This window comes from Glycine max, chromosome 14, assembly GCF_000004515.6.
Source record: "Glycine max cultivar Williams 82 chromosome 14, Glycine_max_v4.0, whole genome shotgun sequence".
In the NCBI taxonomy this organism is placed as follows: domain Eukaryota; kingdom Viridiplantae; phylum Streptophyta; class Magnoliopsida; order Fabales; family Fabaceae; genus Glycine; species Glycine max.
In genome coordinates this window covers 17,857,010-17,929,098 of record NC_038250.2, presented here as the reverse complement: position 1 = coordinate 17,929,098, position 72,089 = coordinate 17,857,010, and the positions used below count along the sequence as shown (strand labels likewise).

Here is a 72,089-nt window from a genome sequence, read left to right as displayed (position 1 = left end):
CCTTCTTTGAGAATCCTAGCCAAGTCGGGGTTGGAAGAATCAGAATGGGCCCAAGCTCGCTTTGATCAGTTGAATCTTATCGAGGGTAAGAGGTTAGCTGCCATGAGCCATGGGTGACTGTATCAAAGCAGAGTGAAGAATGTTTTTGACAAGAGGGTGCGCCCGTGCAAGTTCAGCGAGGGAGATCTTGTCCTAAAGAAAGTATTGTAGGCTCAGAAGGACCACAGAGGGAAATGGGCCTCGAATTATGAAGGACCATTTGTTCTGAAGAAGGCTTTTTCGGGAGGAGCATTATTACTTACAAACATGGATGACAAAAAGTAGCCTTCGCTTGTGAATTCCGATATCGTCAAGCGATATTACACATGATGCTTGGGGCAATTAGAAAGCTCAACATATGACTATTCCTCAAGAACTCATTGGAATCTCCAAGCCTTGAAATCTTTTGTAAACCATAAATCACAGCATTAATAGATGTGGGTTAATGATTTGCATCTCAACCTCCTGTGTTGTGTCTCTTTACTTATTATTGTCTTTAAGAACATACATTCTCGATCTTGCTCGCTGAATCCGGAGCCATTTGGCTCAATCAACGGGGTGCCGTAAGCATTTAAATAAAATTGAGCACGATAACACCTGTTTAAATGTTACATTGAACGTCCGATCATAAACATGCATGCATTTGCACCTTATCATTCAGGATCTCATAAATCGGAAGATGAATAAAGAGTCAGTTTGAGTGATGGTCAACACCACACCAATTTGGGTAAGCACTAGGGGTAGGCAAACGGTAAGGCAAGCATCTTGTAGTATTGTTTCGCATTTGTTGCATTGTTCCACTTTCTTTGTCCAAGCTTAGGGGAAGGTACAAACAGGTGCTAGGCCCACGGTCGATCAATCATCACCCCGTGTCCAGCTGAAAACGTTAAAGAAGCGCGCCTAGGAGGCAGCCTAGTACCTCTAACTTTGCTCTTTAATGTCCTTTTTCATACTTGTTCATTTTCTTGAATTATATCCTATATTTGCTTAAGTTTATATGCAATTATAGGATTTTTAGAGAGAAAATATAATAGTGAACAACATAATTCTGCAAAGGATTTTTTGCAAAAAAAAAAAAATTGAACTTAGCTCTCCTGGGCGAGCGTGTCTGATGAGGAAATTTAAAAAGGGGAGGGGTGAAGCCATTTTCACCCCATTTCTTCCCCAAAGCTGAAAACCTTCAACAAGCTTACGGGAGCCACCATTCGCAGCAGCCCCAAGCTTCCATTGTGCACTTTTGCTTTCATTTTTTTGCATTTCTTTCATCTCACACAAGTAATTACCATCTCCATTCAAATTTTACCTTTCCATTATGGTATCTTGGTGCTTTATTTGTTATGTTCTTTGCAATGTTTGTGAGATGAATTGTTTGTAAATTCATGGCTTGAATGTTTGATTAGGGGCTGCAATGGATGGCCCTAGGCCTATCCTTGATCCTATTGTAGATTGGCATGTCATATTGTTCTCCATTCCTCATTTTTACATACTTGAACATGTGCCCACCAACCGTTCGATAAAATGCCTCAATGACCATTGCATGTGTTGTTGTGAAATTTGAATTATGAAATGAGTTTACACATGTACAACCATCATTTAGAATGTGTGAGCAACTTAATTATTAGATCAAAATGCCAAGAGCATGAGCTAGGCATAGAAATCTAAAGTTTGTTTTGAATGCAAGATACATGAATTACATAAGTATGTGAAAGTGATTGGTTGGAATTAGCCTAATTATTGGTTGAGCTTGCTACACTATGATAGGCACCTTGCAACTAGGTAGCTAAAATGTTTCTCAATATATATATATATATATATATATATATATATGCACTGATGTATGATTGGTTTTAATTAGTTGCACGGTAACACTTGCAATTGGTAAAAAGAAACATACACCGTCCCAAATTGTTTGGCTTTTGCTTGTTTAAGGTAAATGAAATGATGGTTATGCGTTTCGTGCAACTAACCTTTTATGGATGTGTCTTTGCAGGCAATGGCTCCAAGGAAGCTTCTCTCTAAGAGGGCAAGGAAGGATGCCACGGAAGAAGGATCCAGTGCGGCCTTACAAGCGGATATAGAATTTGATGGACACCGATTCTGAAGTGAGGAACACCAACACCGCTTTGAAGCGATCAAGAGTTGGTCTTTCCTCAAGGAGAGACGGGTCCAGCTGAGAAAGGGAGAATACACTGAGTTCTAGGAGGAAGTTGCCAGGAGGCAATGGACTCAACTCGCAGGGCCCATGGCTAAATATGACCCAGAAATAGTCATGGAATTCTATGCTAATGCATGGCCCATAGAGGAAGGAGTCAGGGATAAGCGCTCCTAGGTGGGGGGCCAGTGGGTCCCCTTTAACGAAGATGTCATAAATTAGTTCTTGGGGCATCCGTTGGTCTTGGAAGAGGGGGAACGTTGTGAGTTTAGTGAGAGGAGGAGTCAGGCTTTGGGGTTTGATGAGGAGGCCATAGGCCAGTTGTTGTGTGTTCTAGGGCAGGACTTCACACGAAGTGTGACGGGAAGGCGGGTGCGGATCATGAGCACTAGCATGACCACCCTGACACAGATCTAAATGACGTTGCTTCTCAGCAACATCCTCCCCAGCGATCATAACTCTGATCTTCCCTTGCTGAAGTGCCATCTGGTCTACACTATTTTAACCCAGGTTAGTATTCATGTGGCCCAACTAATCTCAGACGCCATTTACCAATTTGCAGGGATCACGCCTCTATTAGTCGTCATTTACGACTAACTTTTGTATTGAATAGTTATATGAAATCAGCATCTTTCCCTCAATTTATGGTTCTTTTTATAGGATTTGTACATATTATCATGTTTAGTTTGGTTTTGCTCAGTAGATACTCCCATTTTTGTGAATTAATGTGAATCAACTTCAGTTTCAGGCCAAATGAAGAAAAGGTCTAGCAGTTGGTGTCTCACTAAGCGAGGCATATGCGCTTAGCAAGTGACTTCCACTAAGTGAGGCACTCAGCCAGCTTAGTGTGTTGGGAAACCCTAGAAGAGCATTTGTCTCAGATTCCTGCACTCAGCACGCCGCAAGCTCGCCCAGCGAGTCGTTTGTCCCTTCTCGCACCCAGCTCGCAAAGTGAGAATTCACTAACTCGCGCTTAGCGAGAAAATGGCGCTAAGCGAGCCTTCAAAATCTGAAATGTCCAAGAGCCTTTAAAATACTGAAGTTGGCATACAATTAAGAGAGGACAACAGAGGAAACGAAAAGACACACCCAAAGAGATGAAAAAAAGGGCAAAGCTCCAGCCTTCAAGAGAGTTTAGGTTTTAGGAGTGATTTTAGGGTTCTAAGGGTGGAGGAGACATCCTCACCCATTTGTAACCTTAGTTTTTCTTCAAAAATCTATCCTTTGTGCTAAAAGTTACTAACTTGCAATGGAAGGCTAAATCTCTTGTTGGGAATTTCTGCTGAACATTTGATGTAATATTCTCTCACTATCTATTTGAAGTTGTTTTTATGTGTTTATTGCCTCTATCTGCACTTATTTCTTGCATGCTTGTGGCTTGATCACCCATTTGTATGCAAAGTTAGGAGTTTTAGTACTGGGAAGTGCTTTAAAACCTTAAAACTTGATAGACCAGGCTAGAGAATTGTATGCCTGGGGACGGAGTGCAGTGATTTAGTTTATATTATGTTGTAATCCTAATGCAAGTCGTTTAAACTAAGTTTGTTGAGGGATCAAGGACGAAGTTTAAATAGAGTTAGGCTCATTCACTCGAGGGATCTTGGTTTGGGTAGTTGTTTTCAGCATAAGAACACTAAAACAACGTTAAATAGAGAAAAATATGTAGTAACATCAAAGTAGGTTCAGTAGAATGACCCAACATTTTTACTTGACTATTTTTACCTCTCACTTTTAGACATTTTAAATTTGTAGTTGATTAGAACTATAGACAAAAACCCCTTTTATCATTTACTTGCGTTACACAAATGTTTGCTCATTGAACGCATATTTTCTAAATGAAACAAGTTCCCTGTGATTTGATACTCGGTTCTTACCATTTTATATTACTTGAGCGACTCAGTACACTTGCTGATTAGCATCACGGATTATTACCACGAACAAGTTTTTGGCCGCTAACAGCCTCCAAGACACCCAGTGGACCCAGAAAAGTCCAACAGAGCACTGGGGAACTTGTTTTTATTGCTTTCAGTATTTGTTTGTTATTTCATTGTGATGGAACTTCTTTTATCACTTTTTTGTTTGTTATTTCATTGTGATGGAACTTGTCTTTATTATGTAGCTTCCAGTATGTTGTCGTGTTATTTCATTGTGACGGTTTGTTTGAAACAAGAAAAAACTAAAAAAAAATGAGAGGGGGATTTGTGTATGGTTTTCTTTCTTTCACGCGTCCTTTGTCCCTTTAATAAGTGTGATCTTGGGTTATAACTTTGCCTAGGGTTTGAACTTTTTCTAAAAACTAAAAAACTAAAACTAACACGCTTTTAAAAGAGAAATGGTCGCCAGTTTTCTAAGGAAAATTCACGGATCAAAACACGAAAGGTTTTTTTAAAAAAAAAAGAAATGTGCACCTAGAGGGTGAAAACAACAAAAGACTTTCTCGAATGCCAAAATGGACTTGGATGTTGTATGACTTGATAAAAAAGCAATCGTTGAAACACTGGTTTGGCCTGAATATGGAAACAAACCCTAAGCCTTAGTGTTTGTATGGCCACAAGCCTTATATTTGAGTGTCCTCATGGATGTGTGCTATGATTAATTTTGCATCAATTTCTAGTTATCATAATATGCGTTTTGTGGAAGTGATTTGGGCATTCCCTTCTTTCTGAGCCATTGGCCAAACAGATATCACGACATACATTATGTCCCGCCGTTTGCAGGCCTTTTGAGCCAAACATCGACTTTTTGCCATTAACTTGACCTAGGATGGAAATTTCCAACCTTACCCTAGGATGAGAGAACAGGAGGGTCTTCCAAGCGAAGCTTCTATTATCATGGTTTAGAGGTGTTCGTCAAAACGAAAAAAGAAAAGCAAAAGAAAAAAAAACACAAAGAATAAAAACAACAAGGAAAGAAAGCAAAAGAAAAAAAAAAGAAAGAGAAAGAATTAATCAATCAGAGATAGAGGAAGAGCAAAGGAAAATGGAAAAGGAAAACAAGTTCGTTGGACCAAACAATGTCTGAACAATGTGCAGAATTGTCAAAAAGAAAAAAAAAAAGAGGGAGAGGAGCAATAGTAACTTGGTTAAGACATGGGGGGTGTAAAGTGATCGCCTTCTTTGGTTACAAACCAAATCTTTGTGTCTACTCTCCTGTTCCACACCAAACAAAAAAAGGAAGGGAAACAGAAAGGGGAAAGGCCAGAACAGCCAAAGCCAAATTTCCTACCAAAATCTGACCTTATAAAGTCCTATTGATCCATGATGATTATGTATATTATCTATGATTTGATGGGAAATGACTTGGAAAGTCAATCTATGATATATCTGTGGTTTGGAATTAAGATGAAACACTTGCCTGTGTGAGACTTGATACACCTTGAGCAGTTTTCCTCTATTCGGTTGGACCCAGTGTTTCTTCTAATGTTCTTTTAGAAACAAAATGCTAATGTCTTAAAATCTCATTTTTGGTTATGAGAAATTCTATCTGCATGCTTTCATTTCCCATTAGTCACATTGTTTTTCTTCAAAAAATGTATGTTGTTCTGATCGGTTTGGGGGTTTGTTTCTTTGTTAAGCGTGTTCACATTTTAGTGAAAGATTTCAAAGACTATCAGAGTCTTTTGTCACTATCAAAGTCTTCTTTACATTTCAAAGACTATCAGAGTCTTTTGTCAAGACTATCAACGTCTTCTTTACATTTCAAAGACTATCAGAGTCTTTTGTCAAGACTATCAAAGTCTTCTTTACTTTTCAAAGACTATCAGAGTCTTTTGTCAAGACTATCAAAGTCTTCTTTACATTTCAAAGACTATCATAGTCTTTTGTCAAGACTATCAACGTCTTCTTTACATTTCAAAGACTATCAGAGTCTTTTGTCAAGACTATCAACGTCTTCTTTACTTTTCAAAGACTATCAAAGTCTTTTGTCAAGACTATCAATGTCTTCTTTACATTTCAAAGGCTATCATAGTCTTTTGTCAAGACTATCAATGTCTTCTTTACATTCCAAAGACTATCAGAGTCTTTTGTCAAGACTTCAATGTCTTCTTTACATTTTAAGGACTTCAATATCTTTTGTTAAGGCTTCAGCGTCTTCTTTACATTTCAAGACTTCAAAGTCTTTTGTTTGGTGCACTTGATACTTCATACATTTTTTTCATTTGACAGGTTTCACTACTCGGGTTTTCGCCAATTGCCGGTCGGATAGCAAGATCGTTGGGATGAAATTAGTGTTCTTATCTTCACTTACCTTTTCATTTTCAATAAAAGATAAGTAAAGAGGGGCAACTATCAGACCCTAATTTCCTCTGGGGACTATCATTCGCAAACATTTTGATTCTTGCTAGCCGAATTGAGCTGTTCAACACTAGTTCCCGTGCAAGACAAAAGATTATTCAATGTTTCGGTAAAGAATGCGGAAAATACCCAAAAAGGAGGGCAAAAGGGTCATTTTAAAGCTTTTTCTGACCCCTGGCTCGCCCAGGCTAGCCTTTGGCTCACCTGGGCCCCCAAATAGCTTAGGGGTGAAGTAGTCAGCTCGCCTAGGTGAGCAAGGTTACTTCAGGTTGAAGTAACAGCTCGCCTGGGCGAGCTGCAGATCAACCTAGTCCCCTCATTTCCTATAAATAGGCGTGATGGGGGCTAAAGAAAGAGTTTAGCTTTCAAACATTGAAAGGACTTAGTGGAATTTGAAGAGAAGAAAAAGATAGAAAAGAAAAACGAGGTCGAGGCGCTACCAAATTTTGATCGTAATCGACTTCTACATCGTTCTTCGTTTGGTGTTCTTCGTTCGTCGTCTAGTTAGTATTTATTTTAAGCATTTGGATGCAATCCATGCACCCTTAGGGGTCCTCTTTGTTGCTTTGTACATCTTCATCTCATTCTTCTAGCATCAGTAATCTTTTTTCTTTTGAAAAGTGAGTTTTGAGTGATCATTTACATCATAAATTGTATTTTAATGAGATTAAAAGTTAATAAGTGAAACCAAGATAAAATCAACATGTAATTGAGTTTTTATCCATAAAAGTCGCTTGAATCCGTTCAAGGTCCAATGCCTTAACGAACTCTTTTGTTTTTGTTGATTAAAATGAACCTTTCAAAAGTTTAAAATCAACTCAACGCACAATTTCTTGCTTTTAAAGAACTACGTAGGTCTGAGTTTCTCATCAAACTTGAGGATACATAGGAGCAAGGGCAACGCTCTTGTTGACCCCAAAAAGTAAAAACATAAAAAAGGGAAAATAAATAAATATTGAAGTCATGATTTTACGCACTCAATTAAAGGTTGTCGTCCCTTGTGACGGGTGTGTGGGGTGCTAATACCTTCCCCATGCGTAAACAATTCTCGAACCCTTCTTAAAATTCGTAGACCCCTTTTTGGTTTTTCTAACGTTTCCCTCGAATAAACGTTGGTGGCGACTCCCATGCATTTTTTTTTTGGAAGACGCACCCGTGAATCTCGTCTCGCCCTCCCGCTGAAGGATAGGTTGCGACAGCCACCACAACCAACACCAACGTCATCACAACCACCACATCGCCACCACCACCATCGTTATTTCCACCACCACCCCACCATCATTATTTCCACCACCATCACCATTGACACCACTAACATTGCTAACACTTCAATCATCGTCACCGCCGCCACAACCACTAATACCACCTTCGTCATTGTCACCACCACCAATAGTGCCACAACCACTGACTACCACCACCATCAACATCGCAACCACTACCAATGCCACCTCCACCATCACCGGTATCTCTTTTGTCGTCGCTGCTATTAGCGTCACCATCATCACCAATGTCGTCACCACCACACAAAATCTCTCTTAAACTAATTTTATTACAATATGAAACTTTCAAAATGAGTTTATTTGAAACTAACCATATTTTAAAAATTGGTTTAAGAATTTTTCAAACCAAAACTAAAAACTTGCTATTTTTTAAAATTTTAAAACTCAACCAAAAAACACTCCAAACAAGGCCTTTACAACTAAATATTTTGGTCACTAATACGTACACAAAGACGATACAATTTGTGATCGACCTAGTTGAAGAAAAAGTGGAAATATTTAATTATTTGTTTTTTTCAGTAACCTTGTTGTCACTAAAATGACGAATGAGATTATTTTAATTGCTTTTGTTTTCAGCGACCAAAATTGTTTGGTGGCTATATTGTCGCTGACATAGTGACCAAAACATTATCTAAAACTATAAATTAAATTAATTTAAATAAAATTGGCAACTAAAATAGACATAAATGTTTCTTTCATTGAGTCAATCCAAAGCAATAAAAGCGACCAAATTATTAGCAATAAAGTAATTAATAATAGTGACTGATTATTTCTATCATAGAATAGCGACTTGGAGTTTACCAATCAATTTGATTCGGTCATTGAACTCATTAGCGACCAATTTTTGTCATTTAGTGGCTGATTTCTTCGGTGGCTAATCCACGATTTTCTAGATTTGAAAATGAAAGATGACTACCTGAATTCATACTTGAATTAAAATAAGATACAATAAAATATAAGTCCAATTATTTAAATAAAAATAATTCATACCTAAATTATATTAATGCATTGCCACCAAGCACAAATCAACCAACATAAGGTTGCTCCAGCTTAACTAGTGATTTCGATTTCTTGCCCCAAGTATCAAGTTGTGTTAAATATTCATATAGACTATAATGCTCGAAATAATACTAAAATAATACTTGAAATGAGAAGTTTGCTAAACATAGTACTCTTACACAACTCAAGAATAAGATTGCCTTTCGTTAAGGGTATTTGCAGTTTCTACACAAAAAATATTGAATCATTTAAAGTTAATTTCCTTGTACCATTCGAAACTTTTCAACCTTGAGCATGTTTTTGTAATTTTTAAAATTAGTAGATAATTTAAGGAAAGACATTTACTAGGCAATAAATATTTTTCCAAATAGTACATGTATAATATATTTTCTCAAATAAAAAATGTATCCCTCCTCATTTTTCATTTTTTATATTAGTTTGTAACATCCCAAAATAGGCCATTAGTGGAATTATATGATATGATAAACTAAATGTCCTTCTTACTCTAAGTTCTATGATTTCATTGTGTTTTATGAAGTTCTATTCTATGTTAAGCACAATTAGCAAGCTAGTTATAATAGATAAGGAATGGCTCATAAGGCCCACTAAAGGCCGAGACTCATAAATCCTTCCATATTCCCTACCACAAGCTCATAACACACAGTACACACATTCCACAAGGAGGAAAGGAGAAAAGAGAAAAAGAACAAGAAGAGAATGAGCAGGAGGAATCACACACTAGGATCACATATTGCACAAAACCACTTTTATGTTGGTTTAAAAGGGTTTTTTACATGAATTATTTAGACGATGTAGATATCGGCGTTGCAAAAAGTTTCATTTTTTACATCAATTTTATTTTGAACCAATGTATTATCTTTTGTTCCTATTTTCTAGATTTTCCAAATCTAGATCTACTTTATCCAATCTACTCCGACCGAATCTCTTGTACCGATTTGATTATTCTTCACCATTGCAACTACAATCACAAAAGTTACAAAACAAATTGTCTCAAAATCACTCTCAACTTCTCAAAAGCCTAACAATGGTATAAATTCTACCAATTTTTTTGTTTTCTCAAATCCTCTATGGATCTGCGATGGCTTATCCTACTTTGTGACATTTTGGATTTGGATCTCCATACCCACACAACCTTAAATCTACATAACTTGACGTTGGTGGAAGATGATCGACATGAAGCTTCATGAGACCTATCAACGAGTGGATGTCCACACTAATGTTGTGTCTACCCAAAAAATTTGTGGAGTTGGTGGAGTTAACATTGGACGTTCATGACAATGTTCTATTAGTCCAGAACATCTACCATTATGACTATTAGACAACATTCCTGGCGTTCACCGGTTTAGAAGCACTTTAATTAGTTGGTCATTGGTGCAAAGCTCTACAAGGATTTCGTCAAAAGATGAATTTTTGTGTTCAAAATGAAGACACCCCACCCAAAGGTTATGTTAAAAGATCATAATGTTCTGTTGCTTCACCAAGGCTTGACCTAGCCCCATTTTTTGTCCTTGCCATTGCCTTTTACATTAGTTGAGAAAGCAACCAAGTAACAAAAAAAATCTTTTTTTTACATCAATTTAGTTGTTTTAAATTTCAAAATTTCAACAACATCCATTTCTACATATTGATTGTTAAACAATCGATGTTGTCTTTTATGCAGCCATGCTCACTCGCTAAGTGAACACCAACTTGCTAAGCAAGGGACAACTCTCACTAGGGATTTTTCTTTTTGCACCTATCATTTGAATTTTGGGTCTAATTCATGCATGTTATTTATTTCATAACATGTTCTAAATCAATTCCTAGAAGTAGTCTTGTTGTTGAACTTTTCTTATTTTGTAAGTTTCCTATATGATGCCTATGAAGAAATTGAGTTCTGGTGCTGAGTTGTGGCTAGATTTATGAATCAAAGTAAGTATTAAGCTCTCTTGAATTGTGTTATCCAAGACAATTGAGCATAAGCAAACACAAATTGTAACTATCCAAACCTTAAGCAACATAAACACTACTCTTGATTTCTAGGTTGAAATTCTGGTTACTGTCAGTTCTGGCACATTATCTTCTTAACTCAGCTGTGACTTGAATACTTCAAGTTTTGAGCTAAAATTTTAACTGGATAAAATAAAAATCTAGACGAAAACAATGGAAAAATAATGAAAAAAAAATGAAAAATAAATGAGAGAGAAAAGGTGATAAAGATTAATGTCAAAATACACGTCCAGAACAACAAAACAAAATTTAATAAAATGTGTATGTTTGATTTGCTTGAAAATTGTTCATTATTTTGAGTTGTATTACAAGCCTGTTTGACTTCTTGGATTTTTTCATCTTTTAGATGTTTTTCCAAATTGACATAACTAGAATTTTGCTTTGAGTCTTGTTTTTAATTTGTCAATCTAATCTACCGCCATTCTAGGACTTCCTTTGTGTTCCACCTTGGCTTGTGGTGCTGTCCTTTTGCTTTATTTTCCTTGAATCTCATTGAATTAATTTTATGTTAAATTTCCTTTTGGTTTAGCTTTCATTTCATCTTTTGGTTTCTTGCTTGTCTTCTTTTTTGTGTGTTTAAGTGCTACCTAAAATAAGGATTGGAAGAGGAATTTGGTGCATTGCTTGAAGGAAGATTTTTGGGTCTTGGAGGTTAACCATCCTAGGAGCACCATTGGGTTGGAAGCATCCAAAGCCTCACCAAATTTTGATTCAAACACTTGAGAAAAGAAATAAGCATTAAAGACAAATTTAAAGACCTTAATTACTTTGTTAAATTTGTTGTAATAGAACAATTAAGTGCTGAATTGTTTTTTTCTATTGCAATTCCTTATATTTAGACATTCTTCAAGGGTGTATAGGGAGTCTCCAAGAGACCACCCAAACCTCTATTTATGTGTAATAGCTTAGTGTAAACCATGTAGACTAAGTGAAAAGCCAGTTGGGACCTCCAAAGGGTCATCCAAGCCTTCACATAGGAAACCGTCTAGCTTGCTTTAAATTTCCTTTACCTTCCATTGTCAAATCGCCTAGATATCTTGCTTTTTACCAATTAGTTTTTACCTTATATTTCACACCTAGTGTTTATTTTGGCTAATTTCAACCATAGTTTCTTTTACCTTTTGTTTTCAAACCCCCTAACAAGAAAGAACCACAACTTAGGAACCAACATGAGTCTTCATTCTTCATCTAGTGTTAATGGTGAGGGTCCTACTCCTAAGGACCCCTTGTATAGGATATTATATGAGTTGAGATCCCTTAAATTGTGGAAAGAAAAACAAGAGAGAAAAGAAAAAGTAAAAAAAAAAAAAAGAGTGTAACAAATAAGTCAAGATGAAAGAGAGAAAATAAGAAAGGAAGAAAGAAGAAAAGGAAGAAATGCTTCTTATGGTAGTCATAAGTCTTGTAAAAGTTTCAGTGAAGAGTTAAGTGACTACTATGGAGGGAGGCATAGGTCCCATACTAGACCCGACTCCCAAAGAAGAGAAAAGGATAGAAGGTCTCAAGAGGTTAGCATTAACCTCCCATATTTTCATGTAAAAGATAATGTTGAGGCCTACCCAGATTGGGAAATGAAGGGAAAAGTTCCATTGGCTACCCTTAGCTTCCAAGGGTATGCCCTCTATTGGTGGACTCCCCTTGTTAGGGAAAAAAGGATTCATAGGGATCCCCCAGTAGAGCATTAGAATGATCTTAAGAGTGTCCTTAGGAAGAGGCAGATTCCATCCTACTAAGAGAGGGAGCTTATGGACAACCTCCAAAGGCTTAGACAAGGAAGTATGAGTGTTGAAGAATATAGACAACAAATGGAACTACTCCTTTTAAGAGCTGGACTTAGGGAGGAGGAAAGAGCAAGCATAGCTAGGTTCCTTAGTGGGCTTAATATGGAAGTAAGGGACAAGGTTGAACTCCTTCCATATAGGGACCTAGATGAGCTAGTCCAACTTTGTATAAGAGTAGAGCAACAACTTAAAAGAAAGTCTTCTTCAAAATCTTATGGTTTTCACTCTTATCCAAGAAAGGACCAAGCCTAAAGAATTTTGGGGGCTACACCTTCAAAACCCAAGGAAGATAAGGGTAAGACCATAGAAAAACCCACCCCTAAGACTAGTTCCCAAGCAAGGACTAGTAACATTAAATGCTTCAAATGTCTTGGGAGAGGTCACATTGCCTCTCAATGCCCCACAAGGGAATCCATGATTATGAGGGGTCAAGACATTTATAGTAGTCAAGAGAAGACTACTTCTTCCTCTTCCTCTGGTGGAAGTAAAGATGAAGCAAGGGGTTAAAAGTCTAGTGAGGAAGTTTACCCACATGAAGAAGGTGACCTCCTAATGGTTAGAAGGCTCCTTGGAGGCCAATCTTGGGATCTATCCCAATCCCAAAGAGAGAACATCTTTCATACAAGATGCAAAATTTTAGATAAAACTTGTTCTCTCATTATGGATAGTGGATCTTGTTGCAATTGTTGTAGCACAAGATTAGTTTCCAAGTTGAACCTCACTATCATTCCCCACCCAAAATCTTATAAACTTCAATGGCTCAATGAGCTAGGGGAAATGATAGTTAACCAACAAGTGAAGGTACCTTTCTCCATTGGGACATATAAGGATGAAATTATTTGTGATATAGCTCCCACGGAGGTAGGGCATATTCTCTTAGGACAACCATGGCAATTTGATAGAAAGATCATTTACAATGGCCTAACTAATGATATTACCCTCACCCATCTTGGCACTAAATTTGTGTTGCATCCTCAAACACCTTTGTAGGTAGCTAAGGATCAACTTACAATGAAGGACAAGAGGAATGAGGAAAAGTTAGAAAAACAAAAGAAAAAAAGGAATAGTAAGGCCTTAACTCCAAAGGTCAAGGAGAAAGAAAAAGAGGGAGGGTGTTCTTCTAAGAAACGTTTTTCAGAATATGGCTCCATGTAGAGCTTGTAGGCCTTTGATCTTCTTCATCAATAGGGTCTTTTGCTTCTTGAAGATCAATGGTAGCGGAATGGAAAAAGAGGAAAGGTGATTGGAGATGCCACTTCAAGGAGAAGATGAGTCAAGAACAAGCTCACCACCATAGGAAGTCATGGATAAGAGCTTGAAGGTAGAAGAAGATGAGTGGAGGGAGAGGGAGAGAAGGGAAAGAAATTTTGGGAGAGAGAAGAGGGAGAATGAGGTTTGAACTTTGAAGTCTAATTTCTCAAATGATCAAAGTTCCAAAATGCACACACAAGGTCTTTATTTATAGCCTAAGTGTCACACAAAATTGGAGGGAAATCAATTCAAATTTCACTTTAATTTGTGGAGCCAAATTTGGAACCAAAATTTTCGTAATTATGATTAGTAAATTCCAGCTATAGTTCATCTCACTAATCCAAGATCAAATCCCAGATTCTCCACTAAGTATGCTTAGGTTTCATAAGACATGTAAAGCATGAAGGATATGCACAATGTATGACTATATGATGAAGCAATGGAGTGTAGCAAGCAAATGCTCACCTCCCCCTTGGGCTGGTCTAAAATTTAATTGAATTGGGCTTCTCCCAATTCAATTAAATTTCTCTCCCAACACACACATCAAATAGTGCACTTAAAGCATGTGAAATTACAAAACTACCCCTAATTCAAAAACTAGTCTACATGCCCTAAAATACAAGGGCTGAAAAATCTTACATTACTAGGGTACTCTAAACTTGTGGGGTACCTTCCCTACACTATGGAGCCCTAAATACAAGGCCCAAAATAATGAGACCCTAATCTAATATGTACAAAGATAAGTGGGTTCATACTTAGCCCATGGGCCCAAAATCTACCCTAAGGCTCCTTAGAACCCTAGGGCCTTCTCTGCATCCCTGGCCCAATCTTCCTGGAGTCTCCTAGCCATGGCTCTGGTGATGGGTTCCCTCCTTGGAAGGATTGCATCATATTTAAAGTTTAGACCTCATTCTCCCTCTGTCTCTCTCAAAATTTCGCTCCCATCTCTCCCTCCACTCATCTTCTCCTACCTTCAAGCTCTTACTCATGGCTTCCCATGGTGGTGAGTTTGTTCTTGACTCATCTTCTCCTCAAAGTGGCATCTCTAATCACCTTTCCACCTTCTCCCTTCCGCTGCCATTGATCTTCAAGAAGCAAAGAACTCCATTGGTGAAGAAGATCCAAGGTCAAAAAGCTCTACAAGGAGCCACATTATGTGGTATCAATGGTATCAATAGAACTTGTGTATTTCACTTGTAATGCCTTGACAACCATATTAAAAAATTGAATCACCTATTTTTGAAGTGTTTGACTTAATGTGGTAACTGGGCTTGAAGTGAAAATCAAACTTTTATTTCCAAATATATATATATATATATATATATATATATATATATATATATATATATATATATATATATATATATATATATATATATATATATATATATATATATATATAAGGGTTTACTAATATATATACTTCTCTTTTTCAGTTAGAGTACATTAGCATGCTACAAAAAAAATTTAGGACAACAAAAAATCATTCATTCATTGTGTTTCAATTAGTTCAAGTTAGGGGTATTATAGTAATTGAAAGTTTAACTTTTTAAATAAATAAAAATTTAATGTACTTATTTATTACTCGTTTCTCTCTCTTTTGCAATCTCTCACGAAGTTAGTGATTAGATCACAAAACCTCAACATTATTATGTTTTCTTTTCCTCTAATTGGTATGTTCTTTTGTATTCTATTTGTTGTTAACATTTTTGTTTTGTGAACTTTGCTTCTTTTGATTGTGGGCATCGCCCTTGCATCGTGCATTTAGTACATGTTGTTAAAGCTTACACCGTTGGAATAAGACATTCTAGTTGTTATGAATGCCAAAGAATATGACATTCTCATTCGTTAATAAATTTAGTTTTGAATTAGTTATCCTTAGATTTTATAGAACTCATTCTATCATATTGATTATTGATTATATATTAAAGTCTAGGCCTTTAAGTGTACTACTATAAGGGTAAATAAGAATTATTTTTTATTTGAAATCCAAAACATATAGAATGAGATATGCTCATCTATTTATTTTTTTTATATTATAAATGCAAAGTAAACACAAATGCTTCTTAAATTGAGAAAGATATAGGATGAGAGAAAAAAATACAAAGACAATTGTATTGATTTTGAAAATAGAATGAGCACCAACATAGAAGGAAGGAAGAAGAATGTAACAATTTTGAGGATTTGTGAACAGATCACTAATTTGAGTAAGAGTTGGGAGAGCAGCGTGAGAGATGACAGAAGAGAGTGAAATGAGTAATAAGTGAGTATATTCAATTTTTTATTTATTTAAAAAAGTTAAACATTTAATTACTACAATATCCCTAACTTGAATTAATTGAAACACAAAGAATGACTAGGCTTTATGTCCTAAAATTTTGGTGTAGCATGCTAATGCACTCCAATGGAAAAAGATGAGTGTGTGTATTAGCAAACCTCATATGAATATATGTTTATGTGTATAACTTTATTATGGGAGTTTTCTTTGCCTCAAAATTTTGTGAAAAACATTAGTTTTTTATGGACGTGCTTCAAAACAAACCTCGAGACCACAAAGATATATGGCTTTTTTGAGATTAAAGAAGAGATGTTTACTATAAATTTTTCATTGCAAGCAGCACTAGTTTTGAATACATTTTTCACTTATAGCAATGCACATGATTTTGATTGGATCTATTGTGGGGTCAACAAGGCTAAGCATGTTGTACAAGAAGAATGTATTTTTTTTCTCTAATGGATTGGGATATAGATTTTGAATAGAGATAAAAAAAAATAGCAGAGGAAGAATTGCGACAATCAGATTGAATTGTTGTCTTATTTAAAGCATATTCCTTATTTTTAAATAAAAACATTTACACAATTCATTTTGAAATGCAATACAACAACTTCTGCAGTTGATTGTGCCTTACTTATTTTAGTTTGTTTTGAAAAGAAAATCAAATGTGTAAAAGTTTTACACTTTGAAAATTAATCTCTAGAATTAATTAAATGTAAACATTTTAGCCTTAATAAAATTTTGTAAATTCATTTCAAAACTTAATTTTTTGGATTGTAGTACTTTTACCCTACCATAAATTTGATTCCATAAGTGAACATAGTAATTGAGGCTAAATTAGTTCTTGAAAAGAAGTCTCTGCATTGTTAGAGATAGGGGGAGCAACATGAAGACTAAGCTTTGGAGCTTGAAGAAGTTTTATCTTGTTACATGCCCAACTCTTTGAGTGACATTTCTATTGATTGTTGCATCATGCATCATCATGTAGTGGTAGAAAAATTGTTTCTAAAGTTAGAAACTTCTTTAGTGCATAAAACTCTCTGTTTTAATCTATTACAAGGCTGATCGTAATCGATTACACAAGTGTTTATAGCTTGTAGAGAGATTCTAGTTTCGGTTTAATTGATTACTAGTTAACCGTAATCAATTACATAGTTCAGTTGAGACCATGTTTGGCTTTTCATGAGTCTCTACTTTAATCGATTACCATATGATCGTAATCCATTACTTCATTCTTAAAGGTGTTCCCAAAAGTGATCAAAAACACTTTAATCGATTACATCAAGAATCTAATCGATTACATTATTCTTGAAAGTTTTCCAGATGTTGGGAAGAACATTTTAATCGATTGAAATGATAATATAATCGATTACTTCTTCGAAATAATCTATTACAGGCGGTTATAACTATTTTCTCTATAAATAACCACCTTGTGTTCTCACTTTTATAATGAAGGAAAAAGAGAGAAAAAAAAGTGCTTAGAATAAGCGTGCGACTCACAACTTCTAGACTTCATTTTTTCTTAAGCTCTCATGATAAAAAGTGAGTTGTGAATTTCTTGTGAGATTAAGAAGAGACTCATTCACTCAAGCAAAGGTTCTTACATGTGATTGATCAAGTTGTGTCTCTATTTGACTCAAGTTTTTCATGTGTTTTACATGATGTTAGCATATGCATGAATTTCTGAAGGCATGCTAGAATAAGTTTTCTTGTTTGGGCTAAAGGTAGGTTTCTATTAGGCTCTTATTCATAAAGGATCCTAGGGTTGGGTACCATAGTCTCTTTTTTTGGGGTAGGAACTGAGATTGATTATGATTGATTGTAAGAATTCTATATGCATAGTGAAAATCTAATTCAATTTGGATTAGATCACTGGAGTAGCTTCTCTAGAGATAGAGAGTGAACCAGTATAAAAATTGGTGTACATCTTCTCTTGATCTTATCTTCTTTCTCATTGTATTCTTGATCAATTTGCTGAAGGTTAAAGAAAATATTTTTTTGAATAAGAACTTTAACCAAATAATTTTGTGTTAAGGTTGATTAATTAAATATTGGTTTTAACAAAAGTTTGTAATACGATCCTTGGAAAATAAAGTTTTTCAAAACTCTGGTTTTTTTATTTGATTTGATTTAGAACCAATTCACCATTTTTTGGTTTATGAGTTCCATCATCTTTTTTCATGCGTTGCATTTCAAAATGAAATAAATGATATGTGTCTCTTTATTTAAACAAGGAATACACTTTAAATAGCACAACAATTCAACCTGATCAAATTATGCCTCTATTCTTTCCATTTTCTTCTTCATTTGAAATCTATCTAACATTTTAATGAAGCTCTGGAAAATTGTTCAATTTGTGCAACAACATACTTATCCTTTTTGACCTTGCAGGTGATAAAATTATGCTTTTCTATAAACACTACTTGTAACAAAAAATTTATGGCAATCATCTCTTTTTCAATCCAAGAAAAGCCATATATCTTGATGGTCTTGAGATTTGTTTCGAATGATGAAGGCAACAAACCAATGTTGTTTAAAGCATTTTCAACTTTTCATGCATATACACCCCTTGTATATGAAGAAAACATATGTTTGTTAATATGAAAGTCATAAGTATTCATAAATAAATGAATGATTTATGTTTTAGGTTAGGTTATCACAATAAAGACAAGAAATTTGACAATAGGTGAGTTTTGTAATATGGTTTGTAATGAATCACAATCAAACACTACACCAAAATTGTTTATATGTAGCACTTTTTTCTTTAATCAGACATTGCTCTTTTAGCACAATGTATTTGAGCGATATCTATTTATAGATAGAGCTTTTAAGAAATTGCTACTTGCGGTTTATATATAGAAGTGCTATCTATACCCGCAAAGTGATTCTTTTAATTCTCAAACCTAATAATCATCAAACATCATCATTCAATCAATCATCGACATCATGATTCCACCATCAAACATTGTCATCATAATTCCATCAATCATCGACATCAAAGAAAAACTTAACTCCTTGGAAATTTATACCACATGAGTGATTAACCCAAGTACATCCCTTAACATAGTCATCTCTTTGACCATTCAGGGAGACCCAAATTAACCCTATGGATGGAGTGTGGTTTTATAAAAAATAGATGAGTCTGGGTAGTAGCTTACCTCGAAAAGGTATGCATTAATCTTAACCTCTCTTGGGATTCATCCATTCATCTATTCTATAGGTTCATTCAGTGTTAGCCAACATGGTATCCCATATGCATTAAAAAGTCACTAAACGTCTTAAGAAGTAGCCCTCAATACTCCAGCATGCCATTCGAAGTCAAAACATAGGGATGGTATTTGGGAAGATATCCCACTAAGAGAGACCCTAGGGTCACTTTAGTGAGGCGAGTTATGGCTTAGAACTCACCCTCCAAATATACCATTTTATATATGTGACAAAACAAGCTACTTGGCCCAATACGGGCCGACCTTATGCAAGTTGTGGGCTATAATGGGTTAGGCCAAAAAAGACTAGACTTAATTGGGCCCTAAATAATTAGGAGTGGGTATACGGACTGGTCCAACCTGTTTAAGGCTCGGCCGATGAAGCTTACGTTTTACACGAGCTAGATAAGTCATGCCCGTGAAATAAATGGACTTTTTTTCAAGGTTCGTATCTGGCCCACAAAAGCCAGTACATAAATAAACCAGTCTGTTGGCCCAAAAAGTAATTTAAAAAAATTAAAAAATGTATAAAATTATAAGAAAAAAATTGACTTCATTTTTTAAGCTAAAATCTATCACACTAAAATATACCAACATTTTAAACATAACAATTAACAATAACAACCTAAACTAAATATTAAAATCTTAACATAAAAATTAACAATACTTGCACATTGGATTTAGGCTATGTTCGACAAAACTAGTTGAAGAGCTAGTTGGTAACTAAAAGTTGGAAGCTAAAAAGTTAGCTTATTAAATTATAAGTATTCGATAAAATTAGTTGTTGAAGTAGCTGAAAAGTGTAAAATGAAAAAAAAAATAATAAAATCATGATTTATTTAAAAAAGACTAGGAAATTGGATAAATATATTGAAGATAAAAATGGAAGAAAATATAAAAAGCTAGAAGCTGGTGTTTTAAAAAATATTACTTCAAGTAACGTTTCAAAAAACGTTAAAAGCTACTAAGAAGCTACTCAAAAGTTTGTTTACCAAACAATATAAAAAGCTTTTCAACTAGTAAAAAAACTATAAACTAGTTGAAATGCTTTGTCGAACAATATAACAAGCTTTTCAGCTAGTAGTCCGTGAGTCCACGGATAAAGCCTGTTAGGTCTATAGGCTTAACGGGTCAGACTTAGAAACACAATATAACTATGTGGATTTAAAAAAAAAGGGCTTTCTATCTGCAAGGTCCACATGCTTAACCGGTCGGTCCATGAATCTGGGTCTACACACCCACCTTTATAAATAATGAAGCCCAAACCACATAAAAGTCTGATTTTTGTGGGTTTTTAACAAGTATTTGTGGGTTTAAACTACATTAGCCCATGATCAGGTCGAACTAAAAAGCCTGCATTTAATTTAGGCTAAAAATTTTAAGCCCAAGTCCTATGTTTCATCGGACGAGTTTGGGTCGACCCAGCTAGTCCAATCCATTTTGTCACCTCTACTATTTTCTTTCCAACAAAAACCTTTCCAAAAGTCATATAGCTAACCCTTCCAACATATAGGGATGGTTACAAGACATCATTATCATCTGTTATAATCAACATCAATGCACTCACCTCATCAATCCATTATCATCAAGGTCATATAGCTAACCCTTCCAATATATATTAAGGTCATTAATTAATTTGAATTAATGTTCATATTATTATTACTATAGATTTAAAATAATATTTATTTTTTATTGTTATTATCATTATAATAAATATTTATGATAATTTAATAAAATCATGATAATAAAAAAAATTAGCATAGTTATAAAAAAATGTATTAGTGTTAATTAAATTTTAAATTTAAATTAGAATCAAAATATATTTGTATTATTAGTAATTTGAGTTAGAAAATATAATTTTTTATTAGTTAGAATAACTATAATTAGAGTAATTACCTTAATTAGAATAAAAATATATTAGTGTTATTAATTAATTTTAATTATAATATATCATTATATTTTAAATTAGAACCTTTAAATCATTAATGAATATAATTTAGTCAGAATGAATATGATGATGCAATGTGACATCTGCCTAGGTGACAAAGCCTTATTTTATATAATATATATTAGCTTAATGTCACGTGTTTTGCATGAATATTAAATTTATAATTTATAATTTATATGAGTTTTTTATATTATTTTGAGTTTTTAATATATGATTAATTATTTGTTTTAAATTTTTAAAAATGTATGTTAGTAGATATATTAATAAATATTTAAATAAATTTTCATATACACATGTTCCATAAAAATGTTATCATTAGGGTAGGGTCGTTGTCCTAGGTAGGATTCTCTTTCACTTTGATGATATCTTGTATGCTTTTTTTTTTTTACTTTCTTTTTAAAAAAGCTAATTTAGCTCATTTTTTCTAGTTTGCATGCTTGATTTGACATAATAAAAATTTAGTTAAGTTTTTTAATTACAATAGAATTTTTTTAAAACTTTAATTTACCTTTTTAAGTTTTATATATCATCTAAAAATGTTTTAACTATAAAGTAAATATTACTAAAAAAAAGGTCATCTACTATCGATTGGAATTGAAGGAAAAAATAAATTATACTGATACTTGACAATTTGATTAATTTAATATTAAATTATTTTCAAAATTTAACTCCAAAAATATTTGCATTATGATATCATTCATTTTAACTTGAATTATTTCCAAAAATATATTATGTCATTTACCTACATGAATTTCATTTTTAGTTTTATTATGGTTAATTCTATTTTAAATTAAATTAGTTCCAAAATAACTTGTTCAATAAATATTTTTTGTGAATAAATGTCATAAGAAATGAAATTTTATTAAAATAAATAAATATCTTTTTGTGATTAAATTTTAATCAAATATTTACGGAGGGATACATTTTTGTCAACGATAAAATATTGTATAATTTTCATTTGCAAGGTCTAAATTTTAGCATGGTAAAAATGTTATTAAAAATTTTGTATAATTATTTTATAATAATTCATTAAATATTTTTTGGGAATAAATATCATAAGAAATAAAAATTTATTATAATAAACAAATTAGTATTTATTCACTGATTAAATTTCAACCAAATATTCACGAACATATATATTTTCATCGATGACAAAATCTTGTATATTTTTCATTCGCAAGGTCTAAATTTTAGTATAGTAAAAAAATGTTATTAAATAATTTTGTATATTTATTTGATGACAATCATTATAAAGGATACAATATTTTTTATATTATTGTCAAACTAAAATATACACCAAATAAAGATTATACAAGAAAATTAAATTAAATTAAATTCATATAATAGTTAGTGTATTTATTGCATTTATTATTATCATTATTTTGGAAGGAATAAATATGGGACTATCATGTGTCATCACCAATGGCGGATCCATAAATTTTTCTTAGTGTGGGAAAGAAATAATTTCTAATATTTTCACAAAAATAAAATATCATAAAGTACTACAAAATATATAATATCATAATAAAAGAAATCTAAAGTACTTAAACTTCTATGAATTACAATTGTCCTCTATGCATTTTCATACTTTAAAATGGTCTATGATTTTTTCATTGTCAATACTATCAAAAATATCTCTCTATCTATATAATCAAACAACCAAACAATCATTCAATCATTCATCTCTCATGCGATTATGCATTCTATTCTTCACGAAATTCATTGCAGAGAGACATCTTTCAACTGTTGCAGTCACCACAGGGAAAATCAAAGCTAACTTCACAAGCAAGTATACCATTGGATACACAATATGCTTTTTAGTTTTCACCAACATTTGAGAAAGATCAACAATCCCTTTTAACTTTAAACATTGATCATCAAACCAAACACCTCTGATAAAAGTTTCAAGTTGACTTCCTAGTCCCATAAGTTTCACACAAGAAAATTCTGATGGACAAAACTTAGTCAAACATATCAACTTTTCCTTATCAAATACAAAAAATGAATCTCTTGGATTTAAGCTTGCTACACAAAGAAGTAACTTAGTGTTCACCTCAGTAAATCTATTGTGTAGCTCTTGAAGTTGTCTATCAATCACTTGGTAAAATAACTCAATTTGAAAGTGAAGATTTGAAACTTTTTGAACTTTTGGCTTCTGTCTTCCTTAGGTAATGGATGCATCACCCATATTTGGAATGTTAATATCTTGCTTGTCACAAAATAATGATACTTCATTCAATAAAGTATGCCAACCATCATTTCTCATGCTTTGTAATATCTTGCACACTTTAACTAATGCTATAACATTTACAATATCTTGGTCACTTCATTGTAGTGCTTGAGACAACTCATTAGTAATCCCCAATATATGCCTCTTCAAGTGCAAGTTAAAAATAAATTCAAAAGACTAAATAGATTTCAATAAATGACATGCTTCGACATGTTGTTCTGAGCTTATGCCATTTTCCTCAACAAATTCAAGGACATCAATCACTGAAGTAAACAAAGAGATCAAGCTAAGTAGCGTACCATAATGTGAGCCCCATCTTGTATCTCCAACTTACTTCAATGTTGTCTCTTGATTCAAGCTAGAACAATTAGAAATTTCTCCACTCTTTAATGCTTCAACAACTTTAAGAATTTGACTTTCTCAGAGAATCTCTCGTCATTTACATAAAGTTCCAACAACATTAGATAGATTGTTAACAAAACTAAAAAAACAACAAATCTCAACTTTTTTTTTTACAACTATCACAAGTGTCAATTGAAGTTGGTGAGCAAAGCTGATGCAATCCTCCCAAGGAGGAGACCCATCACCAAAGCCATGGCTAGGAGACTCCAAGAAAATTGGGCCTGAGATGCAAGAGAAGACCCTAAGTTTCTCATAAGCCTTAGGACAGATTTTAGGCCCATGAGCTAAGTATGAGTCCACTTATCTTTGTGCATATTATATTAGGGTTTTATTATTTTTGGGTCTTGTATTTAGGGCTCCATATTGTAAGGAAGGTACCCTAGTAATATAGGATTTTTCAGCCCTTGTATTTTAGGGCACCTAGACTAGTTTTTGTATTAGGAGTAGTTTTGTAATTTCACATGCATTAAGTGTACTATTTGATATGTGTGTTGGGAGAGAAATTTGATTGAATTGGGAGAAGCCCAATCCAATTTGCTACACCCCATTGCCACATCATATAGTCACACTTTGTGCATGCCATTCATGTTTTACATGCCTCATGACACCTAAGCATACTTAGTGGAGAATCTTGGACTTGATCTTGGATTAGTGGGCTGAATCATAACTAAAATTCACTAATCATAATTAGTGAAATTTTGACTCCAAATTTGGCTCCACAAATTCAAATTCAAGTAAAATTTGAATAGAAATTCAAGTTTCCCTCCAATTTTGTGTGACACTTAGGCTATAAATAAAGGCCTTGTGTGTGCATTTTTTTCAACTTTGATCATTTGAGAAATTAGACTTTAAAGTTCAGACCTCATTTGAGGCATAAATTCCGTCCCCCCCCCCCCCCCTCTCTCTCTCTCCCCCTCTCCCTCCACTCATCTTCTCCTACCTTCAAGCTCTTAGCTACGGCTTCCTATGGTGGTGAGCTTATTCTTGACTCATCTTCTCCTTGAAGCGGCATCTCCAATCACCTTTCCTCATTCTCCATTCTGCTGCCATTGATCTTCAAGAAGCAAAGGACTTCATTGATGAAGAAGATCCAAGGCCTACAAGCTTTACATGGAGCTACATCAAAAGCAATGGACATAGAATGCATAATTATTTTCTTTTAAAATCAAACTTTTGAGACCATTGAATTCACCTTGCATATTACTAGCCCCATCGTATCCTTGTCCATGCACTCTTGATAGGCTTAAATTGTTTTGCAAACAATGACTCCAATGCCAATTTTAAAGATATGGCACTTGTATTCAAAACATGAACAAGACCAACAAACCTCTCAATGACACTTCCATTTTTATCTGCATAACACAAAACAACCAATATTTGCTCCTTAATTGATATATCTCGAGATTCATCAATTAAAATGGCAAAAAAATCATCTCTAACATCATCAACAATAATTTTGGTGGTCTCACAAGCGGCAGCTATCACAATATCCTTTTAATATTAGGTGCCACTGGTTTGAGATTTCCACGAGCATTTTTTAGAACCTTATCAATATCTTCATTATGATTGTCAAGAATATGTAGAAGCTCAATAAAATTATCTTGATTTTGTGAATAAATTGATTCATCATGACCACGAAATGTCAATCTTTGCTTCAATAGAAATGAATACAATCAATTGTTGCCATCAAATGAATCCTATATTCTCTTTTCACCAAGTTTGATTTCTTGTCAGTAGCAACTTCAATATGTTGTTTTCTATTCATTAATGTTTGACAACTTCTTAAAGCTTGATTGTGAACACTATCAAATTCTCTAATATCGATTTTCAACCTATCCTTTTTTTTCCAATTTGGAAAATTGTTGACCGAAAATGCATCAACATTTTTTTGTTCTCCAATGTTAGGTTTCATAAGATAACAATACAAACAAAATACAACATCTTTTGATACACTATATTTCAACCAATTGCTAAATTCCAAAAACCAATCAGGATTAAACTTTTGAAATAGAGTCCCAAATTGTCATTTTGGAAAATCACGCTCTCTTGGTTGACAAGGTCCTTTTTGCAAATAAGCTCTTCGGATGTTATCCCGATCATTAGGATGATAACATGATATTTGTTTCCTCTCTCCCGAATCAGCTGGAAGATTTTTCAAATCAACTTCTAAGAATCTTTTTTTCCCATATGACTCTAATGGTGTTGTGGAATCCTTTTTTAAAAATTTCTTCATTTTTAGCACACTACAAAAAAAATAAAGCTAATTAAGGTAAAAAAAAAAACTCCATCTCCATTTAGCAAGCAAGGCGGTATTGAATATTCTTATGTTTTTCACCCCCAACCCCCCATCCTCCTTAGGTAGACACACTTTATCCCACTTTACTGAAGCTATTTTCCCGCTCCCCTCCCTCTTTCCCCATCTTTGAATTCTCTCAATCTTCCTCATCACCCTTTTTGGCATTTAAAAAAAAGATAGGAAAAAAAAGAGGTAAGGTTGAGAGAATAGAATTGAGCAAACAAATTCTCCCTCTAAAAGACATAAGCCTATATTTCCACTCACTAAGTTTCTTATTCAATTTTTGTAAAATAGGTTCATGTTGCAGAATGCAAATTGACTTAAGCTAAGAATTTTAGGCTTAAGAAAATTTGGGTTCATATGTGAGATTTAGCATTCTAGACAAAATTGGCTTAAATCAAGAATTTCGGACTTAAGCGAATTTTAGATAGAATATGAAGTGGACAACATTGGCTTAAGCCAAGGTTGTTGGACTTAAGCAAATTTTGGACCAAATATGATATTAACTACTAAGATTTGGACAAAATTGGCTTAAGTTGAGATAATCTTGAACTTAAGCGGATTTTTGAAATTTGGTGAATGGCTTATGCGAATTTTTGAAATTTGGATTTTTTTTTTCTTTTGGCTTTAGCCAAATTCGGGTACAATGGTATTTTATATTGAATATTTTATTAAAAGTTTTCAAACCAACTCCAAAATGCATACTTAACTATTTTATGAGTTATATAATAGGAGTAAAGTGAATTTTATGAGGGCATCATGTATTTTCACATTTTTAATTGATTTTTTTTAGATAGGAACATGAAAAGATGAGAAATGACCATGTTATTGTTGACTAAGATACTTATAATATGTCTTGAGAAATATTGTTTATTGTTAAAATGAGTATGATTTTGAAAAAATGGAATGAGATTTGAATGAAATGTTGATGAATGTATATTATGCTGATGTGATGCTTATAATATGTTAAAGATGGGTGCACAAAAATATTTTTTAAATAAGTGGATGCACAAAAATACTTCATTGTGGTGGAGAACTAAATTTGGGGACAAGTAAGTTAATGAAAATCAATTTATTATACTTTTTGAATATTTAGGAACTAAATTTTAAATTTTTTTATCTTTTAAGAATTAAAATAAAGATTTATGTTTTGAATTTTGTTGAAAACAATGGTCAAAACTCAAACTCACAGAGCAAGCTAGTTAATTTGGCTTTCTATTTTCCCGTTTTGACTAAATTGTTTTCTTCAAGAACGTCGAATCATAGCCGCTTAATCGTAATCACTTGTTAAAATATTTTAATCAGCACTAGGTCATTGTATACCTCGACGCAGAGGATCACATCAAAATGAACAACATTTTGATCGGACGGGCGATAAGAAACCACATGTCGATCTGAAACAGTTTCTTGTGATGATTTTCCATTTAAATAAAATTTCTGGAAATTTTCAATTTAAACCCTTTACCTCCCGAAGCGAGAAAGAAAACCTAGCCCTCACGCGGTTAAAAAAACAGAAGAAAAAAAAATAATCCGACAAACTAAAAAATAGAAATTATTGGGAATTTCAATTTCAGGGCTTCTATTAGGGTTTCAAATCGGCTAGAGATTCTCAAACCCTAATCCGTCAATTCGCGCTCGTGATCTTCGATGTCTGTGGGATGAATCAATTGTTCGGTGGCATGTCGGTTGAGGTAAGTAAATTTTCTAATAATTGTATTTTTCGGTGTTAAAATTTTGCTGGGCGTTTTTTGATACAATAAAAGCAATGCATTGGGGTGTTCGGTATGTTGAATTTTGGTCTGTGTTGGTTGAGGGATTTTTTGTGATATTTTTGTGGTTTTGGTGTTTCAGATCCAAGAAAATGTCCATATATGTATGATGGCATGTGAAAATTAGGGGAATTTTGGTGTGGGCGTTTGTTATGTTGATTTTCCATGGAAGGCATAGCAGAGAACTCCAATGACACTACAATTCCCAAGAAGTCAAGATCACTGGATCTTAAAAGTCTGTATAAATCAAAATTGACAGAAAACACTGCAAAGAAGAACTTAAAGAGGATTGGCAATAGTAGTGGTGGTGGTGGTGAGAAGAGGAAGAAAAAAAAGACTAGAAAGGAAGTCTCTTTAAGTAGCTTAAAAAATGGTGATGGTAGTAGTGAGTTGAAGTTAGGGGTGAGTCAGAGATTGAGTAGTAGTAGTAGTAGTAGTATGCTAAATAGAGTTTCATTTAGTGTTGGTGGTGATGATGCTCAAATTCCCAAGAGGAAGAGGAGTTTTGTGGGGAGGAAGAAATCAGAACGTGGTCAAGCATCAAATCTGGTGGAGCAGCTTAGTTGTAAAATTGGCTATGATCAGGTGCCAAAGTTAGGCAGTGCTGATTTGGGCAGTGGGGTTGAGTCTTTCAAGATTAAGCATAAGAAAGAATTTGATGAGTTTAAGGAAAATAGGAATAGTGATTCAAATTCAGTTCAGCATATTAAGGAGGATGGGGATTGTGCATCTCATTCTGTTGTAAATAGTGGTGATTCTTCTTTAACAAAGTCACGAAGGAAGAATAGGAAGCGAAAGGCTTCAGCTTTAGATAGAACTAAGGTTTCCAAGGAGGCTGAACCTTTGGTTTCAAGTTGTAAAATATCTGACGATTTGCAAGAAGATGAAGAGGAAAATCTTGAGGAGAATGCAGCTAGGATGCTATCTTCAAGGTTTGATCCAAGCTGTACTGGATTTTCTACAAAATGTTCAAATGGTTTGTTCTTTTTTGGATCTTCTTGTCAAAGTATTGTTAACCACGGTTTAAAGTCTAAGTCAGGTTCAGAATCAGCGTCAGCTGATACTGCTGGCAGAATTTTGCGGCCTAGGAAACAATATAAAAACAAGGGTAGTTCCAGGAAGAGGCGCCATTTTTATGAAATCCTTTTAGGTGATGTGGATGCATATTGGGTACTGAACCGGAGAATTAAAATCTTTTGGCCTTTGGATCAGAGTTGGTATTACGGCCTTGTGGATAACTACGATGAAGGAAGCAAGCTTTACCATATCAAATATGATGATCGAGATGTAGAATGGGTTAATCTACATACTGAGAGATTTAAGCTCTTGTTACTTCGTAGTGAAGTTTCTGGAAATGCAAAGGGTGAAAGAGCCTTAACGAAACTTAGGAGTTCTGATCACCAAAAGGGAAGCAAATCCAGTAAACAAAGGCAAAGAACAGAAGAGAATACAGAGGATGATCGTTGTGGTGGGAGCAGTATGGACTCAGAACCTATAATTTCCTGGTTGGCTCGATCTTCTCATCGGCTTAGATCTTCTTTTCAAGGCATAAAGAAACAGAAAACTTCTGTTACAATTCCAAGTACAATGTCATCATTCGTATATGATGAACCTGTTACAGCAAAGGGGCATTTAGCTAAGAGATCTTTGAGGGGTGCTAAAAATAATTTCTCTAGTGATTCTGTGTCACAAAATAAAAGTGATGAATTTAGGGACAAGCCCTCATTTCCAAGTGTCACTAGCACTAAAGATGGAAAACAGCCTATTGTCTATGTTAGAAGGCGAATTCGAAAGCCAGCTCCAATATCCCCTCATATCTCTGCAGAAAACCATGCTATTACAGGTGCATCTGGTTCCGTTGCCTTTGACCAAATGTTTGGTAGGGTTGAGAAAATGAAAAATCCAATTGATGGCAGGGTTGAGGTTGGGGGCCCATTGTTCTTCACTTACAAGGAGGGAGTATCAAAATTTTTTTGGGACATGGAGTCAGCATCATTCAAATTTGGCTTAAACTTTCCAATGCATTTGGTGTTGAATGACGTTTTTCAATCAGAAAATTTGTGGTTGCTTTACAGTGTTTTGCTGCTTCGGTTTGGTACAGTTATGACCAAGTGGCCTAGAGTTTGTTTGGAGATGCTTTTTGTTGATAATGTGGTTGGGTTGAGGTTTCTATTATTTGAAGGCTGCTTGAACACAGCTGCAGCTGTTGTCTTTTTTGTCCTTAGGGTATTTCATCAACCTGCTTGCCTAGGGAAGTATGTTGACTTTCAATTTCCATGTACATCTATTGAATTCAAGTTTTCTGGTGTTCATGTTATTAAGAAGCCGCTTGTGTTTGAGTTCTATAATTTCTCTGAAGTGAAGAATTCAAAGTGGATGTGCTTAGATTCTAAGCTTAAGAGGCATTGCCTGCTCAGTAAGCAGCTCCATCTTTCTGAATGCACATATGATAACATTCAGGCACTTCAAAGATCAAGTAGGTTCTCCGTAACTTCTGTCAGTGAGTCTTCCTCAGTCAAGGTACTTGTTCCCATTTTTCCTATATATCCTGATAGGTAACCCCAGCCTTAACCCCCTTTTAAGAATTTATTTGCCATGTTCAACACTTGTTACTGTAATCAACGTTATATATCAAAGCTTCCAAAAGTCACTGCAAGTTAGCTTATCTTGGGTTTTGTTGTGAATCAAATCATGCAACAGGTCAGGCGGAAGAGGAGTTGGCCAGGGAATAACATCATGGGTATTTCTAAAGTGTCCACTCAAGCTGATACTCATCAGTATTCTGATGCTGGCAAGTGGAAACTTCCTCCATTTGCTCTTTCTTTTGCTGCAGCACCTACATTTTTTCTTCATTTGCATCTTAAGTTGCTGATGGAGCAGTCTACAAATCGTATAAGCTTTTGTGATCAAACACCAATATTTGATCAGGAAGACCCTGGTTTGGTGACAAATGGATGTACTAGCACCAATGATTTCTCAAACAGGAATTCTGAAATTATTCTGAGGAAAGATATGATGGAGACTTTGTCAAATGGTGCTGCAGGTGATGGAGGGTCTTGTGCTGACTCAGATCATCCCTCTACTTGCAGTGAACAAATTCTCATTCAAAATTACCAGAACATTGGTCCTAATGGTGCTGGTACTTCCATTTCCCATGATTCTGAGAGGCTTAGTACAGCTCACTTACCAGAATGGCAATGCCACCATTTGGAGCAAGAGTTAGGCTCTTTACCTTCAAGTCCTTTAATACGTCAAGATAAGGCTGATGATGGTTCTCATTCTTCTATTGGTGATCTCAGCATTCAAATTCCTGCAGTTGATCAATTTGAGAAACCTGGTGATGATGGTGATTTACGCAATGCTGAGCACTCTCCTGATTTCTCTTGGAATATAAATGGAGGTGGTCTTCCAAACTCCAATCCAACTGCTCGCAGAAGTTCTTGGTATCGGAACCGGAATAGTTCCTTGTCATTGGGATTTCAGTCTCATGTGTGGTCTGATGGCAAGGCTGATTCTCTTTGCAATGATTTTATCAACGGACCTAAAAAACCACGTACACAAGTGTCATACTCAGTGCCTTCTGCAGGGTATGAATTCAGTTCAAAGCGGAGAAACCATCATCAGAAAGGATTTCCTCACAAACGAATTAGAAAGGCTAGTGAGAAGAAGTCATCAGATGTTGCTAGGCGCCTTGAAAAGAATGTTGAATGCTTATCTTGTGGTGCAAATGTCTTGATTACTCTTGGTAACAAGGGTTGGAGAGATTCTGGGGCCCATGTTGTACTAGAGCTGTTTGACCACAATGAGTGGAGGCTCTCTGTGAAACTTTTAGGAATTACTAGGTATTCATACAAAGCACATCAGTTTCTGCAGCCTGGATCAACAAATCGGTACACACATGCAATGATGTGGAAAGGAGGGAAGGATTGGATCTTGGAATTTCCTGATAGGAGTCAGTGGGCTCTTTTCAAGGAGATGCATGAGGAATGCTACAACCGTAACATCCGTTCTGCTTCTGTTAGAAACATACCTATTCCTGGTGTTCATTTGATTGAAGAAAATGATGATAATGGATGTGAGGCAACTTTTGTTCGGAGCTGTATGTACTACCGACAGGTTGAAACAGATGTTGAAATGGCTCTGGATCCATCCTGTGTTCTGTATGACATGGATAGTGAGGATGAGCAGTGGATTTCAAATGCTGAAAATTCTGTAAAAGACAACAATGACTTGAGTTGGATCTCAGAGGAGATGTTTGAGAAGACAATAGACATGTTTGAAAAGGCTGCATATGCTAAGAAGTGTGATCATTTTACTCCTAATGAGATAGAGGAACTCATGGTTAATGTTGGACCTTTGTCTGTTGTCAAAATTATTTATGACCATTGGCAGGAGAGAAGGCAGAAGAAGGGAATGGCTTTAATACGGCACTTTCAGGTGTTCAAATTAACTTTCTTGTTTATGTTATAATTATTTTGATTATGGGAATATGTCTCTGCCTCCATTTAATGACTATATAAAAGACATACTAGCTTTGCTGGTATAATTGGAGAGGAGGATTGATATACAGTAATGCTGTAATGGATTGATGATTGATCTTTTGCTTTGTTACACTAAAAATTTGAATCTATCTATCTTGAAGCCCTTTCAAATCTAAGAACAAGTTTTCTCAGCCCTTGAAGAGTGAATGCATTTTAAACAATTTCTATGCCTTTAAATGTATTTATGACCTCCAGGTTAAAACCCTGCTACATATTTTTGAATTTCTACCTACTTTTGATATATTTATTCAATTCATAAATTTTGGGTGAGTCTTTGATTCTGACATAATTACTTAACAGAATAAATTCAGACAAGACTTATGCAGTATTACTGCTACCACAGAATTAAGCATGTTAGGAGAAAATGAATTTTATAGTATTTATTGGATACAACTTTGAACGATTTATTTCAATTTCTGTTAGAACAAGTGGGCATAATTTTTTATTTGATTGGCTGAAAGCATGACCACTTTATGCAATTTACCTTGGCATTTCTCAACATGGCTGTTTTCTTCTATACCTAATGTGTATCCTTTGTTATTATTTGCCTGAAATTTCATCTCTGAATCTTTATGTAATTTTCAGCCCCCTCTATGGGAAAGATATCAGAAACAAGTGAGAGAGTGGGAAGTAGCCATGACCAAGAACAATGCCCATTCTAATGGATGCCTGGACAAGTTTACAACTTTGGAGAAGCCGGTCATGTTTGCTTTCTGTTTTAAACCTAGGGGTCTGGAATCACTGAACAAAGGATTGAAACATCGATCCCAAAAGAAGATTTCAGTCTCTGGGCATGCAAACTGTAATCTAGATCAGGATGGCTTCCACACTTTCAGTGAGTATTTGATTTACAAGTTGATTTCATTGGTTATTACATTTTAGAAACCAATTAAGAACATTCTTCTTGATATCTAATTGTTGTAAACTCAGGAAGAAGACAGAATGCTTTACCTTTTGGCGATGAAATCCAAGGCCACAGTTACGATTCTTTTGATGATTCATCATTGGCTCTGACCTCACCAAGGGTATTCTTACCATGTGATGCTGGCAGCTTGAAATACCATCCTACTAGTAATGGAGCGGGATATAGAAATCATATCCCAAAATTTCACAAGTCCAGATATGACTCACCTGGTAGCAAGCATCACCTTCTTGCAGGCCCCAAGAGGCAAGGGATTGAACAGTTGGATGCTTCAGTCCTTGAGGAGTTAAGACTACGTGATGCTGTGGCTGAGGCTCATTTTAAATGGCATGTGGCTAAGTTGAAGAGAGACAGGGCTAAGAGATTGTTATATAAAGCAGATGTAGCGATTCACAAGGCCATGGCTGCTCTAATGACTGCAGAAGCAATGAAAGCTTCTGAGGACTCCCTTGGTGAAATGAAAGCTTTTGAGGACTAATATGGCAATTCACATGGCCTTTGGTTTACTTGGTCAAGAGTTGTGGCCTTATTTTCATTATCCAGGGTGTTCAATAATTAGGGCTGGGTTCAGTGAGGGGAGAGGAGATTCTGTTGCTGCAGACTGCAACTCCCTCTAACTGTCTAGTGTCTACTGGAACCTTTTCCAGCTTTGAGATCTGCTCAGTTCAGAGTAACTGTAGCACTGCTCTGCATGGTGTATAGGTCTATGAATTTTTTACTACCTATATTTGTACAGATTCCCTCCCCCATCTCAGTTTCAAACATTCAATATGAAAATAGAAATCGGCCAATAATACGACACCATTTTAAACAGGAATTAGTCCTGTTTCTTCGATAGTTTTTAGGTAAAATAGTAGACTAATGCATGATCCGGAAATCGTCGTTCTGTTTTTAGTACTACTCCCTTGCGTTAGCTCTCTTATGAACAATGAAAATAAAACTAGATGAGAAAGGAGTTTAAAACTTAAATTGAAGAGAAAATGGAAGGAAAATTTATGGTGTATTTGATTGTGTTTTTATTTTAGTTTTTAAAATTCACTTTATAAAATATTATTTTAAAAAGTAGTTTTTAAGAAGTGAAAGGGGGAGAATAAAAATGCAAAACAAAAATGCCAAGGAAAAATTAGTAGTAGAAAATTGTAAATTAAAATAAATTGAATAATTTTTTATTTTATCTTAGAAATTCAAACGATTAGTTATAAAAAAAATTATTGTTATCAAACAAGTTTTTATTTTTAAATACAAAATAGTTTTCAAAACCAAGAAACAAATATATCTATGTATGCATATATACTAAAGAAAGTATTCAAAAAAATATCCAGGGAGAGAAAATTTATACGTATATTTACAAATTTTATTTAATTTTTAAAAAATCTTAATAGCATAAAATTTATAGAAAAAATGGAAAAAAAAACTTAAATATGTATTTTATACCTATAATATATTCCTTTTTGGATTGTTCATTATATTTTTTTATTTTGTTACTTGACCTTTATAGATTTTTGTCTTTGGTTTTTGATATTAGTATGAGGTTGTTAAGTGATGATATAATAAATGGAATGTCACATCATCAAAAGTGTACCTGAATCATACACTAATCCTTTGATTTGTGAGAACCAAAGTGAATTGGTAAGAAAAAATACTTGGGTTATTTGTTTGAAGAGGATAGTGTAAAAAGTACTTGGGTGAAACTAGAAGTAGTTAACAAAAATAACACTTGTTATCTTTGTGAAAGATAGTGAAACTTGGTGGATGGTCAATAACAGAACGTAGTCTCGATGGTTGAGACAAACATCGAGACTACGTTCTGTTATTGACCATCCACCAAGTTGTGTTCTTATCTTGTTTTTATTTGTTTATGTCTAACATTGAATTGTAAAGTTAAAAATTAGATATTTTCAAAAGGTTTCTAGTAAAATAGTAAATCGTTGAAACTATCATCTATTATCTCTTCTCAAAGCGCTCTTAAACATTTGTTCTCTACATATGAATGTGTTTTATGAAAGGTTTGTGAAAAATTTTGCAATCACAATTCAACCCTGTTCCTTGTAATTTTTGTCCATACACACCACTCTACAAGCCAATATTCTCACTTGTGTAGGCTAGTTTATTGAGTTTAGAACTTGTGGAAGTGAGAATATTGGCATGCAAAAATAAGATCACTAGCCTGCAAAAGTTGGCAAATTTTATTTAGGTCCCTAGACTATTTGTCAATTGAATCAAGTTCCTAAACTATTTTTTTTTCAATTGGATCCTTAAACTTGTATTTGTTTAGGGATCTTGTAGAAGTGAGAATACTTGTCTATAGAAATAATATTACTAGCCTGCAAAAGTTGACGATTTTTAATTAGGTCCCAAAACTCTCGTCATTTTAATTAGGATAAATAAATAGTCATTTTGGTCCCTTTATTTTGTGTTCAAGGATAATTTAGTTTTTATATTTAGAAAATGATTAATTTAGTCCACAAAAGTGTAAATGTTAAGACAAATTAGTTCAACCATCAATTATCCACCGTTTCCGTTAATGTTGAGTGCATTAGTAACATGTTGAGTGCATATGTGACATATTGTTGCAGACATGGAAATTTCACTTATGCAAAGACGTTCCAAGTCAGGACACAATGTTTTGATCTAAAATATCAATATTTTTTTTACCTCTTTTTCCTAACTCAACCCCTTTCCCCCGCCCCAAGATTACTGACACAATCTCACATCAAAAAAACTCAAAACAATGGATGAATAAAACAGATTCTCACATGTACCATTACCATGAATTGTGGAACCACAACGAATTAAAAATAAATAAAACAAAAAGTTGTGTTCAACATGAAATCAACACTCGCCTATATTTATATTGCTAGATCAAAAACACAAACAACAAATTTAGTAATATTTTAGTCCAAAATATTGTTGCTAACCTGAAATGTCCCTAGTAAACATAAAATTGACATGTCAACATGAAACATATGCACTCAACGTTAACAGAAATGACAAATACTTAATGATTGAAATAGTCAATAAATGCACAGTACAAACATCAAAGTGACCATTTATCCTTTTAATTAAGTTCATGAACTATTTTTTTTAATTGAGTCCTTGAATTTGTATTTATTTTTTAATTAGATTCAACAACGACCAAATTATAAAACAAATACAAGTTTAAAAACTCAAAAACTTAACTGAAAACAATATTTTAAAAACTAATTAAAAATTATCATCAAAGACAGATTAATTTATGATTAAAACTATTTTTTTTGTTTTACATTTCATTCTTCCCTTCCACTATTTAAAACTAATTTTTTTAAAAACTATTATAAAAACTTATTCAAATACAACATAAATTTATCCTTCCATTTTATGTTCAATTAGAATTTTAAACTTCTTTCTCCTCTCTGGTTTTCTTTTCACTGTTCCATGCACAGCACAAGAGTGCTAACGCATGGAGTAGTACTAAAAGCTGAACGTAACGATCAATTCCGGATCATGCACTAGTCGACTAATTTACCTAAAAACAATGAAAGAAATAGGACTATTTCCAGTTGAAAGTGGTGTTTGTATTATTGGCCGACTTCTATTTTCATATTGAATGTTTGAAACTGAGATGGGGAGGGAATCTGTACAAATATAGGTAGTAAAAAATTCATAGACCTATACACCATGCAGATCAGTGCTACAGTTACTCTGAACTGAGCAGATCCCAAGCTGGAAAAGGTTCCAAGTAGGACACTAAACAGTGGGAAGGAGTTGCAATCTGCAGCAACAGAATCTCCTCCCCTCACTGAACCCAAAATTCTCATGATTCAAATTCTCCATCGAACACCCCGGATAATGAAAAAAAGGCCAAAACTCTTGACCAAGTAAACCAAGTCATTTGAATTGCCAGATTAGTCCTCATAAGCTTTAATTTCACCAAGGGAGTCCTCAGAAGCTTTCATTGCTTCTGCAGTCATTAGAGTAGCAATGGCCTTGTGAATTGCTACATCTACTTTATATAGCAATCTTTTAGCCCTATCTCTCTTCAGCTTAGCCAAATGGCACTTAAAACGAGCCTCGGCCATGGCATCACGTTGTCTTAACTCCTCAAGGACGGAAGCATCCAACTGCTCAATCCCTTGCCTCTTAGGGCCAGCAAGAAAGTGATGCCTGCTACCAGGCGAATCATATCTGGGCTTGTGAAATTTTGGGATATGATTTCTATATCCTGCTCCATTACTAGTAGGATAGTATTTCAAGCTGCCAGCATCACGAGGTAAGAATACCCTTGCTGAGGTCAGAGCCAATGATGAATCATCAAAAGAATCGTAACTGTGGCCTTGGTTTTCATCGCCAAAAGGTAAAGCATTCTGTCTTCTTCCTGAGTTTACAACAATTAAATATCAAGAATGTTCTTAATTGGTTTCTAAAATGTAATAACCAATGAAATCAACTGGTAAATCAAATACTCACTGAAAGTGTGGAAGCCATCCTGATCTAGATTACTGTTTGCATTCCCAGAGACTGAAATCTTCTTTTGGGATCGATGTTTCAATCCCTTGTTCAGTGATTCCAGACCCCTAGGTTTCAAACAGAAAGCAAACATGGCCGGCTTCTCCAAAGTTGTAACCTTGTCCAGGCATCCATTAGAAGGGGCATTGTTCTTGGTCATGGCTAGTTCCCACTCTCTCACTTGTTTCTGATATCTTTCCCACAGAGGGGGCTGAAAAGTATATAAAGATTTAGAGAAGAAATTTCTGGAAAATAATAACAAAGCATACACACTAGATATAGAAGAAAACAACCATGCTGAGAAAAGCTGAGGTCAATTGCATAAAATCGTCATGCTTTCAGCCAATAAAAAATATAATTTTGCCCACTTGCTCTACCGAAGAAATTGAAATAAATCGTCCAAAGTTTAGTCAATAACGGATGGCGGCACAGAGAAGCCGCCTCCCAAAACACTATAACAGGAGCGGGGTAACACCACTACTTGAATTTATATATATATATATATATAGTTTGTACTTTGTATTATATAACAATGACAATATATGTATTGTTTAATAGTATTTTATTTTCTTTTTTACTTATTATATATATTACTTATTATTATATTACTTGGATTTTTTAAAAATTATTTAGCTCATTATATATATTGTACAGTTGTTATTTAGTTATTTATATATTATGATTGATTTAATTTATTAGTATTTGGCTTATTATATTATATATTATGTTTTATTTGGTTATTGTTATTATATTATTACTATTATTTATTATATTATATATCGTGCTTTATTTTTTTTATTATTATTAATTAGTTTATTACATTATGTTATACTTGAAATAAATTTTGAATTTTGTTAATACTATAATTTTTTTTTTTATTCTTCTTCTTTAGTTTATTAGATTATTATAAAATTAAGATAACAGTGGACCGATCCATCACTTCTCTAATGCCCAACAAATCAAAAAAGGAACCCTAACTAGGACCCAACCCACACTTGTTGGCTAGCGCCGCAACAGCAAGTGAGACTTCTCCTTTCAGGGCAGAAAGGAGAGTTTTTTTTTAGGATCGTCTTGAAAAAGCTCTAGCAGCTGTGACATCCATTTATTGGGTGTGATTTGTGCGATCTCCACCACAAATCACAGCGTAACAACCACTACTGCAAGGTGAGACACAATGGGTTCTTCAGTAGCGGAGGGGTGCTGTGCTGTTCCATGACGCACCTCTGAGTTCGTGCACGATTGCTGCGTGATTGACTACTGTTTTATACAAATTCATTTTCTCCTAACATGCTTCATTTGTGGTAGCATTAATACCGCATAATTATTCTGTTAAGTACGTAAGTTAGTACTGTCAAAATAAAAGACTGACCCCACATTTATGAATTGAATAAACATCAAACAGTAGGTAGACATCCAAATATGTAGCAGGGTTTTAATCTGGATTGTTAAGTAGAACAAATAAAATGCATTGCTATTCAATGGCTGAGAAAACTTGTACTTAATATTTTTGTGTAACAAAGCAAAAGTTCAATCCATTACAGCATTACTGCATATTAAACCTCCTCTCCAATTATATCAGCAAAGCTATATATAAAGTCATTAAATGGAGGCAGAGACATATTCCCAAAATCAAAAACTAATTATAACATAAACAAGAAAGGTAATTTGAACATTACCTGAAAGTGCCGAATTAAAGCCATTCCCTTCTTCTGCCTCCTCTGCTGCCAATGGTCATAAATGATTTTGACAACACACAAAGGCCCAACATTAAGCATGAGGTCCTCTATCTCATCAGGAGTAAAATGATCAAGCTTCTTAGCATATGCAGCCTTTTCAAACACGTCTATTGTCTTCTCAAACATCTCCTCAGAGATCCAAGAAAATTCACTGTTGTCTTTTACAGAATTTTGAGCATTTGAAATCCACTGCTCATCCTCACTATCCATGTCATACAGAACACGGCATGGATCCAAAGCCATCTCAGCATCTGCTTCAACTTGTTGAAAGTACATACAGCTCCGAATAAAAGTTTCCTCAGATCCATTATCATCATTTTCTTCTATCAAATGAACACCAGGAATAGGTATGTTTCTAACTGAAGCAGAACGGATGTTACGGTTGTAGCATTCCTCATGCATCTCCTTGAAAAGAGCCCACTGACTCCTATCCGGAAATTCCAAGATCCAATCCTTCCCTCCTTTCCACATCATTGCATGTGTGTACCGATTTGTTGATCCAGGCTGCAGAAACTGGTGTGCTTTGTATGAATACCTAGTAATTCCAAAAAGTTTCACAGAAAGTCTCCACTCATTGTGGTCAAACACCTCTAGTACAACATGGGCCCTGGATTCTCTCCAACCCTTATCACCATGAGTAATCAAGACATTTGCACCACAAGATAAGCATTTGATATTCTTTTCAGGGACCCTAGCAACATCTGATGACTTCTCGCTAGCCTTTCTAACTCGTTTGTGAGAAAGCCCTTTCTGATGATGGTTTCTTTGCCTTGAACTGAATTCATACCCTGCTGAAGGCACTGAGTATGATACTTGTGTACGTGGTTTTTTAGGTCCATTGCTCAAATCATTGCAAAGAGAATCAACCTTTTTATCAGACCACACATGAGACTGAAATCCCAATGACAAGGAATTATTCCGGTTCTGATACCAAGAACTTCTGTGAGCAGTTGGATTGGAGCTTGGAATACCACATCCATTTATATTCCAAGAGAAATCAGGAGAGTGTTCAGCATCACATAAATCACCGTTATCATCAGGTTTCTCAAATTGATCAACAGCAGGAATTTGAATACTGAGATCACCAATAAAAGAATGAGAACCATCATTAGCCTTATCTTGATGTTTTAAAGAACTTGAAGGTAAAGAGACTAACTCTTGCTCCAAATAGTGGGATTGCCATTCGGGTAAGTGAGTTTTACAAAGCCTCTCAAAATCATGAGAAATGGAAGTAATAGCACCGTTAAGACCAATGTTCTGGTAATTTCGAGTGAGAATTTGGTCATTACAAGTAGAGGGATTATCTGAGTCAGCACAAGACCCTCCATCATCTGCAGCACTGTTTGACAAAGTCTCCATACCTCTCCTAAGAATAACTTCAGAATTCCTGTTTGAGCAATCATCAGTGCTAGTACATCCATTTGTCATCAAACCAGGGTCTTCCTGATCAAATATTGGTGTTTGATCACAAAATCTTATACATGTTGCAGACTGCTCCATCAGCAACTTGAGATGCAAACAAAGAAAAAATGTAGGTGCAGCAGCAAAAGAGAGACCAAATGGAGGAAGTTTCCTCTCGCCAGCATCAGAATATGGAAGAGTATCAGCTTGAGTGGACCCTTTGGAAACACCAATGATGTTAATCCCTGGCCTACTCTTCTGTGTGACCTGTTGAATGATTTGATTCACAACAAAACCCAAGATAAGCTAACTTGCAGTGACTCTTGTCTTTTGGAAGCTTTGATATACAATGTTGAATTACAGTAACAAGTGTTAAACATGGCAAATAATTTCCTAAAAGGGGGTTAAGGCTGGGGTTACCAATCAGGATATATAAGAAAAACAAAAACAAGTACCTTGACTGAGGAAGGCCCACTGATAGAAGTTATGGAGAACCTTCTTGATCCATTTTGAAGTGCCTGGATGTTATCATATGTGCATTCAGAAAGCTGGAGCTGCTTACTGAGCAGGCAATGCCCTTTTAGCTTAGAATCCAAGTACATCCACTTTGAATTCTTCACTTCAGAGAAATTATAGAACTCAAACACAAGTGGCATCTTAATAACATGAACACTAGAAAACTTGAATCCAATAGATGTACATGGAAATTGCAAGTCAACATACTTCCCTTGGCAAGCAGGTTGATGAAACACCCTAAGGACAAAAAGGACAAAAGCTGCAGCCATGTTCAAGCAGCCTTCAAATGATAGAAACCTCAACCCAACCACATTATCAACAAAAAGCATCTCCAAACAAACTCTAGGCCACTTGGCCATAACTGTACCGAACCGAAGCAGCAAAACAGTGTAAAGCAACCACACATTTTCTGATTGAAAAAAGTCACTCAACACCAAACGCATTGGAAAGTTAAAGCCAAATTTGAATGATGCTGACTCCATGTCCCAAAAAAAATTTGATACTCCAGCCTTGTAAGTGAAGAACAATGGGCCCCCAACCTCAACCCTGTTGTCAATTGGATTTTTCACATTCTCAACCCCACCAAACATATGGTCAAAGGCAACAGAACCGGATGCACTTATACTAGCATGGTTTCTTTCAGAGATATGAGGGGATATTGGAGCTGGCTTAAAAATCCGCCGCCTTCTGAAATAGACCATAGGCTGTTTTCCATCTTTAGCACGAGTGACACATTGCAATGAGGACTTATCCTTAAAATCATCACTTGATTTATCTTGTGATACACAACAACTAGAGAAATTATTTTCAACACCCCTCAAAGAACTCTTAGCTAAATGCCCCTTTGCTGTAACAGGTTCATCATATAAGAATGATGACATTGTACTTGGAACTGTAACAGAAGTTTTCTGTTTCTTAATGCCCTGAAAAGATCTAAGCCGATTAGAAGATTGAGCCAACCACGAAATTATAGGTTCTGAGTCCAAACTGCTATCACCACAACGATCATCCCCTGCATTCGCTTCTGTTCTTTGCCTTTCTTTTCTGGATTTGCTTCCCTTTTGGTGATCAAAACTGCTACGTTTCGTTAAGGCTCTCTCACCCTTTGCATTTCCAGGAACTTCACTACGAAGTAACAAGAGTTTGAATCTCTCAGTTTCAAGATTAACCCATTCTACATCTCGATCATCATATTTGATATGATAAAGCTTGCTTCCTTCATCATAGTTATCCACGAGGCCATAATACCAACTCTGGTCCAATGGCCAAAAGATTTTAATTCTCCGATTCAGTACCCAATATGCATCCACATCACCTAAAAGGATTTCATAAAAATGGCGCCTCTTCCTTGAATTACCCTTGTTTCTATATTGTTTCCTAGGCCTCAAAACTCTGACAGCAGTATCAGCTGATGCTGATTCTGAACCTAACTGAGAATTCAAACCACGGTTAACAATACTTTGACTAGAAGATCGGAAAACAGACAAACCATTTGAACCTTTCATAGAAAACCCAGTACAGCTTGGATCAAACCTTGAAGATAGCATCCTAGCTGCATTCTCCTCAAGATTTTCCTCTTCATCTTCTTGCAAATCATCAGATATTTTACAACTTGAAACCAAAGGTTCAGCCTCCTTGGAAACCTTAGTTCTATCTAATGCTGAAGCCTTTCGCTTCCTATTCTTCCTTCGTGACTTTGATAAAGAAGAATCACCACTATTTACAACAGAATGAAATGAACAATCCCCATTCTCCTTACCATGCTGAACTGAATTTTTTGATACATCATGCTGAACTGAATTTGAATCACTAATCCTATTTTCCTTAAATTCATCAAATTCTTTCCTATGCTTAATCTTGAAAGACTCAACCCCATTGCCCAAATCATCACTACCTAACTTTGGCACCTGATCGCCATAGCCAATTTTCAGACCAGGCTGCTCCACCAGTTTTGATGCTTGACCAAGTTCCGATTTCTTCCTCCCCACAAAACTCCTCTTCCTCTTGGGAATCTGAACATCATCATCACCAACACTAAATGAAATTTTATTTAGCACACTACTACAACTACTACTAAATCTTTGACTCAACCCTAACTTCAACTCCCTGCTACCATCACCATTTTCTAAGCTACTTAAAGAGACTTCCTTTCTAGCCTTTTTTTTCTTCCTCTTCTCATCACCACCCCCACTACTATTGCCGATCCTCTTTAAGTTCGTCTTTGCCGTGTTTTCTGTCCATTTTGATTTATATAGACTTTTAAGATCCAGTGATCTTGATTTCTTGGGACATGTAGTGTCATTGGAGTTTTCTGTTCTGCCTTCCATAGAAAATCAACAGAACAAACGCCCACACCAAAATTCCCCCAATTGTCACACGCCATCATACATATTGGACATTTTCTTGGATCTGAAACACCGAAACCACAAAAAATATAAAAAAAAAACCCTCATCCAACACAAACCTAAATCCAAAATACCCAACAACCCCATGCATTGCGGTTATTGTCTCGACAACACCCAGCAAAATGATGCAAATTTTTAACCACGAAAAAAAAAATCAATTTATTCCAAATTTACTCACCTCAACCGACATGCCACCGAACAATCGATTCGTCCCACAGATATCGAAGATCACGAGGGCGAATTGAGGGATTAGGGTTTGAGAATCTCTTGGCGATTCGAAACCCTAATAGAATCCCTGAAATTGAAATTGAAATTCCCCAAATTTTCGATTTTTATATTTTTTCCAGATTATTATTTTGTTTTCTTCTGTTAACCGCGAGAGTGCCTAGGGTTTCATTCTCGCTTTTAGGGTTTCATTCTCGCTTCAGGACATAAAAGGAAATTGAAAATTCCCAGAACTTTAAAATGGAAAAAAAAAAAAAAGAAATACGCAACTGTTTCAGCACGACACGTGGTTCCTAAGTGTCCGTTTGATTAAATTCTAGTTCACTCGGCGGTGATCGTCTGGCGTGGCGGTGTACAGTGACTGGGTACTAATTAAAAAAATTTAGCAAGTGATTAGCGACTATGATTTAACGCTTTTGAAGATAGAAAGCTAAATTAAGGATAAATAGTGACTTTTGTCTCTAGAAGTTTAATTTGCTAATAAATGTGTCCCTAAAAGATATAAATGTAAAATTTAGTACTCGAAATTGTTAAAAGTGCAACAAAAATACCATGTTGTAAACTTTCGTCCATTATCGTTAAAAAAGTTACTTACATGGCACGAAAGAACGAATTTATCACAAAATTGATTGCTAACATGGTCATGTTAACTAGATTGGATGAAAATGTCAGTAAGAAATAATTTTTCAACGTAAATGTCAGTAAAATTTTGATGGACCAAATTGTCAGCAATTTTTTTCTTAGAGGAAATTGTTAATAAGTTTATTTGGACCTAAATGTCACTACCTTCTTTTGAAACAAAATGTCAATCACAAAAACAAATCATGATAGATTTTGGTCATTTGGATGAAAATAGTCACCAATTTTGGACGATAATGTCAGTAATTTCATTTTTTATGGGTAAAATATAATTTTATAATAGATTTTCGTAATTTTTTATTGTTGCAAGCATAACGTCACAATAATCACTTAAAAAATATTTTGTAAAAATAATTTATAACAAACATAATATCAATAATATTGATTATGAACCATAATTTGTCTATTATAATATAAATTATCCAAAATAAATATTGTACCAAATTAAACATTATATCAGTGTATCAATCATTACAAATTTATTCAAATTATAATAATTAGTCACTATCTACTATAAATAAAAGATTAATCTATCTCATATTATAGTTCTTTGAATCTTCACGGTTGGACATTCTTGTTGTAGGTACGAAGCTCATGTAATTCGGTTGGTTTTTGTTATGAGATACTCCATCTGACATTATAATTTGAATTGGTACTGGAGGCCTAAGTGGAGGTGGTCTAAATGCAGTTGATATCGGTGGAGGTATGAAGATTGTCTCCTATAGTAGTAATAAATAGCGATTAGTTATGCATAACATAATTTAACAATAACTAATAAATAAAATGTAAAAATCACTCACATGACTTGGAGTTGGAACATTTTGAGTTGAAGCATTTTTAGCATTAGGAGTTGGAGTAATTTCCAAATTAGTTGAAGGTTGTTCAACTTGTGGAGCAGATTGAGAGCAATTAATCTCATCCTACATATATGTAAAATAGTCATTAGCCTTTGCACAAATTTAATATAACTATAGATAAATGGATTATTGAGAACTAACATTAGTAAGTAATCATTAGCAACTAACATTCCAAGTGGATAGCACAAACTAATTAACATTTTTATCAAATGTTTGTGCTAGCATTATTCTCTAAAATAACCATAGCATTATAATACACAAATGGTGTATGCAGTGGCATCCTCCGAAAGGAGTAATCATGAAAATTTAGTCTTTAAAGGTAATATTTTCCAACAAAACAGAGTAGTCAAATGGTTGCTACCAATATACATTATTAGTCCTTTCTTATACAACACAAACTACATTTAAGAACAAATGTTTGCTAACAAAATTTTAAAGCAATATACAACACAAACTACATTTAACAATAACAGACCTGCATCAAATCTAGTAAAAACTAATCATGTGCTGGATTAACAAAATTGCATACTCGGTGAATTAACAGCAATAGATCAATTCACAGCATACACAAAATAATTGACAAATTTAAGTCATGTGGTTATTGTATCTGATGGCAGCAGTAGATCAATTCACAACATACACAAAATAAAAGTGGATTTACAGCAAGTATATCAATTGGCAGCAAGTAATCATCCTATCAAAAGGTGTCAACAGAAATGCAGAGACAAAATACAAGTGGATTTATAGCAGTAATCAATTCACAGCATACACAAAATAAAAGTGGATAGCAAGTAGATCAGTTGATAGCAAGTAATCAGTGCTTAATCTGTTACAACCATGCCCCGAGAACAATAAAAAAAATTATTTAGATGTTTAGAAATATCTTACTAGTGTTGTTGTGGTTGCATTTGAGTTATTGTCTTCTTCAACAGTAGGTTTTCACTTTTTTGTCTTGGTGGAACACCACAATTAATGCATCCTCTACTATTATGACCATTAAGACCGCATCTAGTACATGTAACTTCTTTGTAGGATCTTTTCAGTCTACTGTTACTGACTTGGCTCTCATTTTGATCCTTTCTTCTACATTTTTTGGGTCGACCAAGTCTCTTTATAATATGGGGTGGTGTCAACCTATCAAATGGTGTAGTTTCCCAATATTGTTGACTCTTGGTAGGGCGTATGTAATTTTCATAGGTTGCATTGTAAGATCCAATGGTCAACATACCATCATTGTAGTCCTCTGGTCTATGGTTATTGTATCTGATGACAGCAATCGCATACCTACAAGGTAGACATGTGTACATAAACACAATTTTCATAGAGATGTAATACATAAAATCCATAATTGACAAATTTAAGTCATGCAGTGGTATACCTGTAAGTTGCCACTTCCTACATGTGCATGACTGATTTTGTAGATCGACATCAATTCTTGTTTCAAGATGGCAGACCTCAAATCTAGTTCCATCAGGATCACCAACCTAGTTTGCAGTCCACTTGTTGGATTCAACTTTCTCCTTTTCCAACCTTGACTGTTGCATAGGTACTAATGGGACTAACCTTGCAGCCCTTTTCAATTTTGCACTTGTCATCTTGCACATTATATATGTCCTTATATCCTCACACAGACTCAAAATTGTCTTATTTCTAAACTTTAAAATCTTTACATTAAAAGATTCAAAATTGTTGTTGGTTTTGCTGTCAACTTTGCAATTTTCATTGAAGTAAGCTTTGGTCCATGATTCACGAGGCCACTTGTCTAAATATACCCATGCTTTTTCATTCTTCCTTTTTACAACTTCCATACTAACCTTAAATTCTACTTCAGTAGTAGATTGTGCACATTTTTAGACTAGGCCTCTTAACTCTCTGTATTTCCACTGCTTTGAGAAATTCCTCCATAAGTGCATAACACAATACATGTGTTTCACACCTGGCATAACTTCCTGCATTGCAGGAAGCAACCCCTACACATAACATATAAATAAACATTACATGTTAAATATCAAAACAGGTAAAGGCAGGGAAAATTAAACGCAGACAGAACAAATTATATTGCTAGCATGACACACTAATATAATTTGAATGAAATCACAAACCAAATTACTACAGAGTCAAAAATAACCCTGATGTTTATAACTTATTGACATTTGTATCCTTAAATTATTGTACTTACTGACAAAAATGTCCATGATACAGTACATCATATTGCTAGCATGACACAATTATCACATATGCATGCATGAAATCAACTTTCTATATTGAATTGCACCTTTTGGATGTTTGACATGAAATTCCAGTCATATTGCTTGTAGTCTCTTATGTCTTCATGTAACAAAGTGAGGAACCACTTCTAGTTATCTTTATCTTCAGCATTTACTACTGCATATGCAATCATAAAAAAGGCATTGTTTGCATCTTGTACCGTTACTGCAAGCAAATGACCACCATAGTACCCTTTCTGGAAACAATAATCAAGACCAATAAAAGGTTTGCAGCCAACCTTGAATCTTTTCTTCCATGCATCTAAACATATATAAATTCAGTGGAATTATGGAGAGGATCTAGGTATGGGAATGTAATTCATTTTCACAGTTGATCCTTCATTGCTTCTTGTTAACTCATGTGAATAGTCCCAAAGCTTAGCATATTGCAATTGGATGCTTCCCTCAACCAGTGATCGAACCTCTTTGATAGCCCTAAACATCTTTCTTTCATCAATGTGCACACCATAATGTTCTCTGAGATGTTCATGTGCCTCCACATGATTTAGGTTTGGATGAAACCTAAGCTTATCAGCCACCCTTTTTGCCACCCATTTCATTGTAGCTTATTTATTTTTGAAGACCTTTCCACATATGTGCTCCTCCAAAAAAAATTGATTTGAAAGCTTATTGTAACTTCAGACCATTAACAAAAAATTTCCCATGAGCATTCAACTTGTTTACAGTGAGCTTTAGCTCGAATGGTGTCAACTTTTACCCATTTCAGATCTCTGCCATGGAAAATAGTATACTCTCTCACGGCTTCAATACACATTTTGATGGTATCAAACTTCATCCCAACCTCCAAATGCACTTGTCCAAAACTACTTCTAGAATTGTAGTGAGATACACGATTTTAGAATTGGAGTCACCTTCATCATCACTGTTGGAAAGAGATTGAAATTCTTCAAACTGGTAACTATCTACCAATGTGTCACTTCAAAGCAATCTTCTGGAGACACATATACATAGTCTGGGTCACTTTCAAAATGATCAGAAAACTCAACATCCCTATCATGCTCTTTAACTTCATCATCATCTACACCATTGTTAACTTTAAGTTTTGTTTCAACTTCTATTTCAACAACTTCAATTTCTACATCTTGTACACCAGTTCAAACTACTTCATTTTCATCATCTAAACCACCTTTAGCACCATCAACATCCATATCTTCAATACCGTTCTGAGTACACTCTTCAGCAACAGCCTCAGCCACATTTTCTGCACTGCAATTTATAGGCATTGCATGCACTTCAATCACTGGCCCAATTTCATTAATAGGACCCCCCCTCTAGATCAACATTTTCTAAGTATACATGCACTTCTTTTTCTGGATCAATAAGCTCAATTTGGCTCATAGACAACACATCACGATCATTCTCCAACCTTTGTAAACCAATACCAGTCACCAAATAACATATTGAAACAAACTTCACATAGTTGTGGCAAGCTTTACACAATTCTTGGGGTGTCCACACATTAACCTAATCTGTTTCAACTTCTTCCCAGACACGGAATTCACCATCGACATACTATAACGACTTGTCTCATCGCTACGATATCACAACTCTAAACCGCGAGAAATTTCAATTTTTAAATGAAAACTCCGTTAATTTGCTTATGAAAAATGAAAGTAATTATTTTTTTCGATATACATTCACCAAACAATGTGCCATTAGTTAAGTGAATACATACATACATACACACACACACACACACACACACACACACACACACACACACACATATATATATAGGAATAGTAACTCAGTACACATCATTCACATAATGAAAAGTAAATTTGTTCATACATATAATAAAATTTGTGATTTACATCTTCAATTCAACAAAAAGAATTATGGAATCCGCTATGGAGGAGTTGATTAACAAAACATAACTCTTTCCCAAAATAATCCCAACGTCATCACGTCGGCTTGGCGGCCACAAAAGAATCTCACTTCTCGTACTCTACTGTTGTCATTCTGCTCCCACGAACAAAGGTTCGTGATCATCACAACCACACGGTACAAAATTGTGAGGGGTGAGTTTATTATAAAAGAAATTAATACAAAAAAAATCAAATAACCATAATTAGTAAGAAAATATTAACAAATATCATAAGCTTACACAAATATTCATTAATCCAACACACACTCAACAAATAGTCATCATTCGTCCATAGTTCCAATCAATCATGCTCGATATGATGCATGCACCTGACCTCAACTCTCCAATGCAATGTGGTACCATCCCCAAGGAAATAGCCTAAGCGTGTCCACATGACACTCTCACTTAGGAAAATTAGACAGTAAGTGTCGAGGTCACCCTGTCGTGCACAGGCAACTCCCTCCACGGTGATCAGCTTGAGTCTCAAGGGAGTTTCAAATCGAGTGACATGCCCCCAAGTACAAGTATTTTTTCTTATGAAAAACTACGAGTACTTACTGACAAAGTTTGTACTACTTCCATGCAATATGAAGTATGAAACATGAGCATCATCAATGCACTAACCATGGATAATTAAAGATTCTAAGTCATCCCCTTCTTTCTCCAGGAATGCTTAAAACTCTTTAAAACACCATTTCCCCCTCTATGGATATCAAACATGGTCACCACACCCCTCATGTACATACACAACATACATCATCACAATAACATCATCAACATCAACATCAACATCATCATCAACATCACAAGCAATCACATTCCACATACATACATATAAATTCATGCACGAGATTCACATTCCTCAGGTCTTCAGGCAACATAAGCCTCATACAACAACAATCTATAATACCACGAGACTAGTATTTTTTTTAAGGAAAATTCTAAATTAAAGAGGAAAACTATAGTACTCAAAACAAACTCTTATGCCCATTTAAAATTTAATAAAGAAATAAATAGAAGAACAAATATAAAATTTTGGGCAGAGTCTCCTGTATATTTAAGACTTTTCCCAAAAATTCCAAATCAATACAACAACAACATCATTGACAATTTCTATCATCAGTAACAAACATTTCACATCCCATTAGTTAAAAACATAGTTTTTCTTGAAAACCAGCATGCAACAGGGACATGCATACATCCCCATAGTTAGATTCCCTGACCCCAACTATGGTATTAAAATCTGTAAACAATAATAAACTCCTTTCACATATCGTGAGCTCTACGTCAGTTTCTCTTTGCGTCACCCAAAGACATCTCTCATTCACGTTTGTCAGTCCAAATGTAAGGTTCTATATACCAAATTGAAGGAAATTTAGTATAGATTTCAGAAACAAGGTTAATGACAACATTCGGGGTCAAATACCCTTGTCAAAACATAAAGGGCTGAGGGGTGTTTCAGATTCTATTAAAAGGAGACATCATTTTAAAATTTCGATCACGCCAATGTGACCGAGGTTTAGTGAAGGTCACAAAAATAACATCAATGTTATAAAAAGATAACTTTTACAATGTCTCATTTTCAAGGGTTTTTCAAAGGAAGTGTAAAAACATCCAATAATGATTCCCAAGTCAGAAGAGATGCAAAGATAGGCTCAAACTAACAAGAAGAAGGCTTAGAATCATGGTTACCTCAAAGAAACCATGAAGGAAGGATTGGAGGCTTCATTCCCTACTGAATCCTCGAGTTAAGTTTTGAAGATTCCACTCCGATTAAACTGTTCTTCTTTGTGCGGTGATCCAACGGCAAACAAAGGCAGCTCGTGGCGATCACCGGTGGTCGGTGGTGGTGGTGGAGGAGGAGCTTGGGGTGTTGGGGGGGGGGGGGTTAGGGGAAGAGAAGGAGGAAGAAGATGGTTGTTTTACACTACTGGACGTATTTGTAGACTACAACACTCGCCCAGGCGAGTTTGGCTCGCCTGGGCGAGCTGATCTAGCTCTAATTTTTCTACTTCGGTAAAAAAAAATCATATCTCATACTCACAATGTTATATTTCAAATCCCAACGTCATAATGTGGAGAATTGTCCTAGAAACCTCCATAAAAACTTTGAAGATGATCCAACGGTTAACGAATCTGGGAGCGCGATTTTACTGAAATAGGTTTAGGTAAAAATTTGAAATCTCATAATTTCAACTTAGCTCAACAAAACTCCACATAACTCAACATCCACATCAAGAAATTCACACATGACTAATTCAAACCATACTTCAACTCATTCAAGTCAACCATATAGTCAAATAACACAATAAATACAATTAAACATCGATTTATAATAAGTAATATTTTAGGGTGTTACATATACTCCAATGCCTCATTTGCATTTTGTATGAATTTACCATCGTGGTGCAAAATAAAACTGATTTCATCTGACATCCTACATAGAAACATAAAAAACATTAATTGTATTTTCACAAACAGAGAACAAAAAAGTTTTAGAATAGATAAGAGAAGACAAGTCTCATAACAAAGAAGAGAAGAGAAGAAGTTTGAGAATAGAGAAGAGAAGACAAGAGACGGGGTTTGACAATAGAGGCCAGATGGACGATGACCACCATGGCAAACGCGACAGTGACGGTGCCATTTCGGTCAACGAAATACGCAACAACGATGACACCATTACGATCATTGTCGAAACCCCAAAACAACCGTCCATTGATGATGAAGACACTAGCCAACGATGGTGTCATTATGGTTAACCAATAAACGTCATATGCATAGATAAAAATGAAAAAAAAAGCGTAGAAAGATGACACAGTATACGATAAACTCCAAACCTAGGTGTGTGTTGTTGTGATCACCATCGACGGGAACAAATGTATGGTGGTCATCATTCTGGTTGGGAAATTTGGGAACAAACCACTTTCAAGAACGAGGTTGTGGAAGTGTGGGAGATGAAGCACAATTTGGAAACGAAGAAGTTTCGGGAAGGAAGCTTTGAAAGTGTGGGAGATGAAGAAAAATGAAGAACTTTCAAGAACGAAGAGTCACTTTTGGGAATAGGCGTTATGTTGCGTAAAAAAAAACCTTTTGGGAATGAAGAAAATGAACCAATGCCCAAAGAACCCTTTTTCCCATAGTCTAGGAAAATCAAAAGTCACTAAATTTGCATATGACAAATATGTCCCCACGTTGGCAGCCATGTAGGTAATTTTTTTACTGACAAGTTTATCCCTCTATGCCACGTAAGCAATTTTTTAATGGTGACGGACGGAAGTTGATGGCAGGATATTTTTGTCAGACTTTTAATACTTTCAAGGACTAAATCTTGCATTTACATCTTTTAGGGACACATTTGCTAGCAAATTACACTTTCAGGGACAAAAGTGGTTATTTATCCATGAAATTAACTACTAGCTTGCACTATGTGGTTTGCCTTTCGCCGATTGTTTTCAACAAAACATCGGAAATGCCATCGATCTTCTTTGAGACTTTGGGTGCCATTGAGAAATTGTTAAGATCATTCTCAAAGGATATTGAGTTGTATCACCCACTGCCTCAAAAGAGCCACTTTTTTTATAATTTCACCCATAAAAGTTTAATTGTAATTGTGTGCTTGAAATAAACATGTATTTGATACAATCACCAGCAAAATAAAAGTTTACTTGTATGAATTATGAATATGATATGATTTATTGCTACTTGGTAAGAGACAATGTCTAAAATTTTAAAGAATTTAGGTCAAATTTATATTAAAAGTATAATTTAATATAATTCATTAATTTTTGTTTTATTTTCTATCAACTTTAAAATTATTGATTATAATTTTGTAATTAGTTATTTTAAACATTTTACAATTAACAAATACAATGAAAAATTAATTAATTTATCATTTAACATAGTTCATATTATTAAGATTTGAGTAATTTTAATTTACAATGATAGGTGGCAAAGGTGTAAGAGAGGTAGTGGGAATGAAAGAAGTGGGAGAGTTAGAGGTGGTTGAAGCTTTCCCACCAACACCACGACTCCTACTACTACAATTGTTACGTTGTGTTTTTTTTAATTGATTGCTCAAGTGATTTAATTAAATTATAAGAGAAATTAAATTTAGTTTAAGTAATTGAATGAATTAATTAATAAATTTGGTGATTTGATTGTATATGTGTATGTGGTTAGTGAGTTTTAGTGTTTTGGGCTTAATAGGATGGACTTTAGTTTATGGTTAGAGGAATGGGTGTGTATAGTAAGGTTTAGGTGTAAAAAGGAGAAATTACAAGGGTCATAAACCCTCTTTTATGCTAAAACTCTTTCAACACACTTCTTTTCATAATTCTCTCTTCTCCAAGAATCACCATTAGAGAACCTTGAACCTTGGTGTTGTGCAAAAAGAGAGCTTTTTTCTCCTCCCTATAGTGGTTGTTGACTAGTCCTAGGTGAGATAATCTCCCCTTCTTCCTCTCTTTGAGTTCATTTTTGTTTTCCCAAGAGCAACCATGAACTTTCATGGAAAATCTTGTTTTTAAGGGGTTTTGATTGTATTTTTGGTTGGCTTTGGGGTTGAGTTGATGATGGTATAGTGTGGTTGTTGTGGGATTGAAGGAAAGTTGCTCACTTGGACCAAAAGCTCACTCCTTTTTCCTTTCGTCTTCAAAGAGTCATCATTTTGGGTTTATATATGTGAGGGAAGCTTTGTCCTTTTTTATGCTTAGGTTGTTGTGAATTCGTTTCCAGGTTACTAGAAAACGAACCATGTTATTATAAAAATGGAAGTTTGTATATTTGAGGTTTTGAGTTTAAAAATTTGGGTTGTTATTTATTTGATGAATATTGATTAAAAGTTCTTATTTGTGAAGTGTTTTGATGTTGTTTATGTATTTGGAATTAATGGGAAAGAGTTTGAGTTTGTTTTGGGATGATTTAGAAGCCATGAGAGACAATTCTGCAAAAATTGTGAAATTCTGCAAGATACGCATCTAGTATCGCATCCAACATCCGGTGACCATTTTTGCATCTAGTTTTGCGTCTAGCGTCTAGTGATTGTTTTGAGTCTCGTGTCCAATGACCATTTCATGTCCAATGTCGCGTCTAGTGACCATTTTGAGTTTGAGGACTAGTTTTGAGTCCAATGACCATTTTTGATATGGATGTGATTAATGTTTGTTTTCCTTGCATAAATTAACTATTTTGAGATCTTAATGAATTTATGATGATATAAGATGCAATTGAGATGATGTTATTGTATTATTGATTTGACTTTATGTTGAGATCATGAGATTCACATTCATATGATTTTTTGGTGAGTTGTTTGCAAGAATTCAAGGTGTTGGAATGTCTTGCTATGCTTATTGAACTATTTGTAGGTTCATGAGTGTCATGAACGTATGGATGGTGAATCTATGATGTTACAACCTCTTATGATATTGGGATTGGTGAATGAATTTGTGATGACATGATATTATTTTGAATGATCATAACATACATGCATTGATGAATGACATTGCATGTAAGTAGACATGTTAGTTGGGGGAACTAGGAAGGCCCTCAACCTAGTGTTGGAGGTTGTCGTGGAGGCTAATGCCAAATAGGCCTATAGAATGGATGGGTGGGAGAATCCCTAGATAGCTTAAGGTCTTTGCAAGCCTTACCGAGGTAAGCTACTACCCACACTCATCCATTTTTTATAAAATCACACTTTTTCCGCAACGTTAATTCAAGTCTCCCCGAATGATCATATCATAGAGTGCGACTATGTTAAGGGTCAACATGACATAACATGATAGTTAACATGTGCATTGATAATTATGACTTGAGAATGATGTTTTACTTGAGGAGTTGTATTAGTACATGGTTGTCGAAAAAATGGGGATTTCTATATCTCTTTTAACATATTGATCTTATATTTCTTTTATATGTTGTTTTCTTTTAAAATGAGTTTACCCTTGCGTTTTCTGTTGAACTATGATGATCGTGTCATTTGATATGATAGCAAATTATGATGTAGCTTCTGAAGAGCATGTCACTCGAGGTTGATGTGGACTTAGTGGTAGACTTAGGGGCGAGATTCGATCCTTTGTCATTTATTTATGTTTTGTCTTGGTGGGGACCAAGTTAGGATTTATATTTCTTCATGGATTCATGTTGTATTTATTCCCTAAATTGGACCCTTGAATTTTGTTTGGAAATTTGTTTATGATGTTTGATAATGTAGTGTCTTGGGGCGCATGTACCTTTATGTTTTACAACTCAAGGACCTTTTACAAATGAAGTTTATATGACACGTTTGTATTCATGATAAAAAAAAAAGGTTACATGTATTTTCATTAATTAAACTAATTCAAGAGTTTTAAAGGGGCTAAAAATTAATCTTTTCGTGTTAAAGCCTTAGAGTTTCATGTATTGACATTTGGGATTGTTACAACAATTACAACCACCACCTTTATCTTTGTCTACCATATATAATTGAAAACTATATATAACATCACATAAAAATTAGGTGTTTAATCACAAAAAGGATCCTCTTTGGCTAACTTTGGATACAACTTCCTCCTTGCATGTTGACAAACAAGGCTTGACCTCTACATATGAGCTCTAGTATCAATGGACGAAAACAACAGTTGGGAAGGTTAAGGTGAACTTTGATGCCTTGGTGGTGAGTGGAAAAGGAACAAGGTTGGGTGTTGTTATTCAAGACTATAATGGGAGTATTTGTGCTGGTGAATCTAAGTTGGTTCCTAACTATCTCCAACCTCATGTAGTGAAAGTAATAACATTTCGATGGGTTATTCAATTGGCCAACCAGTTATAGTATTTGGCTCCCACCTTTGAGATAGATTGCCCGAGATCATTCTATGCTTGAAAAGATGGTTTTGATGATTTGAACGCTTATTTTGCTAGTATTCTTCAGGATTGTAGGTCTTTGTTGGTTGTTAATTCCTTGAATGTTTTATCCTGTGTAAATAGAAATACATACAAGGTAACTGATAATTTGGCTAGATTAGCCTTTATGGTCTTTGAACAATTTTGGTTAGAGGATTTCCCCCCTTAGTTAGTTAGTTTTAACTGAGAGTGATGTTCTGCCTTTGGTTATCCCTCTCACCGAGGTTTAATTAAGTATTCTTACATAAAAAAAGTGAAGTAGTGAATTTTTAGTAAACAAGTAACCCAACTATGACAAGAAAACTTAAACCTTATTGTGTTTTCTACACTAAAACATGTCACTTATCTTCCTTCTCATATTCACTACAAGTAATTATTACAAGCCACTATCAATGAAAATCTATATTACAATTAACACTAGATATGCAACCATTTTATTGCATGAATTACCTAAGAGGATTTTGTATCATCAAATTCACTCTCAATCTCACCCTCACATGATAAGTATTCATCCTCATCAGGTTCTTCCAATTCTATTGGATTCAAAATTTCTCTTTTTGTTCCCACAATCCTTTTTTTACCTTGCCCTCTCCTTTAACCAACCTCTTCACTTCATAACTTTCAAATAGATGCTCCAACCCTTATCACATAAAACAAATTCTTATCTCTCCTTCAAATTTCATGCTAAAGAACATACAACCACCTACCAATATGTGGCATAACTTGTATGACTCCAAAAAAGAACATAAATAAAAGAGAAAAAAGAAAAACAAAAAATATAGCACACAAAAAGATTGAAGGGATTTGAACACTTGCAAAAAGGGAAAAGTTGTACACTTGTACTCACCTTTTTAGTATTTAGTGCTATACAATGATTTGGAACAATGTGGATTAGAGAAAAGTAGAGAGATAAGAGTTGTGAACGAGAGAGACAAAAAACAAAAGACATTTGAGATTAAGAATTTCAGAGTGAGAGAGTGTGAAATTTAGGATTGGGAATTTTGGAGAGAGAAATAGAGAAAGAGCAAGACAAATGAAAAATAGAAACAAAAACAAACATATAAGTGCTATAATTTAGAAAAAGAAACTTAAAAGATAAAAAAATATAAATTGATAACAAATTCTATTATAGGCTATTGCAATTAGTGTTTTGTTATTGGATATCTACTTTCTAAGTTTCCATGATTAGAAGCAAATATTATGTATGTTGTTTTACTATTTTTTTAAGTAAAATAGTTGGATACTACTAGAAAAGTATTTTTTAGTCGAATTTTTAGCACATTCCACGACGGTTCGAAAATCGTCTTTGAATCCGTCGTCGTGAAAAGTCAATACTTTCTATTATGACTTATAAACGGTTTCAAAATCTTCATTTCTACGTCGGTTTTCTCCAAAACCGTCTTAGAATGTGTTTTTTTACAAAAAAAAATTGTCATTTCTAAAACTGTTTTATCCAAAAACCATCTTAGAGAATAGACTTTCTAAGACGGTTTTCTGAAGAACCATTTTAAAAAAAGTATGCTTTCAATCATCTTAGAAAGTCTAGTTTTTGATACAGTTTTTTAAAGAACTGTTTTAGAAAGTGTTTTTTTTAAATGTTTTCGTTTTTTTGTTTCACTTTTAAAATTCATTATTTTTTATACAAATTATTTATAAAAAAAATAAAAATGTAGTATTTTTGTACTTAAATGTGAAAACAAGTGAAATCATAAAACATTTATATAAATAAACAAGTTGAATGCAACAAAAATAATGCAATAGTTCTATAAATATGCCCCATGATACAAAGACAAAAAGCACAAACAAAAACAAGACAAGATTGATCATAGAATTACACTATGCTAAAACATATTATACACAAACGAAAAACTGAATTGTGTCAGACCATAGGAAAGATAATGTATAAATTTTTTTAGACAAGAAAATGAACAAGACCATATGTGTGTTAATTCAATATAAGAATACACCCACCTACACTATACATCAATGAGCAAAGGCTCTAGTGAGACAATAGAATGTGCACACTGGGGAAGCATATATACATAATTATAACATGCCCACACAAGATACACTAGTTTCTTGTTACTAACCTTCATCACAAACAATATTAAGAATATCACCAACCATCAAATGCCATAGACCTATTAGCCAAGGAAAGAGTATTCATCATTCCATTCAACTTACCAAATTATAATTAGTGAGATAACAATACAGGAAAAGGGGACAACATATATTAAGAATTACTAGAAAACTTTTTAGGCCTTTGTTCGTAATATTTAAGTGATATACCAGACCATACTGGTAGATAAAAAATCGCAACAATAACAGTATCTCCACATAAGCATAGAAGCATCATCAAAATCAAAATCCAAATCCTCTTCATTCTCATTCTCTTCCATGATACTCTCCTGCATGTGATACTTTATCATAAGGCCTATGCACAATGCTACTCTAAATTCATGTACCTCAAAAGCTATTACAAATTGATGGAAGTGATTCTACATTGAGTGTGGCTCTACTGGGGTAGCTGGGAGTGATTCTACATCTCTAAGTCTCATATTGAAGAAGCCAAGACCGAATGGCTATCCAATAGGCATCTCATCATTTTTAAAATTGATGGAAGGAAAAATAAAATTAGTAGCATTACAAATACATCAACAAAAATAAAATATTACTTTTAATTTTGTGGTGTGTTTTAATTTTAATTAAAATGTGTGTACATAAAAGAAGTAAAAGATAAAGACATTTGCATAAATCATTTCATACATTTTGAAATAGCTAGTTCATATTTAAAATGTGGACTTATTTCTTAGATGGAATCATGGGACCGCAATGGTAGCTAATAGGAGAGTTTTGGTCCAGCCAAGTTTACGAAGCACTCATGAATCTTTAATGCCTTTAATTGGCTGGACCAATTAAACACACTGTCACCTTTTGTCCAACAATTTATTCTTCTTTATCTTCACACTTATTTTTCAACATTTTTTATAGATTGCAAGAAATCTGGCTTTGCCATGTATCGCCTCACGTTTTACATGCAAATTTTGAGTAGTGGTACGTGTTTATGCTTGAAAAAAGTGTTCAATAAGCGGTAGTTTCTAAAGCATATAATACTTATATGAAGTTGCACCACTCCCACTGGGGTAGTTACAAGTCTTCAAGGTTGAACTTGTCAAATACTGCTTTTTTTTTTCAATTTTTCTTATATAAAAAAAGCTTTACTCAAATTGAAGTAATAAATAGAAGTTTAATTTCCACTTTATAAAAAAAATAAAGCGAAGATTTATTCATGTCTAACACGGCTCAACTCAACACCCTCCAAATTAACAGGTAAATTTTTTTCACTATAATCACACTTTTGTTTATGCCTACAAGGCTACAACCCTCTTCCGAACCTCTTATAAGACCTTAATATAATAAAAAGAACATATCACTTTAATTAGTTGGGTACACCATCATTCAGCAACTAATATTAAGTAAATATAAGTAGCCACGTATGCATCTTACCAAACAAATTGGAAATTATATGAGCAACAAAATATATCCACATGCTTCAATTCTTAATTGAGCCTACATACAAGCAACCTATCACTTGCTAACAATAAATTCAAGTCATTATGTGTAGGATAATATGGTAATGAGCTCACACAAGATAATTTTTAACCAGACATCCATTATGATATAAAAAGGAAAAATATAAATTAAAAAGTATATTCTAAAGTACATCTTTAACATGACTTGTACAATTTTAGTTTTTATTACATGTGTCAAATAATAATTTGAGTGTCTCTAATGAACAATCTTACTAACTATTTTTCAATTTTGGGCTTAAGTTAAAGCTAACAAGGACCACAGTAACATAAAAGACTGTATAATATATATATATATATATATATATATATATATATATATATATATATATATATATATGGGAAAAATATTAATTACTTCAACCTAGGAGAAAAAGAAAATAGTAAACTATACAAAATGCATATTCACAACAAGCCTTTATCTAATTATTATAAAACATGGCAGAAACATACTGAATTTCAATTAATAATTTATGAATACTAGTATATGCAGTAATAATTTCTGATATAAAATATACCGAAAGAATTAGAATCAAATAACAAGTACAAGCAACAAAAAAAGAATGTCCAACAATCAGGAAGATGGCATAAGAAAAAGCAAAATTAAGATACCATGAAATGATAGTTGTGCATAAATGTACTTTATAGAACATTCTAAGATATAACATGGGTGATGGCTGCACCACTAACATCTAAGCGGAATACAAACATGAATAAAGGATCCACTGCTATGTTGGTTACATCTCCTACAACTAGATACATCATAGAAAGAATGGTTAGAATTAGATAATAGCAGGATACTGTGACATTTGATCAAAGACCATTTAAGTTTATCAAGGCATACCAGTGGCATATAAAGGAGTTTTAGTGTCTTTGAATCCTCGGAAGACAACCTGCATCGCTAATGAGAGAAGAACAGTAGGAGCACCAAGGGACCTCAATTTCATATACTACTTTGCAGGATGTAGCATAGGAGAATCTTGGATAAATAATCCATATTATTTGGCAATCACCCCATGCTAGTATAAGGTACAATTACTAAAGGAAAAACTTAAAATAAATGCCAAAGTGCTTTCATCCTAAAAGTAGCATTCCTTAATATTATGCAGTACTTATAGAAGTTACTCCCATGAAGTTCAATAAGGTTTTGCTGCTGATATAAGAAATATTGCTTAGATGAGTCCAAGGATGCCACCTATAAATATTGTTGATGAAGCTAAAGGGATATGCCTTCTCTTATGTTCCTCCTTAGCTATATTAAAACTTTTGCCAACAAAATCTGAATTATGAACATTTCCACCTCTAACCAACCAAGTTAATGGAATGGTTTAAAGTGACAACGTACAAAACCTTTTATTGGGTTTTCTATAGGACAACAAGACATCACTCTATAGTGGAAGCCAATAAAACAAGACGTCGCTCAATACAACATCTTTGGTTTCTGATTTTTAAGTCAGATCAACATATCATTTACCTATAAGATACTACCCCTATTTTCTAGTGAATTGTCATTAATTCAACCATCACTCATGAGTTAACCCTTAGTCACTCACATCCTGACTTACAAAGTTCATGTTGTTCTCTGTCATAATATAAAGTATAAACTCAGCTCATTTATATAATTTGGTTGATATGCACTAAGTGAATCATCACAGACCCATAAATACCAAAAACTTCTAGTTCTACTGATTTAAACAGTCGTGCCCAATTGCCCACCAATGGTTTTAGATGAGAAATGTGTGAAATAAGCTCAAAGTTAATAAATGAATAACAAAACATACCTATTTGGCCAACAAATGTTGTTTCAACCTGTGAAGTAATAGGATCAGCTGTCAAAGCCATTGCTTCTTTGTAACGCCAATAATACCCTCCCTCACCCTTACCCTTTTCCTGTATAAACAAACAATTCTCTGTGTACAATTCTGTCAGCCACTGCACCTAATAAGGAAGCAGAACATACAGTAGCAGCAGGGGTGCAACGAGAAGAAAAGCCCAAGAGGGCAATTTCGAAGCCATCTTACCTCAAGGACTATGTCTGAGGGTGAGGTAGGAATTTAGCAGCTGCAATCCTTCTTGCTTGGTGCTTGTTGGTTAGCAGGGGACAAAGTTAACAAACTTTGATTTTGTAATATTCCTTGTGCACAAAAAGATAAGAATTTTGTTACTAAGGAATAGTATAAATAACCATGTAATAAGTAAGCAGGAATGAATGAAAATTACCTTTTTCCTGATTTCTCTTCCTTGTCTATGGAGGCCATGGTCCTCGAAACCAACTTCTGATTGCAGACCCATATCATTGGTGCTCTCCTTGTCTTGACCATGCTAGATCCCACTAAGCCCTCGGGTTCTTCCGATAAGCTAGAAGATGCCCTCATTCGTCTCACAAACCAGCAACTATCCTTGGGAGAATCCATGAATTACATGACCCACAAAATTGATGAACTCCTCCACCGTGTTTCCCCTTTGTTGTCCACTGCTCCACCAATTCCCTCGTCCATATCTCGTAGCTCCCCTGTACTTGCATTAAACCACAAAGTGAAGTTAGATGTTTCACACTTCGATGGCACAGACCCACTTGGTTGGATCTTCAAGATCAACCAGTTCTTTGAATACCACGGCACCTCCAAACACAACCGCTTAATGATTGCTTCATTTTACATTAAGAGTCGTGCTTTGGACTGAACACGACACCCCCGAACACTAACTCAGGTAATACAAACCCCTAAATAGCACATGTACCTGGCACGGTTAATAGGGTACAACTATCAGATTCAATATCGCTTCGGAGCTCACAACCAAGCTGCTGATGCACTTTCTCGATTGCCTGAACATGGACCCTCTCTTTCCATGATCCTTTTGGTTCCTTGTTTGACTTTTTTGAAAGAACTTCAACGTCAGTTGGATAATCATCCTAGGTATACACAACAACACCATGAAATCCTGGACTGTCCGACCAAACACCCAAACTTTTCTATTTCCCGCAATATGATCCTGCACCGAGGCCGCATTTGGCTACCAAGGGAACTTTTGATAATTTCCACTCTGCTAACGGAATATCACACCACACCCACAGGCGGACATACAGGGATCGTGAAGACCATAGCTCGAGTTTCAGAAAATTTCTACTGGTCAAGACTTAGAGAATATGCCACTCAGTTAGTGGCAAAGTGTGTTGAATGCCAATGCACCAAATATGAAACGAAGAAGCTCGCGGGGTTGTTGTGCCCCCTACCGGTCCCGCACTGCCCATAGGAGGACCTCTCCCAGGATTTCATCATCAAACTACCACCGTACCACAGCAACACCGTCATCCTTGTAGTGATGGACCGATTTTCGAAAGGCGTGCATTTAGGAATGCTACCACCTGCTCACACTACACACACAGTGGCTTCACTGTTCAGGGATATCGTTGTGAAAATTCATGGCGTCCCCCGGAGTTTGGTCTCCAATAGGGACCCTCTATTTGTTAGCAAGTTCTGGCAAGATCTTTTTTGGCTAAGTGGCACACTATTGAGAATGAGTTCAGCCTATCACCCACAAAGTGATGGCCAAGCTGAGGTCCTTAATCGTGTTATTGAACAATACCTACGTGCGTTCGTCCACTGCCGACTAGGGGCATGGGGTAAGATTCTTCCATGGGAAAAATGGTCACATAACACTTCCTAGAATACGGCCACAGGAATCACTCCATATGAGATCACCTTTGGTTGCAAGCCTTTCAACTTTTCGGAGTACATAGTAGGGTCCTCTAATCTTGATGTTGTCGACAACATGTTGGCCATTTGAGAGGAAACTTTTCAGGCCATTCGCAAGAAACTTTTGAAAGCGCAAGCAACCATGAAAATGCAAGCTGATAGCAAGAGACATGATATGAGCTATCAACCCAGAGAGCGGGTCTTGCTTAAACTTCGACCTCACAGGCAATCCTCTGCCAAAGGTTCAGAAGCAATCTCTGGCAAGTTGGCCAAACGATTCTATGGGCCTTTCAAAGTCATAGAACGCATTGGCAAAGTGGCTTATCGCTTACAACTTCCAGCAAAAGCAAAGATACATCCAGTTTTTCATGGAGCTCTTGAGGACGCTAAGATAGCCACTCTACCCAGACAATTCATTAATGACCAGCCCATATTAGCCTCGATGGCAATTTTAGATTATTGCCAAACATCTTCAACGCCTCAGGCTTCATGGGAAGTGTTAGTGTAGTGGCAAGGCTTGTCTCTGAATGAAACCTCTTGGGAGGATTGGTCTCAGCTTTGTCAGGATTATCACCTTGAGGACAAGAGGGCAATTTCGAAGCCAAAAAGATAACAAACTTACTTGGTGCTTGTCGGTTAGCAGGGGACAAAGTTAACAAACTTTGATTCTGTAATATTCCTTGTGCACAAAAAGATAAGAATTTTGTTACTAAGGAATAGTATAAATAACCATGTAATAAGCAAGCAAGAATGAATGAAAATTACCCTTTTCCTGATTTTTCTTCCTTGTCTATGGAGGCCCTGGTCCTCGAAACCAGCTTTTGATTGCAAACCCGTATCAACACAACGACATCATGGAAGACAAATTCAGAGTGCGAGCAGAGAGAGCCTTTGGTTCACTTTCGATCCCCGCTTCTTCCCTCAACTCGTTTTGGTCTCTCACCGAAGATGAAATTCGAAAAAAAACCTTTCTAATCGCACTCCGAAACCCAAACCCAAAACTAAACCCGAACCCTAACCTTATTCATCTTTCAGTTCCTGGGTTCAACTCAAGAAGAACCTCAATGATTTCAACATCGACAAAGAAGAAAAGCCACGTGGACCTCTAAACCCCCTAATTAAGATGATGAACAACGGAAGATCAGGGCTGGTATTGGCCGAGATTGCACCCACAATTATTGGCTCATACTCTGCATCGCGGCACGCCTCTATCGTGATCTGTGCCCACATCCACCCTTTGTCATTCGATGCCACAGAGGAGTTCATCGCTAATAACCCCGTCAAAATTGTTCGATGGCAGAATATGAGAGGTCATGAGTGAGAGCGAGGCAGTGACAAAAGATTAATGTGAGAATGAAATTAAAAACGAAAAGACATCCCTTTCAAAGACGGTTTTTAAAAATCATCTTTAAAATCTTATTTTTAACATCGGCTTTTTAAAAAACTGATATCGTAAAATGTTTCCAAAGATGGTTTTAAGAATACCGTCTTTAAAATGTAGTAATTATTTATAAAAATGCCACCACTTTACTTATGATATCAATTTTTTTAACACCTTAAAACCAACGTCATAGAAAATGATTTTTGTAGTAGTGGGAATTTGAAAGGATTATGTATTGTTTTTACCTTTAAGTTGAATGGTTAATATTTAAGTTGAATGGTTCTTATTCAAGTATTAATCAACTTAGAAATTAACAATTATTGTTTTACTTTAAGTTCAATTGTTACAATTTTTGTTGTTCATTTATTTTGTTGAATTAGTTATTATTCAAGTTTTGTCCAATTAATAACAAACTTTTTTGAAAGAAAGTATTATGTATTGTTTTTACTTTTAAGTTGAATGGTTCTTATTCAAGTATTAATCAACTTAGAAATTAATAATTATTGTTTTACTTTAAGTTCAATTGTTACAATTTTTGTTGTTCATTTATTTTGTTGAATTAATTATCATTCAATTTTTGTCCAATTAATAACAAACTTTTTCTTATCATTTTTTAATACTTATAGAATTTTGAAACTGTAAAAATAGAACGGAACCAAAACAAATCTTAAAAGATTAGTTTGATTTGATTGATTTCATAATTAATTTAAACTGAACCAAGCACACCATACTTAATTTTCTTGTTTGATTTGAAGTAATTTTAAGGTAAAACTGCACCAAACCACACCACGAACACCATTTTTGAGTCTTCGGTGCTAAGCAACAATTGGAAACAATGTGGTTGGAAGTATACGTGAGAGAAAAGTAGATACGTTAGAGCTATGCGAACAAAGTGGGATGACAGAGACAAAAATAAGAGAGATTTGGGATTGAGAATTTTAGAGTGAGAGAGCATGAGATTTGGGATTGGGAACTTTGGAGAGAGCGACACAATTGACAGATTGAGAAATAGAAACAAAAACAAATAAGTGTTATAATTTAGAAAAAACAAACTTAAAATATTTTTTTTTATAAATTGATAACAAATTATATTTGAATATTAAAAGATAATCATAAATTGATAAAAAAAATATTAAAAAATATTATATTATACTTAAAAAAATCAACAATTACAAATTAGAATATAACAAAATTGATTATGTTAAAATCATAATGAATAATTTATAATGTTTGTTTATTTTTCATTATTTATATTATCAATATATGTGCTATAAATAGATCGATGACTTGTTCATAATTAATCTCCATTTTATTGATATAAAATTTACCATTTTCTTAAAAATTAATTATGAAAAATAATTTTTATTTTGAACACAATTTTTTTGTACAATGTCTAATTAGTTAAATATATTATTAGTTAAGAATTAAAAAATCAACTAAATAAACAGTAACTTAATGCTTTTACTTTCAAACGTAGAAATTAAACAATAAAAGATAACAAAAACTATTTATATCTATTTATAAATAATAGAAATTGCATTATATGTATATTTTCCTTTTTACTTTAATAAATTTAGCTAATTTTTTTAATAGTTTTCTCTTAATTTGTAGAATATTTTGTTACTTGTATTAAAAAATAGTAAAAACTAAAAATACAATGTAATTACTATTTTAGTTTATTTATAAATAGAGATAAATAAATATATAAGCTTGTCACAAAATATGTCAAAGGTACTATATTTATTAATAACTAATTTTTTACCGTGCAGTGCATGCAGTAAACAATTTGTCATGTAATTTTAGGTTAATTTTATGTTAAATAACATAGTTGTATAGCTAAAAAAATTATTGAAATTTTTTATTGAAAAATTTGCTTTGACATATAATAAGTCAAATAATAAATAAATAGTTCAATCTAATAAATGTAAGATGACATGTGTTATTGTTAACAAAACAATTATAGTTATTACAAAATGTTGTAAATGTATGTAAATTGTTGAAAAAAATACGTAAATTTTCACTTATTTTTCATATGTCTCAAATACCTAATCAAAGAAAATAAAGATAAAAATAATTTAGCATTATATTAAAAATATACATGTAAAATTGTTGTAATAATATTAACAATATATATGTATAATTAATATATGATTTTATATATAAGAATATTTGATGAATTATATTTTGAATTGTATTAAAATAAAAATCTTCCTTACAGTATGTTTCTGATAATGAAATGTTATAATTATGACCATATGTATTTTTTATATTTTTTTTTTATTTTTAAAAAGTCAAAATTTGTTTTTGAAAATTATTGAGAATGAAAGAATCACATATATGTTATAAAATTTTTATAAAATAGTTTTTGAAAATCACATTTAAAAAATAAATAAATTCATACATAATGTGAAAAAAAAAATTATTAATAAATAATTTAATCGCATTTTCATCATATTTTTTCTTTCAATTACATGAATAATTTTATTTTTCTTTTTTTCTTTTGTCTTGTTTTATTTTTTTATAAAACAAGCTATTTCATAAATCCAAATTTTTAAAGTTTAAAAAGAAGAGTAGTAGTCATCGACCTTAAAAATGTCATTAAAATTCTTCAAAGACAACATCTACACATTTATCATCATTTTACTAATTTGGTGATGTTTTTTTCTGAAGTCCATAATTTAGATAATTTGAAATATTAAAATAAAAAAGAAACTAAATTTATAAATATAACAATTTACACATAAATATTTGCATGAGATGAAAAAGAAAAACCAACAAGATAAAAATACAATACACCATTCATATAGATATGTAACATGTTCTATGGTAACAAAATTTAAAAAATTAAAGTAAAACGAAATTAATAGCATGAATGAACATTCATATAATTTGTTTTAATTGTAACACATCATATGGTGATTTTATATTTATAAAGTTGCCAATAATGACTTATTTATAATATTAACTAATGGGAGTGTAATATGGATGAGGATGATGCTCAGGTTGTATAAGGTGGAAAATTGTGACACTAAGGAATTATTCTCTTCGTGCCTTTAATGTTTTTCTAGATTTCAATCTACTATGTAATGCAAGGTCCCAATTAACTAAGAATGAAATATAGAAAATTTAATTATATTGCCTAAACACGTAACAAACATGATCAGCAACATATATAGTGCTCCGATTAAATTAAAATTGTGACATTAAAAAATAATTATTTTATTAGTTTTAAATTTTTATGTTTCAATCTATATAAACTGAATAAAAATATAACAAATTTAATTATATTTATATTGCCTAAACAAATTTCACATTTTCCTCACACACTTTACTATTGTAACTTTTTATTTAAATTATGGCAATACATGATGAAATAACATTGTCTAATCATATATTTCAAACAAACTTGAATACGTTAAAAAAAATATTAAATCATCAAAAAAGAAATATTGCCTAATAATATGTTTTCACATTAAATTATACAAAAAAATTGAATTAATTTATTTGTTAAAAATAAAATTTTAAACTAATAAATGACTAAATTACCTTAAATAGATCATTTTTCTCTTATCATTAATACCATTAATTAGTGAAATAGAATTTGCAAATAAAATGTAAACTATCATATTCTAAATTCATGTATTTGTTAAAATAATTTTTGAATTTAATAAATAAATTAGTGGTGACGAAAATATTTGAATATGAATCAAACAATTAAATTGTCTTAAATATCATTTAATCGTTCATGTGTTAATAAGCCTTAACAATCAATTAAATTAAATAATGCAAATAAGAAGCAATCATTTTTGTGAAAATAAATCCAACTAAAAATCTTATTATTAATACAATTAATATTATGTTTTGTTGATCAATTTTCTCCTATAATTAATACCATTAATTAATAATTAATTTATAAGATGAAATTTTTACAACACTCTCTTGTTATTTATTTTATTTTTTTAACAATTAGAATAAAATCTTTTAAAATGATGAAATAGATATATCAAGTTTATTGTCTACGAAATTTGATCAATTTTATGTGTATTTAAAAATGAAAACAAATTAACCATAAAAAAATTGAAAACAAATTTATAGATATATAGAATTTATTGAATCTTATTATTTTAAAACCATCACCAAATACACAACAATATATGTACAACAATACATAGAAAGACACACAAAACTATACAAATTATATAACAATATATTCTCCTATATTCAATGAGTGTACAACGATATTCATTAATATATTTGAATATTTGTTATACATAAAAAAATTATTATTAAATTTAGTAAATATTAACATTTGTGTAATGATTAAATTTAAGTGCATCATTTAATACATCTATAAATATTTATTTGATTCCAAATTTTGAAAATATATTATTTTCCAACTAAATTTTGAGCAAATAAATTTAAAAATAAGAAGATAATTTTATCATCCACCCTAAATAGACACTTTAATATATTTAATGTTCACATCGCACATCCAAAACCAAATAAATTTTATTTCACAAGAAAAACGTAATAAGTTAAAATGAAATATCAAAATGATGTAATTTATTCATGTATTTTGAATATTAATTCATATCCTGCTAATGATTTGAAGATAAAGACTCCAACATTGTTAATGAACAAAGATTGCAACTTGTCTCCCTTGCTTATTTTGTTTTCTTTTGGAAATTCATATTACGATCCACCAATATATCTTTCTTTATCCCTTCAATTAGTAGTGTTGATTTGAGAGTCATATCTTCTTCCATCTTCATGATGAACATAAATTCTCTTCTCTTGACCAGCAGCAACAAAGTTGCCAATAAATCTTAAAGGAATGTACTACAAATTTTAATAAGGGTGAATAACATTAGCATATTTTCTATCCTAAACAATAACAAAAAATAAGAAATTAAGAAAAAAATTATTTAAAATTTTAATCAGTGAAAAAATTAATACCATTGTCTAGGATTCGCCAACAAATGATTTATATACATTGAATGTCCAACTAATATTTTGATCAATTGAGCATAGAATATACTTGATTTTCATGTTCATCAACCAAGTCATAGGAAAAATCTATATAGTCATCAAGGTTAATTGGATAAATAATATAATTTGGCTTGAAAATCCTCATATTGAAATGGCTTTCACCAAAGTAGTGCAATGGTCAACATTTGACATATAATATTTTTTGGAATTATTTTTGTTGCAACAAATATTTTTTTTTAAAATGTTGATAATATGTTTTGGAATTATGCATTAAAAAAAATTGTTTTTTTTTTAATTTTTTCTTCATTTTTTTGTTGGAGGCAACTTATCCTCGTAGCTAGAAGCCATGAGACAAACCTTGAGGCGTAGAGATTACTGAAGTGGATTTTACCTCTCTCACAAAATCTTCTCTATATGCACGGTCAAAGAATCGACCCTTTACTTTGTTAGCATGCTAAAGGAACTCTGTTTCGCTTCATGTTACAAATGTTCATAGCCAAAGCTTTGATCTTCCAATACAAACATTTAGATTTTTTTTAGAATTGAAAATATATTTATTGATTTTTAATCTTCTAATAAATTTTTAGTAATAATGTTGAAGAAGAAAAATAATAGAAAAGATAAAAAAAAACAGACATCTTGTACCATCTTATTATATAAGGAAAAAGTTATAACCTGAGAAAATTAATTTAATTTTATAACCATACGTTACTTTTTTTCAAGTTATAACCTGAGTAAATTTTTCAATTTGCATTTAACAATTTCCCATACGTTAAGAATTGAGTAAATTGTATATGAACATCGTACATCATTTTTATTTCATTAAAAGTAACATTTGCGTGACTTGATATGTTTGAATAAATTTCAGACAAAGTAATGTTATTAGCATTTTTTATCTCTAGTTTTTGAATTATAAAGTTTTTTTTGGATTAGTAGTTTCTTATAAATAATGAGTAAAGGTATTAGTTGGAGTATGAATAAAAACATTTAATACATAAAAACATAAAAAATTAAACTAACAAATGATTAAATAAAAATTAACATAATTTAATCATTTAATTTCTATTAACCATGTTTTCATAGTCATTAAATTATTTATTGACTTTAAAACTGGTTATTCGTAATGCTATTAAATTATATTTTTATTTGCAAATTATCTTTAATTAACTAATAATATTAATTAATTGTATTACTTATATATAATCATAAAGTTATAATGATTAAAATTAAAAACCACCGTCAAAGCTATAAACATAAAATTATAATTAAATAATATTATATATTTAATATTTTATAAGCAATAATTATTTAAATATTAAAATAATAATAATAATAATCTATGTATTAAAACCAACCGTTTAAACAAACTCCACACAAAAATCAACCGTTATTATAACATACTTAATTTAATTTTAAAATGTAGCGAAATAATTATACATAAAAAAATATTATTCATTGTAATATTAATTTAGTAAATTTTTTGTACGAAATGTTACAATTTATTTTAGTTTAAGGAAATTTTTTTATATGATTTAATGTTTTTTTAACAATATTAAAGCAATTGTCTCGTGATTAGATTATGATTTCCGAAAATATTATTCATTTTTAGCGGGTTTTTTTTTAATTATATGGTTATATATTAATTAGCTCGATATTTTTCTTTTTATTTAAAGAAAATTTAATTTAAACACCATGTAATTTAATTAAAATAAGGCAAAATTTATTTGATCAAATAGAAAA

The 72,089-nt window shown here is 33.6% G+C and overlaps 2 protein-coding genes across 4 annotated transcripts; one reads left to right on the top strand and one right to left on the bottom strand.

Annotated features, from left to right (window-relative positions):
- The first annotated feature begins 27,637 nt into the window (after window positions 1–27,637).
- On the top strand, window positions 27,638–34,213 carry LOC100781778 (uncharacterized). Of its 2 annotated transcripts, none has more exons than XM_003545465.5 (5): window positions 27,638–27,855; window positions 28,016–30,453; window positions 30,634–32,370; window positions 33,060–33,309; window positions 33,405–34,213. In XM_003545465.5, the coding sequence occupies exons 2-5, from the start codon at window positions 28,099–28,101 to the stop codon at window positions 33,872–33,874; spliced, it is 4,812 nt and encodes a 1,603-aa protein (XP_003545513.1). In that variant the 5' UTR covers window positions 27,638–27,855; window positions 28,016–28,098; the 3' UTR covers window positions 33,875–34,213. The 2 variants fall into 2 exon arrangements, with proteins under 2 accessions (XP_003545513.1, XP_006596126.1); XM_006596063.4 differs by having other exon boundaries at window positions 33,409–33,588.
- Window positions 34,214–36,928: 2,715 nt separating this feature from the next.
- LOC100781230 (uncharacterized) lies at window positions 36,929–44,379 on the bottom strand. 2 transcript variants are annotated; one of them, XM_026125477.2, is made up of 5 exons: window positions 44,118–44,379; window positions 41,474–43,943; window positions 39,558–41,285; window positions 37,843–38,092; window positions 36,929–37,750 (listed from the first exon to the last, which is right to left on the bottom strand). In XM_026125477.2, exons 2-5 carry the CDS (start codon window positions 43,859–43,861, stop codon window positions 37,281–37,283), a joined length of 4,836 nt encoding a protein of 1,611 aa, XP_025981262.2. In that variant the 5' UTR covers window positions 43,862–43,943; window positions 44,118–44,379; the 3' UTR covers window positions 36,929–37,280. The 2 variants fall into 2 exon arrangements, with proteins under 2 accessions (XP_025981262.2, XP_025981263.2); XM_026125478.2 differs by having other exon boundaries at window positions 36,929–37,746.
- Between the last annotated feature and the right edge of the window lie 27,710 nt (window positions 44,380–72,089).

Bases quoted from the DNA above. Each gene is read 5' to 3' on its own strand.
- LOC100781778 (XM_003545465.5), top strand. From the start codon at position 28,099: ATGGAAGGCATAGCAGAGAACTCCAATGACACTACAATTCCCAAGAAG. The intron at 30,454-30,633 runs GTACTTGTTCCC...ATCATGCAACAG, and splicing joins GTGAGTCTTCCTCAGTCAAG to GTCAGGCGGAAGAGGAGTTG. The intron at 32,371-33,059 runs GTGTTCAAATTA...TGTAATTTTCAG, and splicing joins CTTTAATACGGCACTTTCAG to CCCCCTCTATGGGAAAGATA.
- LOC100781230 (XM_026125477.2), bottom strand. From the start codon at position 43,861: ATGGAAGGCAGAACAGAAAACTCCAATGACACTACATGTCCCAAGAAA. The intron at 38,093-39,557 runs GTAATGTTCAAA...TATACTTTTCAG, and splicing joins CTTTAATTCGGCACTTTCAG to CCCCCTCTGTGGGAAAGATA. The intron at 37,751-37,842 runs GTGAGTATTTGA...TTGTAAACTCAG, and splicing joins GGATGGCTTCCACACTTTCA to GAAGAAGACAGAATGCTTTA.